The 72,089-nt window shown below is 42.7% G+C and overlaps 2 protein-coding genes and 1 long non-coding RNA gene across 3 annotated transcripts; 2 read left to right on the top strand and 1 right to left on the bottom strand.

Moving 5' to 3' along the window:
• Nucleotides 1–27,480: 27,480 nt before the first annotated feature.
• On the top strand, nucleotides 27,481–28,861 carry LOC310864554 (succinate receptor 1-like; the record flags this gene model as incomplete). Its single annotated transcript, XM_083773243.1, has 2 exons — nucleotides 27,481–27,500; nucleotides 27,908–28,861. Exons 1-2 carry the CDS (start codon nucleotides 27,498–27,500, stop codon nucleotides 28,859–28,861), a joined length of 957 nt encoding a protein of 318 aa, XP_083629369.1. The 5' UTR covers nucleotides 27,481–27,497.
• Nucleotides 28,862–35,756: 6,895 nt separating this feature from the next.
• Nucleotides 35,757–53,599, bottom strand: aadac (arylacetamide deacetylase). The gene is made up of 5 exons (XM_083773714.1): nucleotides 52,835–53,599; nucleotides 50,648–50,876; nucleotides 44,953–45,022; nucleotides 40,062–40,233; nucleotides 35,757–37,466 (listed from the first exon to the last, which is right to left on the bottom strand). Exons 1-5 carry the CDS (start codon nucleotides 52,973–52,975, stop codon nucleotides 36,840–36,842), a joined length of 1,239 nt encoding a protein of 412 aa, XP_083629840.1. The 5' UTR covers nucleotides 52,976–53,599; the 3' UTR covers nucleotides 35,757–36,839.
• A 220-nt stretch (nucleotides 53,600–53,819) lies between these two features.
• LOC310864892 lies at nucleotides 53,820–61,960 on the top strand. Its single transcript, XR_014569770.1, has 3 exons — nucleotides 53,820–54,003; nucleotides 60,496–60,596; nucleotides 61,837–61,960. It is a non-coding gene; the product is annotated as an uncharacterized lncRNA (long non-coding RNA).
• The last annotated feature ends 10,129 nt before the right edge of the window (nucleotides 61,961–72,089 follow it).

Genomic DNA, 72,089 nt, shown 5'->3' with positions numbered 1-72,089 from the left:
AGCTCCCCTTAAGCGCACTGGCCATTGATTAGCCTTATGCATAATGAGGGTGGTGGAGCTGCTCCTGTAATTAATGCTGCCCTTGCAGACTTGTGCCCAATTAGGGTTGCTTTTTAGAGTACACAGTACACCTCGGCTATGGGGTATTGTGTGTCTTGCATCCAGAGCCTATTGTAAAGGCCCTGTCACTGTTCCTGTGCATGTTTGAAAGCATGGGGCGATCAAATTGTATTTGTAAGTCTTGAATAGAGATCACTGGAGATATCAGTAGCCCTGTGCCATATTAGTCATGTTAAATGCCAGTACTCCATGGTCTGCTTATCACAGTGATACAACAAATTATCTATCAGGATGGAACAAACAAGTCATTATGCTAAAGAATGAGCAAGGCCAACCCGTGCTACTGTGGCCATAACTTTGAAAACCATATTACAAAACATAAAGTAAGTGAGGAAAGAAAACCCGGAATAATGTGGATGATTCCTTATTTGGTCTTGTCTGACTGTTCCACAGGAGACTGCTGCTCATGTCTAAAACAGGGAATGTTGAAGACATTTTGAAGAAATCTTCTCAGCCAGCGTCAAAGTGGAAAGCTGCAATGCTGCTGCAACCGAGGTGTGTAGGAGAGAGTCCTCCAAGGGGTGCAGTCAGCTGTACAGTTTAACACACTGTGCTCACGGATAAGCCAGAGTTTGTAAGTTACACCTTAGTTACTTGCTTATTTACACTGTATGTGAAGCAATGGAATCCCAATCATGAACCCAGGAAAACCACAAGCAGATGAGTGGGAAGAGACAGGATGCTATATCATCGCTGATGGGTGGAAACCTTGTATGTCCAAAACCATTCATTTTTTATCACTATGAGTTTTGTTTAAATAATGATATTGAAAGAAAGTATAGCCAAACTCTAACATCACATTGTGAGCTTGTAGATTGCCTATTGTCACTACTTTTGTGTGAAGCTCTTGAATGATGAAGTATGTCATTAATTTACAAAACAAAAAAAAAACATAAAAAACATAAATGGCTGAAACATTGAGAAGATACAATGTTTCTGCCTGACAGCAACGATATGCTTTCTGCATAACTGAGTTCACTGTAAGCCAGGCCCTGGGGCTATATTGATTCTGCTTAGTACAGTTTGCAATGCATTCTGATCCATATACTGTACCTGACCCTGCCTACAGAAAATCTCAAATCTAATGTACACGCACGCGCACACACACACACACACACACACACACACACACACACAGAAGAAGATACTGCAGATAGCCCCTGGTAATAGTTGTATTGGAGATATTCATAATATAGAATATGGATTATGGATATATCTCTCCACAAGCAAAAAGCTAAGACGATAATGCAAGAGATCATGTGCTTAGAAAACTCAAAAACTCAAGTATCTCAAAAGACATAGAAGTTTAGCCGAATGTTTAACCTTGTGGATCCAACATAGCTGATGTATTTTAAACCTGCCATGACTGTTTCTAGACCTTTTATGTTGGCAATTAGCAAGAAAGATGTGCTTGGACAGAGACACGCGCACGCACACTCATGCACGCACGCACACACATGCGTGATTATAGACTGATGAAGTGATACCAAACCACGACTGGAATAATACATTGCCACAGCGAACTTCAAAAGATCACACACAGCAGACTACAGACCATTTTAAAGCCAGGTTTGGTGTTTGAATGGACAAAAACAAAACATGACATTAATATCGCTGGGGGAAGCTGGGGAAGCTAGGTACTGTACATACATTCATAAGTCATAACATCATGTTATTTCAAATGATGGATGGCTTGGCTGTACAGTGCATAACATTTCACGATCAGTAATATTTCCTCCGCTGAGTACCTCTACCAGATGGTTCTGGGAGGAGCTCAACCTGAAGGGCATACGAGAGTCCTAGAGAGTCCTAGACAGTAGGACTACTTCATATTATTTGCAGTGTGTGCCATAGTGGTGGACAGTAACTAAGTACATTTAATTAGTACTGTAAGAATATATCTAGTATTACAATTTAGAGAATTCTGCGCCCACATGCTTTGTGGGCATTGAATGAGCACAAGGAGGTGGAGAAACACACATTGACCCTGCCCTTCACGCCAATCTACCGGTCCCTATTTATACCCGCCCAATACCACCCAGAATCCTCCACTTTCCTACAGGCTTTTGTGTCCCACCTCCACCCCATTCACCTCCATAGTAGCTCTTTTCCATGCTCCCCTCAAAGGATCGGCACTAGCAATCCTACATTCACATTGCTAAAGTGGAACAAACGATTAAAACAAAACTCTCAAAACTCCGGTCGGGGAAACATTCCCCTGTCAGGTCAAAAGAAGCAGCTTGGACTCCTCATGCATAGAAGGAAGCATGAGGTCAGTCTCCCAGCACCCAGCCTGTCGATGTGCGTATTCTACGTCCGCTCTCTTTCACTCGGACACACAATATTCGCGGAGAAACAACAATAACACAGACACGTGGAGTTAGACGTGAGCTTCTATTATGCAAGCATGCAGATGACTTTCACTCTGCTACATTTCAAATAGAAATCTAGTCATTTTGACTCCACTAGATTTTTAGGCAGACTCCTGAGAGACCCAAACTTGCTAAAATATATTATGAATTAAACAAAATTACTAATTTACGCTTGAATGCTTGAAAAAAATCTACACATGGAATGTCAGATTTTGTTTGTTTTTGTTGCGTTCCTAAACCAATAATTCGATGACTGGGTCATCAGTCAGACTCCACCGGTCATCAAATTATTGGCTCAGGAAAGCGACAAAAACGTAAACATCTTCATGAATTCAAGGCTTCATGGCGTGTGTAATTTATAGAAAATAAGTATAGTATTAATAGCTCACATATAAGCACACAACGTGTCACAGTGCAACGAGTTGTGAGATCTGTTGTGTGCAGTTTAATAATTATGTCAATAGAGCAATGTACTGATTTTTAAAAAGAAAATGTACTTCATACAGTAGTTCGTACTTTTGAACACTAAAGTATTTACTTTGTCCACCACTGGCCATACGTTACATTATTCTTTATCTCACTCCGACCTGATCTCTAAAAGTGGTCATAAAATAAAGCCACTGGGACTGTAGCCTTCTAAGGACAAGAAAGCGCTTTAGCTTCTCTTGCGAGAAGCAAAGAAAAACTGCTGACACCCTCACATTCTACGATGGTGTCAGGAGAGGATATGTGCTTGTCTCAGGGCTGGATCGTACACAGTATTTTAGCCAAAGAGGAGGATGATTCTTATTTTCCTATCCTGTATTGATCTCAAGCATTGTGTCTCTGATGGGATACTGTACAGTATATACAGTACAGTACAGTATGCAGTATGTCTACTTCTCACTGCACAGGGCTCCACAGAGTCTATAGTAATATAATATTAAATAGCATTAAATATTAACATGAAATACTATAAAACCAGTAAGACGAAGCGGAAGGGTGAGTTTGCGTGCACGCATCCGCCTGGCGCTTTGGCATGGGGGGGGTCATATCATCATATTGAATAGGTCAACTCCATATATGGAGATCTAAGGGTGGCAGCGGGAGCAGCTTCTTGGTTGTGCAGGGTTTGATGAGGTTCCAGGTAAGGCTGGGCCTTAATTTTCGGGCGTGTTGAGAACTCTAGTTTTCGCCGGCTGCCGGGCACAGCTACACTAATAACTTTGGGGCGGGACCTTCTAGAGTTTGAATGGACAGGTATCAGTCAAAAGGGAGACATCGAAGAGGAAAGACGGGTGGGGTAGGATCAACATATTAAATGTCAGAACAGGTCAGCTCCATATATGGAAATATAAGGGTTTTAGGTTTGATGTAGTGTTGCTGGCCGGGCGCCGGCTCAATATATGCAGATCTAGGTGATGATTCAGTCTTTTCCATGTATGGCTATCCAGGGTTTGATGAGGTCAGTGTCGTGATCTTGATATATGGAGACGGCCATATATGGTGGCGTGACGTGTCACGAGGCGTGACCATATAGAGCGTCACAGTCCAGCCCCTTTCAGAACAACGAGGCACCAGGAAAAAATTCCCCATTCATTTTTCCTATAGGCGTTTCAAAAAGTATTTATTTAAAGATCTGTAAGCCTTGGACAAAACCAACAGCCGACTTGACAAATCATGACAAACACATTTTTCAGCAAGGGCAGAATCCATTTGTACCGGCCGGCCCGTATGCCGGTGCGATGGGTCGGCCGGTCCGTCTTTTTTTTTTTTTTTTTTGGCCGGCCGGCCGACCCACCCACGGACCGGCCGACCTATACACGGACCGGCCGACCTATCCACGGACCGACCGACATATCAAACGACCGGCCGACCTATCCACGGAACGACCGACATATCAAACGACCGGCCGACCTAACCACGGACCGACCCACCCACGGACCGGCCGACCCATCGCACCGGCCGATACAAATGGATTCTGCTCTCCCTCACATTTTTTGGGGCCGAACAAATAATTAGAAAGAAGAAAAACTAAAAAAAAAGTGTTGTACCCTGCCCTTTTATTCTTTCTTTCTAATTATTTGTTCGGTTTGCTGTGTCACGATTGTGAAATTTCAGAATGGGTCGCTATGACATTGGAAAAAGGTCAGATGGATCGTCCCCTCAATTCCCGTCTCAATTTCAAACTCTGGTCTTCTTGCAAAAGAGTAATCGCTGTATCTCTCTCTCTTCTTTCTAAAAATAAGGCTGTAGTTCTGAGAGGTGCCTTGTAGACTGCCTAATAGACTGATTAACTCAACTCCCAGGAGTGCAGTGTAACAGCCAAATGAATTAAAAACAGCACCCACAACACTTTAGGCTTTAAGTTTGCATTAGTGCAGCTCTCTCTCTTTCACACACACACACACACACACACACACAGTAAAGTGTGTTCATTTAACTGAGAGCGTTCAGGTTTCAGGACCGTTTGTACACATTCAGAGTTAAACGAACACTCAGCACACACACCATGATTCCGACACACTGATATTTCACTTTTCATGCCCCTTCCGCCTTTCCTTTTGACCCAGTAATCTCTAGCTGCAGCACTAATAGCATTAGCTGAGCATGTCCAATCCCTTTAGTACCCTGCCAGGGAGGACACAGCCTAGACCTACTGTACACTAAGACACACTGGGGACTACACTACCCACACTGCCTCAATTGTTATACATCTAGCAATGTAAATGGTAAATGGTGCATTTATATAGCGCCTTTATCCAAAGCGCTTTACATAGATTGTGCATTACATTCACCCATTCACACACACATTCATACACCGATTGCGGCAGAAGCCATGCAAGGTACCAACCAGCACATCGGGAGCAATTTGGGGTTCAGTGTCTTGCCCAAGGACACTTCGACATGTAGACAGGAGGAGCCGGGATTCGAACCGCCGACCCATGGATCATTGGACGACCTGCTCTACCTCTTGAGCCACAGTCGCAGTCACAGGCTTGCACATCCACATTCACGGCCCTCATGTCTCTCTCTCCCCTCTCTTCCCATTTCTCCCCCCCGCTCCCCTCTCTCATTCTCTCTCTCTCTCTCTAACAAAAATCATACCTGTGTGAAGTGAGTGGTGCAACTCTGTGTGCGGGTCCCCGGAAGGCCCAGTTCCGGCAAGCCGCCCCACGTCCGAAATGGTACAGAAATGAGAGAGTTAACCTTTTGGGGGTCTCCGGGGGCCTCCAGGGAGTCCCCCGGGAGGGGGGGGGGGGTCCCCGAAACATCCAGACCCCCAGGAACGCGCCCAGGCGGCCGTGCCGATTCCGGCGAGCCCCACGGTTGAGAAATGACAGTTACCGTGTGGGGGTCCCTCTACTGTACCCTCTACTGTACTGTAGGCCTACTGTCACTGTACTGTACTGGCACACCTGAATTCAATGTAGTTAAAAAAAAAACAGAGGGAACTGGGAACACAGACCCAGTGCAGGTACTGGAAGGACTGGTGGCAGGACGCCTTATGGTGGCGTTTGCCTAGCACAAACTAGTGGACATAAAGTGGACACAATACAGTATATATATATATATATATATATATATATATACACTAGGGCATTAACATAATAATCGATTAGTCGACTAGCAAACCACTAGTCGACACTGTTAATTGACATCCGATTATTCGCTAATATTTTTAATTAAAAAATAATATTATTATTTTTTTTTTATTTTTTTTTTGCCTAAAGCTTGACAACACAACTGTCTGTGTGCTGTGGTGTTGGTAGTTCGCCTAATCCATTCATGGTTGATTGTGTATTATTATGTCTCATACTGCTCTAATAACTTATGTCCTACTGAAAAGGGTAACTGTACTGAGATTCGCCCAGAATTCATGCCAGAAAGATTGGTCGTCGTTGCCCTCTGGTGGGTGAATTGATATAGCTTATATGTATTGGAAACGAAACGAAACGAAACTGAAACGAAAAAACCCCACAAATCAGCCAAGATGGAGGAGAAAGAGGATAGTAGCCAAAACCATCGATGCGGCGAGGCGAGTGGTTAGTCATTTCCGACACTCGTCTATAGCAACATGTGCACTGAAGACACGACAGGACCAGTTAAATGTCAAAGATAACCGGCTCCAGAATGACTGCCCCACGCGTTGGAATTCAACCTTCACAATGCTGGAGCGGCTTAACCAGTAGCGCATCCCTGTCCAAGCCGTACTGGAAGACGAGAAAGTCACCAACCCCAGCGTGAAAAAGAAATGTCAAATTAAACCTTCGCAGTGGGAGGTGATCGCGCAGCTCCTGCCTATACTTGGCCCCCTTGCAAAGGCAACTACCATCATGTGTGCTGAATTGCATATCCTACAGTTAAAGTAAAAAGGGGGTAAAACGTGTAGGCCCTTAAACTTTTTTACAGGGCCAGTTTCGAATTGCAGCCGCCTGTAAGTGACATGTAAAAAATGATAAATGTTAATGTTGCTGCGATCATGTATTGAGTAGTGACAGTCAAATGCTGCTCTTTGTTTTATTACGAGGGGAATTCCACGGGGAACCCCTATACGCAGCCACGGTGCGGTGCGGAGCCAATTGTAACGCAGGTTTTTCCCGAATGCGCTGTTTCAATGAGAAGTCTAGAATTGCTCGGTTTTATTGGATAAAAAATATATATATATCACTGGCGAATAATCGATTACTAATCGGCTATCAATGTAGTCGAGTCGACTACCAAAATTGACGTTTGGTTAATGCCCTAATATATACACACACACAGTAGTTGGTTTGTTATTTTTGAGTGAGAAAATAAATAAATAGCGAATAACATAACGCAATCTATTTTTCGGGATGGTGCGTGGAATGGCTCTCTCATTATCAACGGTCCGGGATGTGATCATAATGAAGATGAATAGCCTATTCTGTGACCACTTAAAAAGGTAAGTACCGGTAAATACGAAAAAAGCCCTGCGCTGGTTGGTAATTTAGGTATTTCATCTGGCAGTGAATGAGCTTAGGAAAGTTGGGGAAAAGGGAAAATGAGCGGATACAAAATGAGATGAAAACGTGCACGGAATATGAAGTAGGTCTACTGTAGGTATTGGATCAGTAAACAAACATTGTATGAACCAATGTTAGCATAATATTATCATTGAAATTCGCAATGGCAACCTTATATGATTTGAGTTTGCTAAATTGTTTCTGAATTATTCATTTACTACACATAGAGAGACACACAGAGATACACACAGATACAGTACGTGTGATGTTGGTTATGCGAATGTGAAAATGTGTGTGTGTGTCACTGTGCACGAGTACATATGCATAATCTTTCATTTCTAGGGACACCTGCATAAACTACACTGGCAGTAGAGCGTGTTTGTCTTAAGCCTGAACGCCTTGGCTGGGTTTAGCGTCATAGAGTGGACAGTGTGTAAGAGAGAGAGAGAGCGAGAGAGACAGAGCTATGAGTAACTGTTTAGTGGTCTCTGAATGACTCCTTGGCCCTGCGACGTAAACAACCCCTTTCTCAAACAGAGCCTTCTAAGGCAGAGCAGTAGCAGCCAGCAGGCCAACATGTTAAAAGTTGATTTCCTCCCTGCTCCCCCACAAGTACCCCAGCCTCCCAACCATCCAGCCTGCTTCCTGCCCTTGTCCCTGGTGGTAGCCAGGGCTCCATGTCTCAGCCATTTAACACTGTTGACAGTTAATGACACACGCTGCTGTCTTCTGAGGCATCATCAGCTCATAAGTAATCAGCACCAGACAGGACCCATGTCTAATATGCCGAGCCAATGCTGTGTGTGTGTGTGTGTGTGTGTGTGTGTGTGTGTGTGTGTGTGTCAGAAGCGACAGACAGACAAGTTGTTGTGTGAGGCTGTGAGCCCCAGGAATGAGCTGTAACTTAATGAGTGTAGATGAAAGCTGACTGTCTGAGCTAACTCAATTCTTTGCTCTGGTAGTCACAGTTCTTAGTTTAATGATGTTATGCTCCGGAATAGTGATGCCACGGCCAGTATGGCATTGCCTTTTTTTGGTGGTACTACGCCTTCCCTCGCTGTGAGTGTCAGCCCTCTAAGCTGCTTGTATGAGCAGAATGCAGAGCTTCTGACCGCAGCCAAACACAGGATGACATCATACAGTAGACGCTGTGCAGCAGACCTGGCCTTTAGCGAGCTGTTTACAATTCGCCTTTGACTCAGATAAACATAAGTGGTAGATGACCCTGCGCCTGCAGCCTGCGTGTAGGATTATGTCCCCGTGTCTATCCACTGTTTGGAGAACATAATGAAATGTTGAGATTGGGGCAGTAAAGCTTAATTCATACTTCACTGCACGCCACATTTGACTGATCTACAAGAAAATAGCTCTGCGCTATGCACGCACAGTTTTCCACTTGTAAATCTGTTATTTGTATGGCAAGGAACACGGGTTAGGGTGCGATGAAGAATAAATGGGACTGCTGAGCTTAAGTACAACTAGAAAACATAGAAAAGAATATACATGACAATGGAGGAGGGGATGTTCTTGGGATTCTGCAAAGAAAGTATCAGCCATATGAGCGGCAAGGTGCAGTGTTGTATAAAGGGATGAAGTGAAGGCAGGATGCCTGCTCAGGAATGCTGTAAAGTGGTTTGTAGAGTCAGCAGACCAATGAAAAAGAAGCTCTAAGCACACACTGTTGGAATTCTGCCAAAGCAATGATGGCAAAAAAAAAGAGAAAAACAGAGAGAGACTAGATATTGGGAACCGTAGAAAAGCACGGGACTCATAAGGGGAAAAAACTCAGGCAGGTTGTCTTCTGGGTCTGCACTCTCAGTCTGTGCCAGGTAATGAAATCCAACGATCACTCTTCAGATGTGGAGTAAAACACTTCTGCTCTACTGCACCATTTCTAACATTTACTACCGGATCTGTGGTGCAGCCTGCATTAGCACTCATTGTTTTTATCCTGCCTACAGTAGCAGCATCTGTTTCACCATCTCTGTGGCTCCTGAACACATTCTTTGAGCAAACTGTGAGTGTAGGTGCATGTGTGTGTCTCCGTGCGCGAGTGTGCATGAACTTGGGCAGTATCTATTTTTTCATACTGTTCTGACATTTCACTCAGAGAGGCGAGGACCAATCAGAGGCACACAGAGTTGCTCTATATAACCATTACCGGTTGCTTGTTGTAAACCAGATACCTGATGAAGGTCGTTTAATAAAACTACTGCTCTATAAGTGAAGACAGTGTGCGGGACCCTTTTCTATTTGGTTGCCGGCTGTGCACAAGGCTGTGCACAAGGCCTTTTCGCTACAACACATACAAAACGAAATCTGGATTTGCCAGATTTTTCAAAAAGAAGAATGATTCTGGGTAGAAATGTAAAGTCAAAGAAGCTACATTGGGTCAGAACAGAAGAATGGCATATTTGGGGGGCATGGAGAGCCGCCTAGACCAACACACATGTGAAAAGGTTTGGCATGAGGAGAAATGAGGACAGGGTGTGGTCACAGAACATGTGCCATGACGTGCAAGGATGTATAAGCTCAGTCAGATGTGTTAATAAGAAAGATGAAGATTTAAATAAGGATTTACATCACAGTAAGCAAGTTGAAAACGAAGAGGTCATTACGTTTCATTAAAAAGAAACAGAGACAAAGCAGTTCTAGGAAGGATCTGTGCCAGGGCGAGGTTGAGAGACCTACGCAGGTTCATTTCAGATGCATCTCCATCCAGACCAAGATGCAATTTAGTTCCACCGCCACCTCCCCCCTTTTTGACCTCCATGACCACGTGGGCTCCATTTTCCTGCGCAGCATAACTCAAGGACGACGAGTCAGCCAGCCTATATGAGCTTAATCTAATCTGTGGGGCTGAATCAGGGCTCATGGGGAGTCATGATGATGTCACCTATACGTGTCCTCTCTACCTGCTGAGAGAGAGAACGAGTGCAAAGAGCAGAAGAAGGGGAAATAAAACCAGGAACAACACATATTGTTTCTGTGTACAGCCGAAGCTGAGGCAGGTATCTGGACAGACATGGAGGTGATGGACCATTCATGTCCTTGTGCCATGATGTATTCACTCTCACAAGCACACGTTTGCATGGTGAGAATACACACACGAGTTATAAGTGAAAACAAACACTATTCATGCAGCACATTTCTCTCAGCATTTATGTGAATCTGTCACATAAATACAGAAACCTCATCAACTGGAGCAGCAGCAACCTTTATTTATACTGTAGCCTCTGAAAGTGGCTGTTTTCCGATGGTTCTGTCCGTGCTACCATTTCCTGCAGAAAAACACAGTTTGCCTGTCTTTATGTTCTTTCTTTCAAACAAACATACCAAAACGGATCCTTGCGGGTATGTTATTTTGAAGGGCTGTTGACCACCTTGACAATGCCTGGCAGGGCAAGGCATACGTCCTCCAGTGCCAGCACATACAAACCAGGAAATCCAAAATGCAACAGTGACATCATCGCTCCATGCCCCTCTCTCATAAACCTGCTAGAGGTTTAGGATCTGGACATTCACGGTCTCTGATCGTTCTCCTGGCCTGTTTCGGGGGTAGGTAAGTCAGACTGGAAGTCAGTGCACATCATTTTAAGCCCCCCCCAAACAGAGCTGAACGTGAGCGAACATTTGCTCGCCTAATGTCTTTATTCCTATGGTGCACCGACATATGACGTACTCCTCAGAGCTGAGAGACCACCACCCCTCCCCTCCCCCTGAGACTGCGTGACACCAATTAGCACACTGTGGATATGACAAGCCACTGGGGCAAACAAACTGACAAAAAGCCCTCCCATGCTGTGTGTTCTCTTGTTTAGGTGATATCGACACGTAGTCTCCACACGTAGTGGAGACGATGAGAGACAGATGAGGAGGCTGGGAGGAATAACCCATACAAAAGGGGCAGAAGGGAAATATGTGAGCCATGGAGAGAATGTTGAAAGGGAAGACTGATTTTCCACCATCAGTCCACCCCTGTCTGTCAACTGCACAGTAAAATCCTGAATGTTAATTTAACTCTAAAAGTATCCAAATGGACCCTTAAGATATCAATTATCATTCAAGATTTTATTATGTGATAGGAGTGCCAAACCCGGACTCAGAAAAGGAGGCGTCAGGCCAGCTGAAGGCTCAATATTCTAGCTGCAGTTCAGCCAGTGCCACAGTACTTTTATTATCGCCATTGAGGCTCATAAGAGGCATGTGCCGTCTTCAACAAACGTAGCTTAACCATTACAATGTGTGTTTTATATAAATAACCTGTTTTACGGCCTTCTGGCTCCTCAGCAGCAGCCATGTGATGTCATCAACCTGTCAAGCCAAGACGTAGAACAGGAGAGCCATTATTTGCTCAGCGGTGCGGTAATGTTCACATCCGTAAAAGCTGGTGAAGCTGACAATGAAACAGGAGGAGACTTTGATTATGCCCCGAGGTGTGTGTGTGCGCGCATGTGCATGCGTGCACGTGTGTACGTGTGACTGTCATGCATGTCACATGTGTGTGAAAACTGTGCATAAACAAACCCTGACTATCACAACACAGCCGGACAGTAAACGAGCAGACATACATTAGCAGCTGCTGCTGCTAACGTATGTCTATGGCTGAATGAAACGTAGTCATTCACTTAAACTCAATTCAGTTTGACAAGGACATACAATAATATGGAAATCACAAACAGATGTTGCTGGTAAGACTTTGCCTCGGTGTCACACAGCTCAGTGTTGGGCCTACTTCAAGCCAGGCAAGATATATTTTTGTTAGCTTGTGGAACGGGCCACAAATGTGCATTCAAGCTTCTGTTTGGCAAAGTGTATGCAGTAGGTAGCTCCTGTAGTTCCGGCAGTGATATACAGTACACCCCTTTACATTTGGCCCTCGCTGTTCTATTGCTTTTAAGAAAGCATCAAAACAATCGAAGAGTCACTACCTTGTACTAGCTCATGACTTGAATCCAAAACAGCTCCTCAACACATACAATTGACCCTCAATTGACCCTGAGAGTGGGACGCTCATGTAAGACATGACAGAGTTGATAATAGCCCATGCTGCGGAGGCCAGTATTTAAGCCCTACGACGTGTTGTCTGAGTAGAACATAGTGATTAGCTGACAGTTAACTGACCTCACCGTGGTTTAGAAGAATTGATGCGTCCCGGACTCCCAGAAGAGACGAGGGTGGAGGCAATCATATCAGTAACGCTGAGAAAGCCTGACACAGCATACACTACCAGCGTGTGTAAAACAAGTCTTGCATTTTGCCTCTGGAACCAGCGATCCTGAAAATGGACACACACACATACAGGTAAACGGAAAGAGTGTGTGTGTGTGCGTGTGTACTGTGTGTGTGTGCGCATGTGTGCACGCATGCGTGCGCGCATGTTTCGTTGGAGAAAGAAAATGGATTGAAATGTGTTTGGTGAAGCACAGAGAAAGGGGAGGTAAAAAGCTCTGTTTTGTTTAAACTAGTGTGTACTGTACATACGTTACCATGCAGTAAGACACCCTGGGGGCGAGAAGAGGTCACGCTGAAACAACAGGTCTGGGAATGCCCATATTTAGACGCCTTTTATTTTAGGTTTTCGGGTAGGTCGTAAAATGTATGGCAATTAGTAAGGCCAGGTGGGGCCCAGTTATGGCCCAGGTAGGGTGGGGCCTTAATTTTCAGGCCCGTTGAGAACTTTCTGCCCGAGAGCAACTACAAGTAATGACTTTGGAGCGGGCCAATCTAGAGTTTAGACAGGTATCAGTCAAAAGGGATACATCGAAGAGGATGGACGGGTGGGGAAGGATCAACACAGGGAATGTCAGAACAGGTCAGCTCCATATATGAGGATCTAAGGGTTTGATGAGGTCAATCAACATGGTGTCCGCCCTGAGGGCGAGAAGCGACCTTGCCCTAAAGGTCAGTGTCGTGGAGATGGCCATATATGGTGGCATGACGTGTGACAAGGCGTGATGTCACGAGGCGTGATGTCACGAGGCGTGACCATATATGGGGGCGTGATGTCACGAGGCATGACCATATATGAAGGCGTGATGTCACAAGGCGTGACGCCAGAGGACACTGACATGGTCAGTTCAGAGATGGAATAATGTGGACAAGAGTGTTTGAGAGGTGTCCTCACAGTCTGAGAGCATATGAATATGCTCTCAGACTGTGAGGACATAGTCCTCACACACAGAGGTTGAATTCAACTCATGTCAAAATAGTCTCTGCCACAAACTCACAAACACACACACACACACACACGCACACACACACACACAATACCTGCTGTATTGTAGTGCATGTCACAATAAATTGATGCACACAGGAAGCCCTGAAACATGACTGTCATTTGAACCATGGCTAGTAAAACAAAAAAACAGGTAGACCTAACCATGGTTATGATGTAGCTCTTCTCACAACATTGACGACACAGGTCGGTTCTTTCTTTATAAACGGGCATTTATTTCAGGCATTCTTCTCATCCCTCCGTTCATGCCAGAACTGTATGTTCACACAAAAATAATAAACACATAAACAATCAGCAAAGCACATCACAGTACATAATATTAACCAAACAAATGATAATACAAAACATGTAGAGATGCGCAGGTGAACGTGTCCGTCAAACAAACAACACAACAAAGAGACTAATCTAAAATATAGAATACCTCGTTCTCGTTGGCCGCTTGTCGTGGGAAAGGCTCTTGAATCTTGAGTTGCAAAAATGTTCTTATGTCCTTTGACAGTCTGCTTTGGCTTCAGACGTCTTTCTTACTTCAAACAGTTTGTAACACACTAAACTGCAAGTGTGCTGCTTTCTTCATGCAGATCAGTGAGACAAAGTTTGTAGCACCTGTGTGCAATGCCATGCAATCATGCATCAATCAGTCAATCAATCATGGTGCAGTGTTGCCACTGACAGACAGGGAACTTTGTTCTGCCTCAGAAAGTTGTCATCATATCATGTTTTTACATTCTTAACCTCATATGCAATCAATTATGAACCACATATTTATTGTACATCATGCAATTATTATGAATTATGCTTTATGAACTTTTGACCTTGAATTGTTGTATTTTAGCTATTTTTAAAGTAAGCATTTTAATAACAGCACTTACACATGACGCTCATGCAGGGCTGGACTGGCCACAGGGCATACCGGGCATTTTCCCGGTGGGCCGCGACCATAGAGGGCCGCCATGATTTAAAAAAAAGAAGGGCATGCTGCCATTCTGCCAGTGCCATCATGATCATTTCACTGTACCTGTATCAGTGAGTGACAAATAAACCCTCTACAAAGGGTTGTGTAGTTGTCTGTTGGTTTGTATCATTTAGGCCTATGTTGTTCAGTAAAAGTGGTGGTATTAGGGCTTGTTTGTTTGTGTGTGCCGTGACGGAGTGGGCGGTAGAGTTTCTGCTATCTGCTCGCTGGTTGTGGTGGGCCGGTCTGGGCCAAATTCACGCGTAAATGCCCGGGCCGAATTTTTGTCCCAGTCCAGCCCTGAGCTCATGTTTCAGATTAGTGATCGACCGATAATCGGCCACGGCCGATTATCGGCTTCGATATTCATGATTTTAATTAATATCGGTATCGGTGCTAAAAACAAATAATCGAAAAAAAACGGCCGATTATTATATTTCTCATAAATGCGCAAACATGGTGAAACAACCACTTTCATTGAAAATCCGGTAGAGTACGGTTGTAAGGAAATGTATAGCTGCGTGTCTGTCGACTCCCAGTGCGCCACCACCGGAGGAGTAGACACGGCTTAGCGCCGCTCTACAGACTGACGTCTCCTCTCTCACACACACACACACACACACACACGGAGTCAGAGAGAGGGCCACTGAAGGGAGGAGAAAGGATTATAGGCTACTAACCTTGTAACCATAAAAAGCTTTGCTGTTTTCATCTTCAATTAACCAAAATAAAATCCACACGTGAGAGGACAGTCACAGAGAGCAGTGGTAGAACTACGTTAGCCAAGCTAGCTGCTGCCTGCTAACGCTGCAAAACAACAGCTGTAACAAGTTTTATTGATTGCCTGTTGTGTCCGTGTGTCCGTGTGCGTGTGTCCGTGTCCGTGTCCGTGTGTGTGTGTGTGTGTGTGTGTGTGTGTGCGCGCGTGTGTGTGTGTGTGTGTGCGTCAGCCAACTGAAGGACAACGTTTTTTCCCCCCATCCTGACCAGCCTAATATGATGCATGTTGGCTATAATTAGTTGCCAATAATTTTATTGTTGGCCAGTGTTTTGAGACATAGTCTTTTATTGCTATGAAATGAATGGTAAAAACAAATTCTACATGCATTAAAAAAGTGGCCAGTGATCTTGAAAGTGGCAAACAGGGTCACATGGCTTTGGAGAGTTTGGGCAGCAGATCTACAAGCTCTCAACATGTCATGCTGCAATGTGTTGTGGGCTTGTAGATCACCAATTTTGATAAACTAGTAGTGCCTCTACAGCCCATTGGGCACTGACCTACTTGGAACGATGCAAGTTGGAAATGAATGCCCCACCCAGTAATTATGTCTGTCTCCCTTTTATGCCCATATATGGAGTTATTTGTAAGGCATGCCCAAATAGGGAGTATAGGGAGCCAGCTTGTGGAGTTCTGTCTTCTGTGTCAGGCATGCCCAAATATGGAGTGCTGTGAGGTCAGAACAGGCCAGCTCCATATATGGATGCTGGGCATGGGCCCGGTCTAGAGCCCGGGCAGGGGCCTTTTTGGGGCGGTTCTGGACAATTACACACACACACACACACACACACACTTGGTGCATTCATAGATAAATATATAGGTAGATACATACATAGATACGCAGATAAGCAGATATGCTGCTACAGTACATGCAATTAAAAAAAAAGCTGCATTTGATGGAAGTGTTACTGAAACGATGTTGGTGCTTCTTGCACTTCCTTTTTTATAAGCGATAAATATCAATAATGCATTTCAAGGAATTCTTGTGTTGGAATTTATGTTACTGTAAAAACTTTTTTTTTTACTTAAATAATCGGCTCATAATATCGGCTATCGGCTTTTTGATTTGTCCACTAATCGGTGATCGGAAATATCGGCCAAAAACCATATCGGTCGATCACTATTTCAGATAGCCTAGTAGACCCTACTCAGGCAGACAAAATCCCCTTAGTGCCTTGAGTTCTGGTCCAATTAACTGTCCGTTGAGTGTCATCCATGTTGATAATTAGTACAGAGTTGTAGTCATAAGGTTCTAAGTGTGTCACCTTCCAGAACTGGGTCAGGGTAAACTACAGGGGCTCAGGGGATCGCCCCACTCAGAATGGGGCCACCATCATACTATAGGCCTACACACACAGTCACTCACACTTCAGACAGGCACACATACATGCAGCGGCTCACTTAAGACTCTCTTTCTCTCATCCACATGCTCGCAAGTGCACACATATATGTCACACACGCACACACACGCACGCACACACACACACACACACACACACACACACACACACACACACACACACACACACACACACACACACACACACACACACACACACACACACACACACACACACACACACACACACACACACACACACACACACACACACAATAACTTATTAGAGCCTGCTTCATACCACATTAATGCCTTTTGATATTTGATATAGGATCATTTCTGGGCCAGTAGATATTTCAGTGTTCTGAGCTTGTGTCCCTGGCATGGAAGTGGCTTTGTGAGAATAGTATTGGAGGCAGACTGGCACTGTGAAGTGTTTAAGGAAACGTATTCCTTACAGTAATACATGTGACAAACTTTTGCTGGAGTAAAAATAAGATTTCTGCACCTTTACTCAAGTATGGCTTTCAAGCACTTTATATATAACACTTCTACTTTATTGTAACATGCCTGCTTGACAGCTACCCTCGTAACAAAATATATATAAAATAATAGCATAATAAATTAACCCTTCAACCACAAATTCATTAACAGTTTCGGTTAATATGAAAGTTTTGTTCAATTTTGTTGTAAAGCATGCTAATTTGTGTCCACCTGCCTAATCCTAATCTAGCTACCCCAGATGTGCTACAACAACACACAGTAGATCTACAGTAGATCTACAGTAGTAGGCCTATATTAGCAAACATACCATCCAGAGTGCATTGTCTCCATTTACTGACCAAATATTACATTCACCCATATTTGGCTTCTCGTAGCAGTGTCTTGATTGCAAATGTAGTTGGCTGAGTGAGTCCCACAGATTCCTCAGCTGGGGCCAGGGCATGTTGAGTTTAATATCAGTAACTGATAACACTTTCATTGTTCGTTTTGTGTTATCTTTGTAATGGACTCATTGAATATCAGTAACTGATAACACTTTCACTGTTCGTTTTGTGTTATCTTTGTAATGGACTCATTTTATTAAACTACTTTTAAAATAATAAACTTTCTTCCAGTTCCACTGACAAGAGTTGGCATCATAGGTTGGCATAATGTACTTGTACTGCCTGTGTTTGTGTGGCTCATACTGCCCCCTACTGGGAAGAAAAAGCTATCGTCACAGGTAACAGATACTGCTGACTGCATGACCTGGCTTTCCAAAATAGCCAGGTCCAAATGTCCAAATAGCCATGACATGCCACTATTCCATTCCCATTATTGTCTCCAACAGGCCGAAGGCATGGGGAGAGAGTATGTTTTGCACTCTGTCTGTGTGTGTCCGTGTGTGTGTGTGTGTGTGTGTGTGTGTGTGTGTGTGTGTGTGTGTGTGTGTGTGTGTGTGTGTGTGTGTGTGTGTGTGTGTGTGTGTGTGTGTGTGTGTGTGTGTGTGTGTGTGTGTGTGAGGGTGCTTGTGTCCGTCCTTCCGTCCGTCCGTTACCAGCTAATCTCCAGCACCGTTGGCCCGATCCATGCCAAACTTTGCACACACACTCCTTGGATGCCAACGACGAACCTCTGCCCCAAATATTCCTCAACGGCCTGTTATAGCGCCACCATGAGGCCGATTTAGGCAAAACACATTTATGTAGATTACTCGTACACATTTTATCCATACATCACACAATTCGGTATATACTATCTCCATAGTCATGTGATCAACACGGATCTGCACCATTTCCCATCTTCCATCCTGATTGGCTAAGATTGGCTTCCAAATCTCACATGATTGGTCCGATTCGAACAAAATGCCACAAATCACAAACACAGTGTGCAATTTCCGTGAAATTATGTACACACATTTCCACTAGGCTGAGAACGGCATGCCACAATTTCTTTCCAAATCAGCCTCACGGTGGTGCTATAACAGGGCAATTCCTGTTTTTACCTACAGTATAACCCCAGCCAGCATGCCCACTTGGTGCCCATGTGGTTTCAATGCGGGATACATGGGTACCAAGTGGGAATGGGCTTGAACTGGGCAAATTATGAGGGTCCCACTGGTCTACACGTCGGCTAACTGGGCATGGGTTGGAAGTGGGCAAGCCCATGAAGGTCCCATACACGTGGGCTAACTGGGCATTGGTTGGAAGTGGGCAAGCCCATGTAGTTCCAACATGGTCTACATGTGGGCTAACTTGCATGGGTTGGAAGTGGGCAAGCCTACATTATATAGGTCCCACGTGGTCTACGCGAGGGCTAACAGGCATGGGTTGGAAGTGTGCAAGCCCATATTGGTCCAACATGGTCTAACTTGCATGGGTTGGAAGTGGGCAAGCCCATGTAGGTCCAACATGGTCTACATGTGGGCTAACTTGCATGGGTTGGAAGTGGGCAAGCCCATGTAGGTCCCACATGGTCTACATGCAGGCTAACTTGCATGGGTTGAAAGTGGGCAAGCCAATGTAGTTCCAACATGGTCTACATGTGGGCTAACTTGCATGCGTTGGAAGTTGGAATTCTATTTGTGTTGTTGTTTAACCAGGAAATCAGCTTTGAGGGCCGGTGAGGAAAGTCTGTGTACTGCAACTCCAGAGCGTCAGAGATGGACAGCCAGTATGGATCTTCAGGACTCCAGCAGGAAGAAGTACAGCGCTTTTCACGTTTGCGAGCAGCTCCAGGAAAGGAGAAAGGAGATGGCCTTCCTTTTTCAACACATTTCTTCCTGTTCATGGCTTCTTGTCATTTATTTTAAGGGGACTGAAGAACACAAGAATGCAGATAAGGCTCTCTCCAACTGGAGCACCGCCCCAGTAGGAAAGGTCTCGGTCTCTCCATCTCTACTCTCATCAGCACAATGCTTCCCTGTGGTGAAGCTTGTATTGGTTCTGTTGGTTTTCATGTTTCATCTGAAACATGAAACGGAATCTCATATTTCCTCAGGCCTAAAAACAATATTGGACAATGGACGATTTTCATATACCTCTCACATTTTCGACTTGTGATTTGTTATGCAATATGTATGCATTCACATTGCTGTCTATTAGACCTGCAGTCAGCACTTTATCTTTGTGTTTATTTCTATTCCTAAGTTTTTTGTTTTTACCATATTTTAGTCCCTGTGGAGCATCATTGGTATATTTCTTAACGTGATTTTTTAATGTATTATGCTGTATAGATTTGGTGAATATGTGTGTGCCTTTTTCTCATGCACTTTGACACTTCTGCTATTACCTTCCTTAAGAGTAACCTTGTGCATTGTCTTTATTTCAATTTTTATCGTATCTATTATTTTCACTGTTATTTTTATTATTTTGTTTTAAATAAACATTGTCAAAGATATATTTTCCAACATTTTTCATTTTTTCAAAGGAACCAGTGCCCAGTCAGAACCAACTTCAAGCCTAAGTGGGTTTGCCTGTGGGGATCCCACAGGCAAGCCCACTTGGATCCCACATCTATCCCATATGGGAAAAAGGCGGGTCCCACAGAATTCCAGGTAGAACCCACTGAAAGCCCACATGGGCAAGCCCAGTTAGGACCCACTAGGGTCCCACATAAAATTGCCTAGTTGGGGCCCACTTAGGGCCCATGTAGAACCCACTGACAACCCACATGGGCAAGCCCAGTTAGGACCCACTAGGGTCACACATAAAATTGCCTAGGTGGGGCCCACCTAGGGCCCAGGTAGAACCCACTTAAAGCCCACACGGGCAAGTCCAAATGGGAACCATCTGGTGCCCACTGACAAGCCCACTTGAGGCCCATATAGTTCAGCCCACCTTGAAACCATAAGGGACCCATGTCAGCCCCACATAAATTGCCAAGGTTGGGCTAACCTAGGCTAGGACCCAGGTAGAACCCACTTAAAGCCCACACGGGCAACCCAGGTGAGAACCATCTGGTGCCCGCTGACATTTCCATGTGGGTCCCATATAGTTATCCCACCTGGCTCCCACATAGGCAGCCCACCTCTAAACCATATGGGACCCGTGCAGCATCGGCGTGCTGGCTGGGACTGCATCAATCTTATGTATGCGCACTCCCTAGAGAACATTTTCCCTGCATCCCTCCACATCTGCCGGTTATAGCGCCACCATGTCGTCATGTGATCAAGACGAGTCTGTTGGATTTCTCAGATTCTACACTGATTGGCTAAGATTGCCTTCCAAAGTTTTCAGGAGTGGCCCGTTTTGCACAAAATGCTGCACATGTCCTGCTCATCCAGAATTCTATCCTCAGAGATGATATGAGTGATCTGGCTCTGCATTTCATCAACAAAATGAAGAAAATTGTTGCAAAAAACTAACAAACAAAGAAACATGTTTATATTACTCCTAAACATTTTGCCAAACATCACACACACCCTATCCTCCTGGTGGAGACCTGTGCCCAAAAGGGCACTTTTTCTAGTTTATTGTGTATAGCTATGTGTACATATATCAACTTCATATGTACATGCATTTAAGTGTATATATTGTTTGTACAGTATGATAGTTAATTATACCCAGTGGCACTTCAGCACCCCCTCCACACACACACACACACACACACACACACACACACACACACACACACACACACACACACACACACTCACACATGCAGCCGCGAGCGCAGGCACGCACGCACGCACTGTGTCAGGGTGGTTGTGACTTAAGACTTAATCCACCAGCTGAAGTCATGCCCTGTTAGTTTAAAATAGAGCATTAAATCATTAAGACAGGGTAGAAACGTAGGAGGCATAGATCAGACATAGATCAAAGACAGTAGAAACGTAGGAGGCATAGAGCGACGGCAGTAAATTGTCACCTGATTTAAGGGAACAGGCAAGTCTGAACATTCTGGAAAGCTCAAACAGGGAATCGATCTGAATGTATTTGGAAAATGTGTTTTATCTCTGCAATCTCAGGCAAAGAACACAGGATGGTGCTATATCTACACATGAGTGGACTGCATCTTGGTTTCTAAGGAGTCATCTGGTTAAGAATATTATCGTTTTATTCAGCTCTTTCTGAATGTGGCAAAATTAATGTCAAAACTATAACAAACAGGAATCAGGGCATTATTCATTTCTTGAACATTAACCGCTTAAACCCTCAAGGTCAGGCCCCCTCTATCCTTTTATTACTCTATGGGTCGGGCCAGCCGCCAGCCCAGTTAAGGCCCAGGTATCCACACTTTTCCTGGGCTGTGTGTGCTCCACTTCCTGTCGATTTGATCCAATGAAAGCCAATGAAACTGGTCAGATGACCAATGATATCCAATGGAATCAACAGGAACTGGAGCACACACAGCCCAGGAAAAGTGTGGCAGGTATAGGGCCGGGCCTTAAAGGGACAAATACAAATAATGACGTTTAGAAGATTTAGAACACTTTCCTTGGGTCTTTGTGTAATATGTTGTTTTAGATATTTTAGATTTTAGCAGTGTCCATGATGTCATGGATACTGGACTCACTTACTTCCTGAACTGTATGTTGTTTCAGTAAGACAGCCCTCCCCCTATCCACAAGGATGAGCAGTGCACCAAAGCATTATGGGAATTGTATTCCAGGAAGTAAGTGAGCCCAGTATCCATGACATCATCGACGCTGCTAAAATCTAAAATATCTAAAACCACATTATTAACATATATTTATTTGCAAAAAGGGCAAAGTGTCCCTTTAATTTTCGGGCCTGTTGAGAACTCTAGTTTTCACCGGCTGCCGGCTGCGCTAATAACTTTGGGGCGGGCCCGTATAGAGTTTGAATGGACAAGTATCAGTCAAAAGGGAGACATCGAAGAGGAAAGACGGGTGGGGAAGGATCAACATATGGAATGTCAGAACAGGTCAGCTCCATATAAGGGTTTGAGGTTTGAGGTCAGACGTGGAGTTGTTGGCCGGCTCCATATACTGTATGCAGATCTAGGTGATGATCCATTCTTCTCCATGTATGGAGAAGAATGGATGGGTTTGATGATCTTCATATGGAGATGGCCATATGGAGCATGACGTGTCACGAGGCGTGATGGACTGGCAGGTTTTGCAGATTTTCATCTCACAATTATACTGTATATCTTCGCAGAACATAATATCAGATCAACACGCATTTTGTTGAGATGCATTCAACCCCTTTTGGTGTTTTTTACCGATGGAAACCCCTTTTGGGGTTCTTGTTGCTATGTACAGTATAATAGCAACATAACATTTTTGTAATTTTTGAAGAAATATATTTTCTAATCAGATAGCTTAGGTCAGGCGTTTTTAGAATCGGCCTCAGTCTTAAATGGGTTAAGTGTACACTTAACAGACCAACAAACCAGACAGACACGTGTCTGTTGGTTTTATAAATATGTAACCAATAAAAAGTATTAACAAGAGCTTGTGACTAAATAATGACTACAGTGTACATCGAATCCATTGGAACATCTGGACAAAGGAATTCTGGATGTTGTAGTAGATGTTGTAGAAAGTGCAGGTCCCCAATGAATGCCTTGGTGGTAATAAGGTTATTGTAGTCCTTTGCCACTAGAGAGCACTATTATACCACATGGGAGTACATTCATGAAAAAGACTACAGTAGACCCATCAATAAACCTTTTACTATATCTTTAACTTTTTAATTTGTTAGTTGAGCCCTGAGGTGTGGCCTCAGGCCTCAGAGCCATGTTGCCCTGCTCTGACTATGCTTTTATCAGTTAACGCCCAGTGATTACTACTAGATAAGCTAATCAGAAGATGACGATAAATAGTAACTGTATAACACAAGTGCCTATAATGGGCTGATAAACATGTAGTATGTATGTATTAGAAATGCACTATCCTACATATTAACCATGGTAGGTAGAGTCATTGAAATTGTTTATCTAATGCATGAGGAGACTATCATTTTTCAATTTGTTGTTTCATGCATGAATTTCATGCATGGACGTTACAGCACTATGGTAGTGAAAATGATAATAGACCTATAAACATTTTCATGAATGTGTGCACGTGGAACACACGCACGAGTGAGTGCATGTGCCAGGAGTGAGGTAGAGGTAGCCTCTGAACAGCTGTCTTCTATGTCAACACAGTAGCTCTTTCAGATTGTCAGTGCCTTTATTGTTTTCCATACGTAAAGACAACAGACAATCACAATAAAATCACAACAAAATGTATATAAATAGACACAACCACATAAAAAATACAACAATCTAAAAAGAAAGACAGAAATTCAATTAAAAACAGTTTATAAAAACAAAACTGGTACTTGATCAGCTAATCCCAATGTTTATCTTCATCCCACCATGCAGTCCACGTAGCACAAGGAATGTCAGTACTTCATCGCTCTGGATTAAGAGCGTCTGCTAAATGCCTAAATTGTAAATTGTTCATCCTTTAAAGTACATAGTACCTCAACAATAGATTTCATTGGTGTTTTGTTCATTGAGCTGTCTTATCAGGTGTGTTTTTGACATTGATTCAGTTTTGTTATCACACAACACATTCTTGTAGGACTACTGCGTCTTTCTCCATCTGTAGCAATGCCTCAACACTGGATTTCTTAGAGTGCTTCCAGAGAGCTTTTTCAATAAAGCACTGGTGCAATACATCAGCCTATAGCTGTTGGTGTTTGACAGTGTGAAATCCCATGCTTTAAGTATAGCTCAGTTTATATATATATATATATATATATATATATATACATACACACACACACACACACACACACACACACACACACACACACACACACACACACACACACACACACACACACACACACACACACACACACAGAGTGCTTATTCATAAAGAGGGAAAACACAGAATCCCTGTCATGGACAGCTAGTGGCCTTATCTGAACTTATAAAATATAGTATGCATAATTTTGAATGAAACCAATCTATGAACAGACACGCCTAACATGTCTGTCAGCACTCATCAGTCATTGTAGTAACCACAACCACAACACAAGAATTCAAAGATGGATTATTGGTTTATTATTGCTGACGCTGCAGTAATGTAGAAATTAATATAATACTGTATATGCCATTCCTAAACTGGGTTGCTTAAGGACAGGACTGTTTTGTTCTCTTCTATCCTCACATGTCTGTCTCTGCAGGGAAGAGTAAGGGTGTGTTGATTTACCCTCAATGTCCCTCTGACTACTAGGAGCGTGCTTTCGAGGTATGCCAATATTACTAAAGGCTCCATTGCCATATTACGCCATCAACATCAGGGTGCACTGGAGAAGGAGGGGTTGCATTCTGTGTTGATATTGCCCCTTTTCCCCTCTCAGTGGCTATACGTTGTGGCCAGCTGGTACGGTACATCATGTAACCTGACGCTGCCAGATCCAAGAAGCTTGCTACACAAATTTGTTTCACAGCTTATTGTGGGGAACATGGTTACCCAATACCGCCCCCATCTGGCAGAGTCAGGTTACGGTACATGGGCCAAAATATACAAAGAATGTGGCCAGTGGCCATAGAGCATTATGCCCGGGACATGTAGACAGATACAATGTTTGTGTCTTAATCGATAGAAAATAGACAAAAAGACAACATAGGCTAAAACAGATATCATGATCATTTAATTTAAACGTGTCACAGTGTTTAGATTATAAACAGAACAACATGTTTAATCACCGGTAACACTTTTTAAACACATAAATGTGTTTAGTTTTTACAATCAAAAGTCAGTCATATTGTGTTTAGAATTAGAACACTATAGGCCTATATATATTTTATATCCATAAATAAACATTTGACATTTTATTATTACACACTGGTGTTTAGGTTTTAAACGCTTTTTGAATCGATTGATTGATTGATTGATTGATTGATTGATGAATTTATTAACAGATTTCAAGCATGCCACCATAAAGCATTACACTTGTTTACAATAGGGTCCACCATGTCCCAGGGATTTACAGTGTTGACTATAAGGGAGGAGTAGCGGGGGGCCTATATTTAGTGTTTATTTATTATTGAAATGTGAATTATGAATACAAAAAAATAGGTGAGTATTTTATCCAATACTCATCTTATAGTTACTATTTGGTAACCAAATAAGGTGTGGTGGAACACAGTACACCAACAGCATTGTTGGACTGTGTAAGTCATTTTTGGCTTCCTTCACGCACTGATGATGATGGAAGATATTACTCATATTTTGATGACATAACAAACATACTTAACATAGTCAATCATAGTAACTTGTACTATAATGCCAAACAAGGCAAGGCAAGCCAAAAAAGTGCTTTACACACAATACAAACATTAAAAGCGGCCCAGGCCGTGGCGTAACGGTCTGGGCACCGGACTGGTAATCCAGTCGCAGTGTGCCGCGGGTTCGACTCCCGAGCCCGACACGGCCCTTACTGCATGTCTTCCCCCATCTCTCTCCCGTTTCCTGTCAGCCTACTGTCTGTCCCTTCAAAAATCAATAAAAAGGCGTAAGCCGCAAAAAAAAAAATCTTAAAAAAAAAAAAAACATTAAAAGCAAGTAACAATGCAAAATAATTACAAACATGCATTATAAAAGGACGTATACAACTACAAATAGTAAGATTTCTTAGAAAATAGGAAGCTAAACTAAAACAGATATATGACAATAAAGTTACAGTACAGTGCAGCGTAAATATATCTAAAACCTCGATAAAAGGCACTACAAAAAGTATTTATGTCATCAAACAAAGCAAAATAAAGTTGTAGACTTGCAGTTTTCTGGGAGTCTGTTCCAGATGTGGTGTATAAAAACTGAACTCCACTTTTAGTTGAGACTCATGAAGCAAACTTGTCCCACACAAATGAATGTTTCATAATGTAGCAAAACATCACAAATATATTTTGGACCTAAACCATTCAATGCTTTATAAATCAATTTTGAAGTAAATTATTTGACAGACAGGAAGGCAGTGTAGTAGATGATTAGTATGTTCCACTTTCTTGGTCTAATGACTTGAACTGTCAAGCAGCATTGTTCTGAATTAACTGCAGCTGTCATGATAGTTTTTTAGGGTGACCTATAAAGCATTACAATAAATTATTAAGTAATTAAATCCTTGATTTGTTCCTGTATAGACTCACATGACTTTACTACACCAATATGGTGTGTTATCGCTTGGGTTTTGTTTTTTTAACTTTCAACTTCAATTGTTGATTTGTTGTCAATGCGTTTACCCCATCCTTGTATTGGACCATAGTTCCCTGGTGATATGGATATGTAATTATTATGTATTCTGCATAATTATAGTAACCTAGTTTGTTATTTTCCATAATCTGAGACAGTGAAAGCAATGCAGCATGTATACTATACTGTATGTTGAACAGCAGAGAACAGACCCAGGGATTCCTCAGTTTACCCGTGATACCAGTGTGTCATGTAGTATGTACTGTAAACATTGAATTGAAGCGACCTTTGGTTCAGTAGTTGTTATTATGCAAATTAGTGTGACACTAAATACACAATACAGAACAGAATGTAGTAAAACAGTTTTATTACAGCACAGACTTTCCATATTAGCAAAGGACTGTCTGGTTGGCTGTGGAATAAACTTTATTGCTAACCAATAATGAAATACAGTGTACACCACCAGCACCCTCACACACTGATGCACACTGTTTTCAGTAAACAACAGAGTGGATTAATTCACCTGCAAGAGTAGCACCCTCTACTTCCTGTTGCTGTCCCCATGAGCTACTGTACCAAAGGACAGAATGGTAAGACTCAGATCTTATAACGTTCATGTTTGTGATATATAGCATATACTCATATACTCATATGCTTGATGCTTCTCTTCTCTTCTCTTCTCTTCTCTTCTCTTCTCTTCTCTTCTCTTCTCTTCTCTTCTCTTCTCTTCTCTTCTCTTCTCTTCTCTTCTCTTCTCTTCTCTTCTCTTCTCTTCTCTTCTCTTCTCTTCTCTTCTCTTCTCTTCTCTTCTCTCCTCTCCTCTCCTCTCCTCTCCTCTCCTCTCCTCTCCTCTCCTCTCCTCTCCTCTCCTCTCCTCTCCTCTCCTCTCCTCTCCTCTCCTCTCCTCTCCTCTCCTCTCCTCTCCTCTCCTCTCCTCTCCTCTCCTCTCCTCTTCTCTTCTCTTCTCTCCTCTTTTCTCCTCTTCTCTTCTCTGCAGGTGTTCAACTGCATGCAGCTAGATGACCTCCTAGAGGTATATTACCTGTCACCACTATATGCTCTGGAGTTCTGCCTTGGTTTCCCTGGCAACCTGTTAGTTGTGATTGGCTATGTGGTTTGTCTGCAAGAGTGGCGGAGCATCAATATTTACCTTTTCAACCTAGCAGTGTCTGACCTCCTGTTCCTATGCACACTGCCTCGCCTCTCCTGGCTCTATGCGAATGGCCAAAAAGAAACCAGCCCCTACGCCTGTATCATCAACCGCTATTTCCTGCACGTCAATCTTTATTCCTCCATTCTCTTCATGGTCTGGGTGAGCGTGGACCGCTTTCTGCTCATCAGACACCCGACACGAAACCACTTCCTGCTAAGACCAAAGGTTGCGATGGCAGTAGCTGGGCTGAGCTGGCTGGCAATCAACATTCAGGTGGCTCCGCTGATAGTGCTTATGTTCCAGGATATGCAGAAGGCAATTAACTCGAGCCGATGCACAGACTTTGCTAGCCTGAGTGGCGACACAAATTCATTTGGCTACAGCATTGGACTGACCCTGACCGGCTATGTTCTCCCTTTCCTGGGGCTTTGCCTTTCCTCCTACAATATTGCACGGCTTCTAAAGGTGCAGGATGCAGCTTTTCAGCGTAGGACCACTTCCTACAAGCGGCCTCTCAGAGTTGTCACAGCAGCAGCTGCCATGTTTCTGGTTCTCTATTCTCCCTACCATGTGATGAGGAATGTGAGGATAGCATCTCGGCAGGAATGGTCAGGGATGGAGCTATGTACCAGGATGTACATAGAGGGTCTGTACATCCTGACTCGACCAATCGCCTTCTTGCACAGTGTTATTAACCCCGTCTTCTATTTCCTCATGGGTGACCAGTTCAGAGAGCTCCTATTTGCTAAATTTAGACAGCTGTTGAGGAAGACAGGACGACAGAGGGGTGCAACTTGACAACACGTAAAGGTAGAGTAAGACAAGTGATTTTCTGTGGTGTTAAATAGCTCTATATTCTGATAGTACTTGTTGCTATAGAGTGTTTGTTCAGTAACAGGAGTATCCATGTTTCTACAGCTCTTGAATAATCAGAAAATTCAATGGGATTCCAATTTTATCCAATCAGGATAGAGACCACGAACGGAATACAAAGTGCAAGCTGGGTAGGCTCTCCTGATTGGCTGTTGTCACCGGGTTGCATACTTAGTTTAGACTAGTCATTGGTTAGACATGGGTTAAGGTTAGGTTTAGGTGTGCTGCCCCGTGGGAGGTTAGGTTTAGGCTGAGGGTTTGAGATAGGTTGTAGTTGTAGGACTAATGACTGGTCTAACCGATGACTAGTCTAAACCAAAAACTGTCTAAACTACAGTAAGTACTGCACCCCAATTTATTTTCTATTCATGAAAGAGCTGGAGAGACATGGAGACTCCTGTTACTGAACCCACACTTACAGAAATTATTACTATCAGAATATAGTGATTTAACATTTTAACAAAAAATATTTTTATTTTAACAAAAACATAACACTTATCCTACCTTACCACAATAATACTATATGAATGTTCAGATTATTATACTATCTGTATGTATAAAAGTCCTGACATTTCTTATTAGTTTAAAGTCCTGACATTTATTATTAGTTTCTTATTAGTTTAATCTCTATAAACACTGACTGCACTCAGGGTGATTCAATTGAATCCTTCAATATGTTTTTGTTTTACATACCGGTAATTATTCAAGATGATCAAACAAAAAAAAGACAAACATCTTCAATTTAGTAGGCTGTATTACCTAATTCATGTCAAATGTAATTATGAACAAATATATTTTGTATTGATGATCTAGAGATTATTTGTTGTTATAGCCGCTGTTATCTGCACTGACAATGAATTACGGCATGTACTTTCCTCTTTTACCCTGGGTTTTGAACCCTAGTTTCCAGCACTGGAAAGTCCTTATATATATTTTACCATTGAGCTAATATTAGAGCCTGCCTGCTTGCTCAGGGGATAAATTGAATCTTGACCATCAGGTCAGAATTCATCAGATCCTAGGTCTAGGTGAGACATGATCTTTGACACGATCTACAGTAAATGTCCCAATATTGTATTATATTGTATTACCATGGTACCACAGATTGGACTAAATTAAAATGTATTCCTTAATAAACAAGAAATTATGACATAGTCTTATTATTACCAGCTGCTTTTATATCTTCTGTGGTGGTGGTCCGCCATGTATGTAGCCTACTGTAATAAGATGAACAACAACTTGTGCAGGTTGAGAAATAAAAGTGAGGTAACTGGTTAATGTCCACGGCTGTCTTTAATTTCCACATGCATGCGAGCCTGTCTTGGCATCTTCAGTAAATGAATAGTTTCTAATCTTGCAGGAATGTTTCTGAGAATGTATTATGAGCTTGTCATCTCATATGTCAGTACCTGCATGTTTTAGATAAGAGGAACTCACTAAACATTATACACACTATGGGAAAAGGAAGATACAATGCTGAAAGTCAGACTATCCTAATAGAATGTCATCCAATATTATATTATATCTTACATCTCATATTTAATAACACAGTACAGTATAATGGAAATATTTTGCAGCATCAAAGGTTGTAGCACATTATTGTTGTGATCTTTTCAACAGAGTCATCCTAACCAAGTTTCATGACTGAAATATTAAGAAATGGAATGTTTTGATGACCTTCTCCTGCACTTTCATCATAATCCTGTGAGTACATCAATCTGGCATCATGACATTCATGGTTTGTGTATGTGTATGCGACATAGGGTCATGTCCTCCAGAGATTGTACTTGTCTATCAAAATGCCTCACACCAAAGGAAAAAGGAGTTTTTTGTGGAAAACGTTAAAGAAACATAAAGAGTGACTTTACCTCTACTTTACCATTACTTTACCTGAATTACATCATCTTCTGAAACTTGAATGTTTTTGTTTTTTTCAAACTCTTTATTTTAGGATTTTCGAATATGCAAGACAGACAAAAAAGACAAACAAGACATACAATAGGACAGAAACATCAATAGTAAAAAGAAAATGAGTAAAAACAAAAGACAAACATACATATTACAGGTTTTTGGGTTCGTTACATTCAATGACAACCGGAAGGACACCACCCATATTCACTCCACATCCACCCCCCCAGCTAAGTACTCTGTCCATTTCTCCCATCTTCTTTCACCCAGCTCATTTTGCAGTCTTAACGAATAGGTCATCTGTTCTAGGTGATGCAGTTGTTTCACAATGTTGATAAATAGGTCGGCAGTAGGACAGTTCTTTTGTAACCAATTTCTTGTAATAACTTTTTTGCTTGCTACAAGTAGAATCTTAAGTAAGTAGGAGTCATCCCGATTTAGCCCGTCTGGGAGTTGTCCTAGGTACAAAGATGTGAATGTATCATCTATTCTAAAACCCATAATGTTTGAGATAAGTGTTGTCACTTCCTTCCAAAATGGTTGAATTACAGGACAAGACCAGAAGACATGTGCATGATCAACCACTGTATCTCCATATTCTCTCCAACAGTCCATATGGTTGCCAGTCTGTTTGGACTTCTGTTTTGGAGTAATAAAGAAGCGAATCTGGTTTTTCCAACAAAAGTCTCTCCAAGTCAAGGAATTAGTGGTTGTTGATTGCGTTTCCCATATATTCATCCATACTTCATCACTTATATCAATGCCCAACTCTTTTTCAAAACTTGAATGTTTTGACATGAAATAATAATCCTGTACGATGTAATGTTTTGTTTCATTAGCACGAGCGTGACAGTGAACATAGCCTCGGTCCCAGCCTTACTCATCTGCAAAGAGAAATGCCTGGTCACAACCAGAGCCATATAGCTGAGAGAGTTGCGCCATTGAGGGATCAGAAAACCGCACTCGAGCACTTTGAACATTGTTTCCAACGAAGGTGGCGCAAATAACAGCAATTTTAGGCATGTATGCAACATGACAACTGTTTTAAAGTATTGCACAGTGACAAGTCTCTGTAATGTTGTACTACTAAAGAACTATCTAAAATAAAGGAATTTAAGATCATTAAAGCCCATGGGCTGTTGCCTCAGAGCCATAGAGTAAGACAGAGTTACTGTAGCCACGGCCAGGAGGCGAACCAGGGACCTCGTTCAAACAAGCCACATACGTTACCAGTCGGCTAAAGAACCATGGCCCAATGGGCGAGTGTGTAACGCAGCAACCTATAGCCTACATTACGACAACTCCGTTCACTTCATGGGACCAGTCCAATGGCGGCTCTTCTACGTGGACTTCTATTGGCTAATATTGACAAAGGCCTGAACCGGAAGTTTACGGAATGCATTGGAGTCTATTGACCTTATGCACACCGCTGCCATCTTGCCAGCAAGGTGCTAACTAGGTGCAAGTTCCCATAGACAGCCCATTCATCCAAACAGAAAAGTCCTATCTAATTGTATTAAACAACATCAAACTCACCAACATTGCAGCTGTACCGAAAGCTTATTATCTTCTTTCAATCTGTAAAGTTTTTGTTTCATAAGAAATCCACGGTAGGCTACTGCTTCCTGTCAAGAAATTCTGTGCAGGTTATTTGTTTTCTAAGTGTCAGTGCTGACCTGATCCCTCAGGTCAGCACTGACCTGATCCCTCAGGTCAGCGCTGACCTGATCCCTCAGGTCAGCACTGACCTGATCCCTCAGGTCAGCGCTGACCTGATCCCTCAGGTCAGCGCTGACCTGATCCCTCAGGTCAGTGCTGAGTTGACCTGATCCCTCAGGTCAGTGCTGCGGTAACTGTGGCTCGTCACGCTGTCGTCCAGCATAGTGTATGTGGGAAGCGTCTTGGAGAGGGTCAGGGCTAGAAGAACGTGATGAAGACTCGACCTGCTGTGATGTAAGTGCAGGCAGTGGAGATGAGGCGCTAGCCAAATGCGTAGCAAAACCCTCTGCTGTCTCGGTTTGAAAAGCTATTTCCACAGCCCTATTGAGTCAGGTCATCTGGTATGGGGACATTATCAATTTCTCACAAACCTTTGGGTTATTTGTGTGAAGCTCGGCCAGCTGGTCCCGAATAATTTCGTCTTGCAATGCACCACACTTGCACAGGCAGGCCAAGCCCCTCAGATCAGCCACATATTGGTGAACTGTCTCACCCCACACGTTGTCGGTGCTGGCGAAATAAAATCCTCCGGAGGATGACACTTTGTGGGTCTGCGAAATGGTCGGACAGGAGTTTGACACAGTCTGCATATTGCGGCGGTCCCATGGGTGGCGTCGATCCGTTGTCCCTCTGTGCCAAGACAGTGAATCAGAAATTCAGAATGGCTCTTAGTCGTGCGTCGCTCATGTCCGTTATAGTCCCAAAGCCGTGATGTAGTTTTCGAACGACTCATGCCAGCGAGTCCAAGGATTAGGAGGCTCGGCTGGGAACGACAAGAAAGCGGGAACCGGTGGTTGGGAACCTCTGGATAGAGACGGATGTACCAGTGGCGTTTCCAGGAATTACATTTTGGGCAGGCAAGATGTGTTTATTGTCGTCTCCCCGCGCACAATCGTAGCACTAAAGGTTTTCAAAGAGATATACCTGCCAGACGAGTAGGATACAAAGGCTGAAAGGCATGCATTTACATTCCAATGGGTGATTGAGGGTCACGCTCTACCGCAACGGCCAATCAGCTGTCCACTAATAGGTCTCAGGTTTTTGTCTTCTCTTTTTTCTCATTCTATGGATTTTGGCCAGGCAGAAAATGGATTTGGACAGGCGGATGCCTGTCCTCGCCTTATTGTGGATACGCCTCTGGGATGTACCATGGTGTATTCAAGCTTTTTTTATGAGCCCTCAGTGCAGAGCAGTTAGGAATTAACCACTTAATTAAATCCAACATGTAGGCCTACTACACTTATAGTTGATCTGATTCCCAAGGGCTCTGTACTAGAGCCCCTCCTGTTTTATCTCTATACACTAGGCCTATATATCTTCATCGAAAATAGCAGACAAGCTCGCATCACACTGCAAGCTTGTAGATTGGCTATTTTCTGAAAACCCTCAAATCTTTGCCCCAGAATAGAGATGCAAGGGTTCAACTGGTTAAGTGTCTTGCAGCTGCTCGGGGATAGTTTGACATGTAGCTAGGAGAGTCAAGCCTCGTGACCATCTGATTACCCAACCCAACGGCCTCTCTGCCCACTCAGCCGTGGCAGCCCCAAATACATCACAGTACAGTGGAAGTAATAGTATGAATAATGATGAATCACTCCTTACTGTATAGGAACAAAAACCAACATCGAGTAATACAATACATATTATTTATTTGATTTCTGGGAAGTCACAGTCACAATTAAGGAGCCAATTAACTCTCTTTCACTGTTACATTTCTACTTTTAACCTGAATCCACCTCATCACACTTTAACTGGACTTAACCACTCTGCTTTGTGTGTGGGCAGTGGGCACCAAAAGTGTTGTGGATCTGTTTTATACCCGACTCTATATCTACTGCATGTGCATTATTTGCTAATAACAAATTGGCTGTGAAATTAACATGATTTATTTTCAAATCCCTGCTGTAAGGGTGGAGGGAACTATCATATTTTCTTCCAGTAGACCTATGATCCCTTGTTAAGTGTTTATGGATCTTATGAATCATGCTTGTTCACAAATGCATTCCTGTGTGTGTGTGTGTGTGTGTGTGTGTGTGTGTGTGTGTGTGTGTGTGTGTGTGTTGTGTGTGTGTGTGTGTGTGTGTGTGTGTGTGTGCGTGCGTGTGTGTGCGTGCGTGCGTATTTGCCGATTGATCGAATCAGGATGTAAAGCCTCTTTATGTGTGCATGTGCACACGTGTATTACATGTTCCCGAACTTGTGTGCTGTAATTAAGAATAATCCTCAGAAAAGCTCTATCCACACTGCTATTCAGTAACTGTCTTTCTTAATCCTTGTCACGTTTCTTTCATTATCCTTCCATATTCTGGGAAGACAATGAGAACAGTACTTCCCTACAAGCTCTAGCTGTCACGTACAGATGGATAAAATGCATGCATAACGTGTGGAGCAACATCAATTGGTTATTACTTTGACGTCCATGTGTGTTTGCATGCGCACGTTCAATACTGGTTAAGTATTGAATGCACAAAGTCAATATCCTTGCTCCAAAACTATAGCATACATGCAGGATAAAATGACAGAGAATCTATGAACACAATTCATCTTAAGCTGTGCAAATTCTCTGCATGCCCAGAGGGGAAAGGCAGGCGTGTGTGGCTTGATGATGTGTCCTTAACAGTGAGAATGACCTATTTAAATCACCTCCTTATATAATTGGCCCGTTTGCACTCATCCATCATCCTCTCAGTAATCTGGGGAAAAAGAATTCCAGCCTCTTCTGAATTTGTGTAGGTGTGCATAGTGTAGCTACGGATTTCTGGCTGCACACAGTGACTGCACAGTATAATGCTTTACTTCCAACAGGAAAATCTTTACCCAAGCAGCTCAAAGATGACTTGGTCCTGCACATTGTCTCATACGGTAGTATCCCATTCAGCCTTATTATTGGTCAGTTAATAAACCTCCACACCATAAATCCTGACAGCATTATGGTCCCCACTCCTTTGTGGTATTTTTGTTCGTAGCACATTTGCACATTATGAGGAATTTCCCCTCTGCATTTAACCCATCCTATTAGCAACAGGGGGTAAGTGCCACTATACAGCAGCATGAGTGTGTTCATGATTGGACAAAAGTAAGCTGCATTCATGCTTTTCAATGGTTGGCAACACACACACTCACTTCACTCACCTCTCTCTCTCTCTCACTCTCTCTCTCTCTCGGCAGAGAAACAAAGACAGGGTCAAGAATGTAGATGTTCGATCATTACATTTATTGTCAGAATAGATTAAAAATAACACGTCCCTTCTCATTTGCACAGGGGACTTTTTTTTTTAAAATACACATCCTATTTACAAGTGTATGTTAAGGAGAGGGTATGGTGCAGTACTCAGGCAAGGATTTCTGATGTGTCAGCAGCTATAGTATTTGGTGATCAAGTGTAATTTGGTTATAGAAGTCAATGGATTATTCTTGTTTTCAATATAGAAGAGATGTGGAAAAGAAAAAAATTGGTTTCTCCAGCAACTTCAATTGGTTATCACTTTGACGTCCAACTGTTTCCTATCAACTGTGACCCATTTTCAGTCTCAAAGCATTGATAATATATTTTTTATCACAAACACAAAAAGTCACTCTAAAATTATGCTTCTGTTTTCCTTTCTTTCCTTTTTTTTGTAGTTTTAAGCTTTTCCCTCTGTGGTCTCTGCTAGTCATTTCATGTTCAGAGCAGTCACACTGTAAGAGAGAGAGGGAAAAGAATATACCAGTAGATATTATCGAGAGCGAGAAAGAAAGACAGATTGATGGATATTTAATCTCACATGGAGGCTGCACCTTGGGGCTATGGAAGATCTACGTTTTGTACACAGAAGACCCGTGGCAGACAGCATGTCCACAGTTCACATTCCAACGGGTTATTACTGTTTGGCAACGTTCACAAGCTTTCTTCATTATGTGACTGTTGAAATGAAAGGAAGCCCAATATTTGGCCATACTTTTTGGAGTTGCTTTTTTAAATTAAACCAGATGCAAGAACCTGTTTTGGTTATAATATACCCTTACCAGAGCACAGTATGTTGTGTCTGTGAAGTGTGCAGTCCTTTACATTTCTATGTTCTAATCTACATTAAGATAGAGTGCAAACAAGTCAGATTCAATATTATATTATATTATTATATTATAACAAAATTATGATTATTTAATGCTTTTTTATTATTCAGTGCTGGAAAATCATCCGGCGTGATTTTGCTTTGCAAACCAATTATTGAACACAAAAAAACACTGTCACACTTGCACTGTCAGGAATGACCATTGAACACTTTTTCCTTCTGTTTTACAAGTTCTCCTTGAGCCATCTGACATAGTTTTCCGTCATGCGGTGTGCAATCAGGAAGTCATTGGGCCACACCGTGAACATCAGTGCTCCATGGAAACCGGCATCGTAATGTTCGTGTGTCACTTCCACGCCGGCAGCACGGAGACGTGTGGCGTACATGATGCCGTCATCCCGGAGAACATCGTACTCACACGTCAGAACATAGGCCTTGGGAAGAGAGCATAGAGCGTCATCTGGTACGAGCAGCGGCGAGGCACGTGGATCGGCAATGGATTGAGATGGCACAACCACATTGGCCACCTCCTCTCCTGTTTCCTGTGGTACAGGGGGAGCACTGTAGTTGTATTTCCCGTGGAGGGATTCGGGCAGGAAAACACTCCAGTTGACAAACTTGAACAGGCGTGCTGACTCGGGGCTGTTGTGGGTGTTCGCCATCATGGCCTTGAAGAGAGCCTTGTCACTGGTGAAGTATTCACTCCAAAAGCGCACCATGAGGGTGCGTGGCAGAAGGGGCATATCTTGATTCTGCATGTATGATGGGGTGTAGAGGTCCAATGCCTGTAGTACAGGGTACAGCAGTGCTTGGACTTTCAAGTGAACCTGCCGCCCTGGCTCCTTCTGTAACTGTAGGGACAGAGGAGAAAGATAATTTGGTAAATAAAATACCGTAATTTCCGGACGATAAGCCGCAACGTTTTACCCATGATTTGAACCCTGCGGCTTATACAACGGTGCGGCTAATCTATGGATTTTTACAGCTAACGCAGAGCCATCTAAGGCTCTGAGGTAACGTGACGGCCACTAGGGGGCCACCTGCGGCTTATAGTCCGGTGCGGCTTGTATATGTACATATTTGGGATTTTCCCTAAATTTGGCTGGTGCGGCTTATATTCAGGTGCGCCTTATAGTCCGGAAATTACGGTAAATGGTAAATGGAGCATTAATATAGTGCCTTTATCCAAGGCGCTTTACAGAAATTTCATTCACCATTCACACACATTTATACACCGATGACGGAGGAAACCATGCAAGGCACCAACCTGCTCATCGGGAGCAATTAGGGGTTCAGTGTCTTGCTCACTGGCAGCCAAATCTAGCCTGAATCTAGCCTGAATCAGAAAAGTCTAAATGCAGACAGGTCACCTGGAATCCGATTTTTACAAATGTGACTTGAGTCACATTCAAGAGGTGGTTTCAAATCTGATTTGAGGAGATCCGTCTCAGTCTGAATGCAACAACCTGATCTAAAACAGATTCCATGTGACTTGTATGTGACTTTTTGGGGTTTAGACTTATTTAAACAGATAAAGCAGATTCCAATCTGGATGTGGCACAGATCTGATTCAGGCTGGATTTTGCTGCACAGATCTGTGACCGATCCGATCTGGTCACTTGCAAATGCAGTGTGAATGGTCAGGCCAAAAGATCAGATTTGAGAAATAAATCAGATTTGACTGGATGTGACTGCAGTCTATGGGGCCTTTAGGGGGCCCCATCACTGACTGGATGTGACTGCAGTCTATGGGGCCTTTAGGGGGCCCCATCACTGACTGGATGTGACTGCAGTCTATGGGGCCTTTAGGGGGCCCCATCACTGACTGGATGTGACTGCAGTCTATGGGGCCTTTAGGGGGCCCCATCACTGACTGGATGTGACTGCAGTCTATGGGGCCTTTAGGGGGCCCCATCACTGACTGGATGTGACTGCAGTCTATGGGGCCTTTAGGGGGCCCCATCACTGACTGGATGTGACTGCAGTCTATGGGGCCTTTAGGGGGCCCCATCACTGACTGGATGTGACTGCAGTCTATGGGACCTTTAGGGGGCCCCATCACTGACTGGATGTGACTGCAGTCTATGGGGCCTTTAGGGGGCCCCATCACTGACTGGATGTGACTGCAGTCTATGGGGCCTTTAGGGGGCCCCATCACTGACTGGATGTGACTGCAGTCTATGGGGCCTTTAGGGGGCCCCATCACTGACTGGATGTGACTGCAGTCTATGGGGCCTTTAGGGGGCCCCATCACTGACTGGATGTGACTGCAGTCTATGGGGCCTTTAGGGGGCCCCATCACTGACTGGATGTGACTGCAGTCTATGGGACCTTTAGGGGGCCCCATCACTGACTGGATGTGACTGCAGTCTATGGGGCCTTTAGGGGGAGCCCAGGATCGAACTGGGAACTTTGCGGTTCCCAAGCGGTCATTCTACCCCTGAGCTAATGCTGCCCCTGCCCCCTCCCTATTAAAACCCTGGAGAGACTCACTGAAAATACATATAAAGCAATGTAGTTTGACGGCCGCTAATTGTTTAATCCAGTGTTCCACCGCATGTAAAACGCTATACCCGACATTTGATTAATGCGTTTAATTCGCTGTTTTAAAATAATTAAAAAGAAACAGCGGATTTATCCGGGACCTGATGTTGAGGCCGTCGCGTTATGATGACGAAACCGAAAATCAAGTCATCATCTGGGCTGCTAGGGCTTCTGGGAAATTGAGCTCAATGTAAGTGGACGGGGGGTTTGTTTGGACTACAATGCCTCATGGAGGCGGATCCTGTAGCGCATTTTAATGGCCGATGGTGCTGATGATCATAACATGCCGACGGACCATTTTTCGCTGGATTTTCGTCGTTGAAAGCTGCAAATACTTCAGCGTATGCTCTAAAGGTGAGAGCAGCGTAGAATATTTACACACACTACCCACACACTAACTACACAAGGGTCAAGAGATTAAATATGTTCAGATTCAGAAACCAGGTCACTGATATTTAGAGACACTGGAAGTAAATGGCTGTGTAAATTTGGTGAAAGTATTTACTTTCACCGGCCGAAACATACATTTTGTAATTGCGATCATCTGTACTTTAGTTATGGGCCATGAATGAAGCTTATTTTAACCAAAAACACAATCTGTGAAAAGAGTCAGAGATAAATACATTTGAGTAAATCTATTTACATTGAGACAGATGGGAGGTGGACTTTTCATTTCCGGTTTCATCGGTCTCCTAGCAACCCAGAGCCATTCATACGTTGGCGAAGAGCGCAATCTAATCTTATGAAAACCCTGAAAATAAGTTTGGAGACGTCATTTCATTTCATGTGAAAAATACAGTGTGGCCTGTCACTGACTATTTCGTTGCCCCTGTATGTTTGTGCTGAGTTGACCTCCCAAATCCCCCCCCCCCCCGCCCAAAGATATACAGGAGTTTGAGTACCTGCTGAGACACTGCAGCTGCTAGATTCCCCCCAGCGCTGTCCCCAGCCACGGCGATACGTCCTGGGTCCACAGAGTACTGGGCAAGCACACCCTTCTGGAGGAAATATTTCACCACGCGGTAAACATCCTCATATGGCTCCGGGAAGTGGTGCGCTGGGGCCAGACGGTATCTGGCAGAAACAAAAAAGGAGAAATTCACAGGTAAATGGAGGAAATACAACAGGATAATTAAAAGCAATTAGGCCCAAACAACACCAATGATTCACCATGCAACTCGCAGCCGTTAGTTGCATGTAGTTGCAAGCAACCACAGTCATCATCATTTTTCGACATTCCGGTCCTTCATTGCCATCCCCAGTTCCTGCCTACTGATGCATCAGCGATGACATCAGGGAACGACAGTTTTCTAGGACTCCAAAGAAGAAGGGAAGATATAACCTCATTGTCAGCTCTGTAGCAGTGGCCGGCAAACCGTGTTCAACTGGATCTGACTAGTGAAGAAACACGGGGAAGGTTGCCGTATATTAGATTAGTTGATGGGTGGCTCTTCCAAGATAGATTTTGCGCTCTCATTAGAAGGCGGGTGTAAGTGCCATCCAACCGTTTCTCTAATTTCTTTGTCTCGGAGCCATAGAGTAGAATCGGCTCAACGGTCGTCCTAAATATTTTTACTTTTAACATCTTACTAAACTGGGATGACCAGATCTTATGCATGTCATTGCAGGCTGACCCTTCCTAGTTTGAAAGTCCTTTTGGGAAGGACTATATGAACCCAAATACTTGTAGTACTTGTAATACAACCACAGTGCCACAGTTGCCCGTAAACCTCAAGTTTAGTGGGCATATACAGTTAATATACGGTAATATGTGTGTGATGGTACAATTCAGGAATTTACCGGAGTTTGTTGGAAAGTTTAACGGGAGTTTCCTGTAATATACACATCCGTATTCCATGCTTTTTGCACAGGGTTAAGGCCCCGGGAGTTGCTAAAGGCCCCCTTGAACATGTCCTCAAAGTCATGCATCCTACACACTATGGCCATGAACCCTGGCCATGGCCATGAACCCTGGCCATACCCGTTTTTCATTGTGCATTTTTGGTCAAAGTTGATCCCATGCCAAAGCGACAGCACTCGCCCAGCAGTATGCCGTCACCCAGCAGCGCGACCTCCACACTCTCAATGAGGAGACTGCCGACGAGCGGCACATCCGTCTGACCAGGGAACGCCAGTGTCGCCACCGCCAGTCTCCCGTCGCGAGCCGGCGCATCAGGTGGCTCAACAAAAAAAAAGGTAGAAACACTGAAATACACTGTCTACACCCATTTGCTTACTATGTGGGTCAAATAAAAACAATGTGTTAGTTACTGCCTGGCTGTCACTCTGGGGCGGGGTAGGCGGCCGGGAATAGGCCAATATAAGGGCATAAAACCACCCCAAAATGCCCCAAAATGTCCAGAAGTTTGCACGCGCGATATGAGTGCACAAAAAAGATGTGCAGGGGGGCCTTCGAGCTTCAGTGCCCAGGGGCCCTCAGAGGTGTTAATCTGGCCCTGGTGTTATTCCACCACCAATCTACATCTGACCTCACTGATAACAGATTCATAGTTGAACTCCTCCTTCTCAACTGTGCTGTTACAGTATGTATTATGTATTAAGAAGCTCTGTTGTTTCAGGCCAGAAAACATTAAAAAAGAACGGGAAAAAGGCATATGGGCATTCCCAGACGATGCGCTAATAATCCCGGTTGTGCCCATATATGGAGATCCCTGATTAGCTGGAATGTCAATATATGGCCATAATATGTGCCGATCTCATAACCAGTGTGGTTGCCGCCAGAGTAATCTAGTAAGAGAGTGGCGACACTAGCGTTGACTCACATTGTAATAATGGAATGCGGAAATGCTCGTTCTATCTCAATGGGATAGTTCCAATGTTTGGAAATATAGCCTATAGCACACTGCTTTGCGGCGAGATCAAAGTGTGTCGCCACTCTCTTACTAGATTACTCTGGTTGCCGCAACATGAGTCACACTTGCAAATGAACCAAGCTGGTACAACACATGGATCTCCATATGTGAAGATCACAACACTGACCTCATCAAACCCTGGATAGCCATGCATGGATTGACGTACTAGCTAGATCTGCATATGAGCTGGCCAGTAACTCTACATCTGACATCACTGACACCAGATTAATAGTTTAACTGCTTCTCAACTTTGCCGTATTAAGAAGCTCTGTTGTTTCAGCGCGACCTCGGTTCTCGCCCTCAGGCGTCTTACTGGTAACTTATTATAAACTATTAAGATACTAAAGATCAAATGATGACGGCAATGGGACTGATCAGCACATGACATGAGCTGCTCTGGCCTGTCTCCGCTCTCCACCTAAACCATGGTAAGGAGTGAAAGGTTTGGACAGGCCAGAATGCTCAGTGAAAGGCAGTCCCTGCACTAAAAGGGGCTTGGTGGGGGTGTGAGTGACTGTTTGATTATTTTACAAATTTTACACAATTTATACCCCATTTTGTTTCTGAGAAAATAAACTGTCCTCTTCATGAACTCGAGATAAGTGAAAGTATGCACACTGGGAGCACAGCACCAAGCATGAATATGTCTGGTGCAGAAGCATGTACTGTAGCCTATAATATATATATATTTATTTATATATATATATATATATATATATATATATATTTATATTTATTTATTTTAATGAAATATATAAGAGAAACTAGCCTGTGGTCATGTGGATGTTCAAAAAAAGGGTATCGAGTAGTAGATACAAGAAGGATGAAGGAGGCTAGTGAAGTAGAGAAATGTTGGTGTGGCATGTCCGCAAGACATCCATCCATCCATCTTCAACCGCTTATCTGTAGTCGGGTCGTGGGGGCAACAGCTCCACCAGAGAGCTCCAGACTTCCCTCTCCAGGGCAACATTAGTGACTTCCTCCAGGGGGATCCCGAGACGTTCCAAGGCCAGTGAGTCGATGTGTTTCCTCCAACTGCGCCTTGGTCTGCCCCGGGGTCTCCTCCCAGTGGGATGTGCCTCGAGGACCTCCCTAGGGAGACGCCCGAGAGGCATCCTAACCAGATGCCCGAACCACCTAAGCTGGCTCCTTTCCAGGCGAAGAAGCAGCGACTCTACTCCGAGTCTCTCTCGTGTGACTGAACTTCTCACCCTATCTCTAAGGGAGATGCCAGCCACCCGTTGAAGAAAACTCATTTTGGCCGCTTGTATTCGCAACCTTATTCTTTCGGTCGTGACCCACACTTCATGACCATAGGTGAGAGTGGGATGGAAGATTGATCGGTAAACAGAGAGCTTTGCACCGTTGAGCCCATAGACAAATACGTAGAGAGTGACGTTGCTTGTTATCCAATGTTTGTTGTTTTCTTTTTACCAGCTGCTGTGTGAAGCACGATCGCTTAGCCTTTCTGGACTAGCAAGCTATCTCTCTCATTGGCTGCCGTACGCTTTACCTTTCTGGACTAGCAAGCTATATCTCTCATTGGCTGCCGTAGTGGCTGTACTAGCAAGCTATCATTTACATTGGCTGCCGTATTGGCTGCCTCGTCTCTAGGCAACCAGCCACTTTATGCCTCTAGCCGACCTCTCAGCCATGGGATGCTATCTGAACGGCATGAAGTCAAACCATCCGACACTACTTTTATGAAACTAACGTCAAAGACAGCGAGCGCTGCTGGTGATACGAACGGGTAACGACGCAGCCAACGGGATGCTAGCGGAACGGCATGAAGTCAAACCATCCAACACTAATTTGATGAAACCTAATAAAGTCAAAGACAGCGAGCGCTGCTGGTGATACGAACGGGTAACGACGCAGCCAACGGGATGCTAGCGGAACGGCATGAAGTCAAACCATCCGACACTAATTTGATGAAACCTAATAAAGTCAAAGACAGCGAGCGCTGCCAGTCATACAAACGGGTCCAACAACTTTTTAACATTGTTGTGCGAACCAACGGATAACAGGTGGCACACACACACACACACACACACACACACACACACACACACACACACACACACACACACACACACACACACACACACACACACACACACACACACACACACACACACACACACACACACACACACACACACACACTATATTTTTGGTCTTTTCTGCCTTTATAGATAGGACAATACATTTTTCGCAAACGTGCAGAGAGCGATCATCAACGGTCGGGGATGCGACGTAGTGGAGATGAATATTCTTAAGCAAAAAATAGGTATATAACTTTCTGATTTTAGGGGTAACATGAAACATTATGTGTTGATATCGTAAAAGACATGACTGTCAATTGACTGACTCTAACTTCTTCTTTCTAGGCCTCTAGGGCATTGAGGCTTCCCCCGTTGGTGGAGGCACATATGTTGGTCCGACGTACCAACAGTCCGACACATGCGTGGCTGGTTAAGACTCACCCGTGGCTCCTGACATGTGGCTGGTTAAGACTCACTCGTGGCTTCCCTGTGAAGTTAGGGTTAAGTTTGGCGTAGGGTGTCGGACTAATGACTGTCGGACAGTTAGTACTGTACATTGGACCAAACACATGCAACCCCATTGCTGGAGGTAAGGTAACAAAGGTAACTTTTTTTGCAAGGTTGGCAGAGATAGTGCCAACAATTATTGCTGGGACGTGGCCAAGGTATAGCCGATAAGCAAGATAATCAAATCCGAGCAGCAATTAGCCTTTATGGATATTTTTCAATAACCATAAGGCTCAGGTTTGACTTATACATTATACACAGTCCTTCTCCCACAACCGGTTGTTAAATGTCATGCATATAAAATAAGAAATAACCACTGGGCCCCAGCGGAACTCGGCAGTTCAATGGATACAGAGTGACATACTCACTCTACATTGAGGACCACTGCGTTGAGTTCCGTCACCATTTTTCTGGCCAGGAGATCATATGGACTCATCCCTGCATGGACACATAATACACAGCAAAATCCGTGCATGTGTTAATTTAACTGTGAGATTGAAAGAAGGGTCCAGATTCACATTTAGTTAAATAAACACCCTGTATAGCAGCCACACATGTCAAAGTTACTCTTACAGAACAACACACCATTTTGCTGTAGTATCCTGTACCGTGGAAGTAAAGTAGTTTCTGCATTTCACCCTCTCTTGACATTCCGTTTCTCTCCAAAGTTGAATTTTGCCAATACTACTATTGGAGCAGCCATAAACTACACAGGTAAGTCCCGATGTTCTGGGCATCTTTGTAACGTTAGTGTTAGTAAAAAGCAGGTAAAAGAGTAACGTGAGCTGACGAACATCAATCACTTTCCCATTCACTGTAGTAATAGGAATGACTTTTTACACCGCAGCTATGTTGGCGCCACTTACAGGAAATAACTCTGTTGACAGGCTGTGCGCAGGGGGCCCCTCTGTGGATTTGTCTATAGAATCAGAGAGATATAGCTTACTTTTAAAAGCCACAGAAAAACAGATGCATTGTTTTACCACTTAAAGTGAAGAAAATACCATGATGCAGGACAATTTATTAAATTAATACCAATGTTCGACCTGGAAAGGATTGTTTTACCACTCAAACAATATGTCAGATTATGCAGAAATAATCATTATGCCAGACACCAACACTGTTTACAGGTTAGGATTATTGCAAACAATGGCTACATATACAGTTGCTCTTTTAAACAAATTATTTCATCAGTGGGGCGTGGCATAAAGGTGATGTGCCTGTGGCACTGTTGAGGTGTCATGGAAGCCAAGACTTGCTTTGATATCAGCTTTAAATTCATTTGAATTTAGTGTCTCACACCTTCCTCTTGACAAAGGTCAGTTGGCATTGTAGGGAGGTGCCAAATCGAATTGGAACGGAAAATCTGAATTTCCATAAACAGTGAAGTTGTCACTGTCAGTGGACCAACATCATGCAGATAACATGGCCCCAAATCAATGATTTGGGGCCATGTCTTATCAATTGCAGAGTCAACACAACAATCTATTAGGATATTTTACAGCACTGTGTGCTTCTGTATGTTGACAAGCTTTATGTATACTGATTTCCTTTTCCAGCAGCACTTGGCACCTTCCCACAGTGCCAAAACTACTAGTAATTGGTGTACTACTGACCATAGTATAACTGTGCTTAACTGACCAGCCAACTGTCCTGACCTGAACTACACAGAGTTTTCTTGTCAAGAGGAAGGTGTGAGACACTAGATTCAACAAAACAAATTAGTTTAAAGCATGCTATCAAAGCAAATCTGGGCTTCCATAACACCTCAAAAGCGCCACAGACTTATCTCCTCCATGCCACGCCCCATTGATGAAATAATGTGTTTAAAAGTAGCCCAGGCCACGTACTTTTCAGATGGTCAACATTTCTGTATTATACCACCTTGACCATAGGGTTCCTGGACAGAAGCGATGCCACTAACCTTGATTGATAAAGTTATGGATATTATTGTTATGTATGTATGTATGTATGTATGTATGTATGTATGTATAATGCATATATTTTATTTTATTTTCTCTGGAGTTGTTAACCCATCTAAACTTTCAAGCACCAAACTGCAAATGTGTCCATATTTGTATATTATTTTTGCACTTTTTTGCACTATTTTTTTGGTATAAGTGTATAATTGTGTCCTTTGTTCCACAACGTGCCTGAGCTGAGCTGTCTGTTTTTGTTTGTTTGTTTTGTTTTTCCTGTCTTGTCTGTTGTCTTTGTCATAAAATGTAAAAATCAATAAAAATATTATTGAAAATAAAAAACTTTTCTGTATTATAAATGTGTTTTTTCTCATAAATTATTCTAATTCTAATTTTGAGATAGGATTTTTTATTTTCATAAACTCATGAATCATCAAGATTGAAACAAAAAAAAGGTTTTAAATATATAACTTTATGCGCAATTAATCATTATAATGCTAGATCATAATGACGTGACAACAAGATATGAGACATAATAACGTGCCTACTGCAGCAAGGCTGACCTTGCTGCCGCTGAGATGTTTCTCGTAGCCTATCTATAAAGTATGCTACAGTTCAGGCAGTACACAATACATATCAAGTACACAGTACGCTGTATCTCAAGTTCAAGTATACAGACATGGGCAACTCATGATTACAACATTATAACAATTACCAACAAAAACATTGTATCACTCACAACTATCTGTCCCTGGATCTATACTGGAGGTGCTATAGTGTCTTTGCTAACGTACGGCTCATGTGAAGACATCTCACTCTTTCAGGTCGATGCCATGGCCATGTCCACTCATTATTCTAACCATCCATGGTGTACTAACTGCTGAAATAATTGTCCACCATCATGAATGTGCGGTTAATTTAAGGGTGATGGTTAGTTGGTTTGAAAATGTGCTCACTGCTTCACTTATTTAGTAGTTTTATTTAGTAAGACCTATATCAACAAATGGTTCAAAAGATAGCGCTTTCCTGGCCTGGGCCATGGCTCAGTGGTCCAGGCACCTTGGCTGGTAACCCAGTCTGGCAGTGTGCCACGGGTTCGACTCCCGATCCCAACATCCTTTACTGCATGTCTTCCGCCCATCTCTCTCCCCATCTCCTGTCAGCCTACTGTCTGTCCCTCCATAAAATATATAAAATAAAGGCGAAAGCCACACAAAAAAAACATTTAAAAGATAGTGCTTTCCACTGTGTTATCAATAATGGAATACCTTTACACGCAAGGATAATAATATCTTAAATTATTAACAGTTTACAGGTATAATTTTGTAGTTTGATTAAAGGATAATAGGGTGATATGTTTTGGTTAAAAGAAAAATCAGAAAGTCAGAAAGCCTTTTCAATTGCCACAGAGTTCATTATTGCAATTCAACAGATTGCAGAGACAGTGTGAACTGTGTCAAATTGCATTTCAATTCCTTTAGTCTTGGCTTACCCAGGCTGGCCACCCTCTGAGGTGCCATCACTCCAGCAATATTTCTTCAAGTTAGGAGAGAGAGAGAAACATTTCTTTTTTAAGCAAGGATATTTTCATGACATCAGAGAGAACTTCAGTCAGGACCACTAATATTTATAGCAGCATAAACAATGTTGTGATACCTTTATGTTTGGCTTCATGGTTCTGTTCAGAAACCCCCTCCCTTAGGATCAAGAGGGGGCCTCCAATAAATCCCCCACAGGGATAGAGACTGAACTGATAGCCTACTGTACTTGCTCAGCTGAGACATCAGCTGACTATGCTGAAAGCTGCAGGAGCTTGATTATGTGCCTGAACTAACATGATGCTCTTCCTTGCCTGCTGGGGATCACATTAATGCCGGGGATACGAGCAACCTGAACATGCTGGTCAGAAAATATGTCTCCCTCATAGTGGCTACCCTCGACTGGGTGTAGAAGGTGGCGAAGTTGCGTATATTGTGGAAACTGGATCCTATGGAACCACACACACACCCTCCACATGGAGACCGCACGGAAATTGATCAGAAGGGGAAATTATATCGACCCCAAAGGGTTAAGGTAATAGGCTTATACTGTTATTTGTGTTGGTAGCTATGAAGATTTAGAATTAGGCACAAAATGGTTGCTCTAGCTCATTCAATAGATATACAAATCAGCTCATGGTCACAAACCATGCCTCATCCAGGCAAGACCAGGTAACAGCTAATCAGGTTCAGTCGGGGGTACGAGTGTAAGAAAAGGCTGCCATACTTTGCTGAATTTGGAGATGGAACCACGCAGTGTATATTTAATTTTTTCCAATTTTAAAAAGTATAGTATATCAGAGATCCAACATGAATGTGAGGGAGGGTATGATTTTTGCTCGTTCAATAGTCGAATTAGCTCTGAAGTAACAACAGTTTTAGGAACAGGTCGATTTTTGAGGAGTGCTAGCCTCTCCAATATACACCATTGACAATGAATGGAGAATTTACGTCATCTGAGGACGAGCAAATCGGCTATTTATATTCTCCATTGACAATGGAGAATTTACGTCATATGTGTTTGAGTAAATCGAAATGTTATGTCATGATGATGTAGGATGATAAGAGCGAGCAAATCAGCGATTTGTTCTACACAAATTCCCATTGACAATGAATGGAGAATTTACTTCATATGTGTTGTACGATGATAAGAGCGCCCCTCACTTCACACGGAGTGTGACTGTTGTATATGCGAGTGTGTAGACTTGGCTCTGATTGATCAACTGTTTCCATTCTCCTAACTAGAAGCTCAACCGGCCACCGCTCTAGCGCTACGGGGAAAAAAACAAAAACAACAAAAAAAGGTGTAAGATAGAAACCTGTGGCCTGTAGAATGATGTTACCATTCAGTATTTTAGCTGTGACGTGAGCGCCCCCTCCTGAGATACTTCCGGGTCCTACTTTTGTGTCGCTTTTGTGTCCCGATAGAGTTATACTGCGACGCTCCGTCTGACTAAATCTGAGACGAAAACAACCACGAAAGTCTAATTTTACCGCTTTCCTCGCAACAACAAAGCTGTGCTGCTCTCCCAAATCTGGCTGTGACAGGCCGTCTGCCCCACATGGAATACTATCGCCATTTTATTTTATTGTGTCAACTAAATCCTCATTAATGCAAACTAGATTCAACATACTCAAGCCTGCACACATTCTAAATATGCCCCCGAAATATTTTACGGAGCACTGTTGCCACCTTCAATAATAATGATAATAATAGTCTTTATTGTCTCCACATCATATATTTTTGTTGTCATGGACACTTGTACAAAACATTAATAATTCTACTCGAGTTGGAAGCATTAAGACCCATTTTAACCCTCAATGGCTTCCTTTCTGAAAAATAACGTCATTGTAAAAAGATTCACGCGTTTAGATATTCTAAACATATATTCTAAATATATATTTACAATGAGATGCGGATGGGAGCTGGTGCCACTTGGACCCGGATGTAACGTAGCACTACAAAATGACGTCGGACTTAAATACTGAATAGGTGTGCATCGCTGTTTGATGACGTTGCGTAGAGTGGTCCTAATGGGAAAAATAGGTGGCTGAAATGTGCCTGAATATTATACAGTTAACTGTACTACTATGTGAAGACATTGAGGGCAGGATAATAAGCCTAGACCCAAGGTAGAGTACTTGGAGCGTCATGGCAATTTATACCAGGGTACATACATTTTCTCCAGGGGTACACTTTTTCAAAATTGACTTGTGTGTGCCTGAAGAGTGCAAACTGACTGTGAAAAGTGGACTGGTTAAGTAATCAATTGGCAGGTGTGGGTTTGCCATGGCAATCAATTGGCTGAGGCAGAGGCTGGAAATTGCACAGGTGAGGGGATTGGGCTCATTAGGTCCACTGGCAAAGTCTGACCAGAGCCATTTGTGGTGTTTCTGGACAATGGTGTATGCCACCGACTCAAGGCTGGGCACTACACTCCCTGTGGGGGTGTCAAATTTGAAGTCGGTGGGGCAAATGGTTCTCGAGTTACGTGCACACAGACAGAGACAGAGACAGAGACGTGGTGCATTTATAGTTAGATATACATTTATATTAAAAGTTTAAATGTATTCAGTGGCAAAGAAGCTTAGAACCATTGACTCACGGGAGCTGCCTAGACACCATCCTCCTCCGTGTAGGTATATGACAGCCCTCCTGAGCTCAGTGTGAGCACCCAGCAGCTTGGGTTGGTACAGCACCACCTCCACTCCGTCAAGCTGTTCTTCTGTCACTTGCACATACTCATCAGATACAGGCACCACCCCCTCAGCCAGGGTGATGAAGTACATCACTCCCATGTAGTCCTTCAGTCCAAGTAACTCGCTCAAGTCTGCCTGGAGAGAATGTGAGTGAAAGAGAGGCAGATAAGTCCATCCATTGTATTCAAAACATTCTCAATTCAATACAACTGTTAAACATTAAGAACACAAAGACATAAGCACACCAGCTGCAGACCATTCCGATAGTTGTGCTAAAATGACAGTTCAGAGTTCCCTTTGGCAGCTACAGTAGTTGCACTGAGAATAGGCTACATGAGCCAGCTTCTTGATGGCCACCATGACTACGCCCATTCAAATGTCAAAATAAAATAACTTTAAGCCTTTTAGCTTCAATAAATGGCTTATGTGTTCAATTGTGTGACTATAATATAACACATCTCTTGGTGAATACTGCATTGTAAAAGAAACCATATGACTATAAAAGCCAACAGAAGTATATCCCCAATAGAAATAACTCATTCAAAGAGCAAAAGTGCATGACTGGTCATGTGAGGCAGGCAGTCAGAGGTTGATAGTGCATAACACAGATCAGCTGAACACATGATCACAACTTCAGCAGTCATCTGTAAAATCCACTGTCAGGATCACATATATGTTCCTATAAATTGGACTAAACTCACTCAAGTGTAAATCCATTCAAGGTTCTGCACAAGGAAAAGCCAACTGTCCATGGGCACAACACCAGAGGAAGCTCTTATGACTGTTCCCCCATAGATCCAGCACAGACATGGGGAACATGGCTACTATAGGCCTACTAGCACCAAACTTGGCAACAGCAACATTACCATACCAACAGCCACAGAACTTTTCGATTCGTCACCCACATTTAAAACTGAAGCAACCACACTTTTCCGTATTTCCGAATTAGTGTTGTTGCCAGAGCTATCCAGACTATAGGCCTAGTAATTGCCCAACTTGATTTTTTCTGTATATACTTTTTAGGGTCAGTGTGACATCCATGGTCGATGCAGCCACACTTGCAATTTTCCCAGAATTACATATTCATATTTACTTTTAGTGCATGTTGTTGCTGATATGAAATGCATGCATTGTATGTATTGATGATGAATTGAGTACTTAAACCCCAGCATCCGTATTGTGGGGAAGGTTTTGGCAGAAAATAGCCGGTCTACGAGGTTGATGATTGGCTAATGTTGCAGTGATATTCAGTGAAAGCTTTCCTCACAATAACAGGAAATACACTAGTACTACAGAGCCCTGGCCTGAGGTAGTAAGTGGTTACAGTTCAGTTTCTCTTTTGTGGGTGTGAGTGTGCGTGCATATGTGCTGTTGTGACGCATGATGAAAGTATGAGCAAGTGAGACAGACACAGAAAGAGGCCAGAAAAAAACTGTTAATGAATTTAATACATGAATAATATACAGTAGATGAATAAATAAAGCACAATTAGAATGTTCATACTGTAAATGAATTAATACAGTTACGTTCCCTGGTACTGCTTTCTTTATATTTGTTATTTTAATTATGTGCAAAAAATATAAATTTACTTTACTATGATTTTGAGGTAGCCTATTTTAGCCTACTTTTGACAGCTTTAGGTAGTTACTTTGCAGATTTAAATTAATACAAAATATAGATGAACTGATAACTAATGATGTATTATTAGATTAGCCTATATAGATAGGCTATAGGTTTAATGCGACCAATATGACTACAATCCAATAATAGGCATTAAGGCATATGACTGTGAAATATGGGTCATTATGCTAATGAGCACTTTTACTTTTTCCCCTTACATTTTTTAATGTATTAATAAATAGCCTATGAGTAGCCTAGTATAGGTTCCACCACTGCTTGCAGACATAAGGATGTGACACCACAGACAAATCTAATCATCACAGCAATATACATTAACGTAATTTCCTTAATAGGCTCTATAATTAGAACAGGTGAGCAGGACTATTACAATGCATGGATTAGTATGACATAATCTGGTAGCCTACACAACAACCTTCATTCACAAAAAGGTAAACGCTTATCTGTATACTTACCAGATGGCTGAGACTTCTGAAGAAAGAGTTGGTCAGCATAAGTTTCCATCTTTCCTCTATCTCCTCGGGAATGGGCTCATAAATGTAATAAGCGGTAAAGGAACCCATAAAGAGGATTAAAAACACACCCTTCAACCTCATTTTGGCCGCACGTCCCCAGCAATTGATTACAAGGTGCTGGACAAAATTACAAATAGGATGTTATGCGACGCTTGTTAATTCACTCTCTTGCGGGAAAAACTGCAATTATTGTTGGATACAGGCCACTTGTTTGTTAGGTCATTATCGGCGAGGATTCGGAGGATGACCGGGGGCTTTTCATCGTGGTTATCATCACTGCCGTGCTGCACGTCCCGTTATGCATGTCGGTTCCCCCGTCCTCCGCACCGGTAGAAATGCGGGGTTCATTAATGAACCGACTGGGGATGAGAAAGACAGGCGCGCGCGCGCACCCCCAGCGGCTCACGAGGCAGCAAGGCAAGCCGTCCCTCCTTTGGCCCGAGACGCAAATTCCTCAGGTGCCTCCCGAGCGTCCAGGCAGGGTGAGGGCACTCTGACTCTAAATACCCCTGCGTGGAGTGAGTAAACTTTGTCCTTTTTAGACTTTTCCCCTGCTTCCCCTGGACGGATCTGCTACACACAACGGGTGGAAAACATAGCTGGTCCATGCGTCTTTCCATGTAGTGCAGACTGCAGACAGTCTTTCATTCGAGTTTTGAATCAGTCCAAATATATCCGCCCGACTGTCCCCAGCGTGCAGGGTATGAGAGAGAGTGCGAGAGAGAGAGAGAGCCATTTGCAATGTTAACGGCGTGTACCTCTTGCTGCACGCGGTTGAGTAAGAACTAGTCCGTCTGTGACGCTTCTATTTCCCTTGGCTATAAATATCCAAGTCACTTTAGGAATACGAGAACCAGAGAACTCCTTAGAATCATGGCGATGCATAATCGTGTTGCCTTGCCATAGAGAGGGAATAGGTTTGTGTAGTGCCTTCAACGCTTGTGAGGGCAGGCAACCGTGCACGCTAATTAGCCTAATAACAGGCCGGATAAAACTACAGGGGGCCGGATGCTCCAAAATGCACCACTTTCCAGTTGCCATGAGGGCAACGACACCTGTGCTCTCACATGTTATGTTTGAGAACGAAGCAGCACTGTATGAGCATCAAGGTAAAGCTGACATGTAAAAGTCTTTTATGTTTTTATTATCTTGCTGTCAAATTATAATTTTGACTGATGAAAATGCAATAATAATTTACAGTGACAACATAGTGTGCCATTATAGCCTACTGACAAACCACCTTGTGTGGAGTCAGTGGTATAATTTCAGTGTGTTTGTGTCTCTATTTGTCATATGATAAAGGCTCATGTGACAATGTGACCACACATTGTCATGGAAAGGGACAATGCCAACTGATTGTGCTGTAAGTGTAGGCTATACATGCCCGTCAAGAGTGCAGCACGCTTGGGTGGTGGTGTATGGACACAAACTAGCCTACAAACTTAAGTTATTTATTCAATAAAACCATAACCAACAAATCACATTCATCTCTCTCGTGGCTCAGCTCTGGAACCTAAAAGAGTCAAAATGGGGTTCAGGTCATTGCCAGGAGGAAACACACCAGTCAACCACTGATTGAAGCCAAATTCAGCCAAACCAACTCCTTGCCTATGGCAAGGTTTTGACTGTGTCAAAGAGGGACACTGACCCTCTGGACCCTCGTCTGGTTCTGGCAGACAGGTAGTGTGTGCAGGCTGGGTGGTGTGTGACAATCCAGTTTAATTATTCCTTTGTTACGACGACTGCGGCGGCGGGCCCGGGAGAACAAATAACGGGACACGAGACAGTATCACGCTAAAGGTTCACAAAGTTTATTACACAAACAGGGAACATACTGTATATAGTGCTGGATCATAATGACGTGACAATAAGATATGAGACAAAATAACGTGCCTACTGCAGCAAGGCTGACCTTGCTGCCACCGAGATGTCTCTCATAGCCTATCTATAAAGTATGCTACAGTTCAGGCAGTACACAATACATATCAAGTACACTGTGTCTCAAGTTCAAGTACACCGACATGGGCAACTCATGATTATATCATTATAACAATATCTATGACTTAAATGAAATTGTACATACTTGTGTACTTGTGTGCCGGTATATTTCTAGTGAACAGAACTGACATCCTGATTATTTGGTCTGTCTGACAGTCTGCTGTCTGCTGCTGTCTTGACTGCGGAGTGCTCAAGAGCTGTCACTAGCTGTCTCCAAGGAGGTTTTGTAATAATATTTTAGTTAAAAGTTAAAACCATTGTAAAAATGCATTTGTTTCTTATTATAGAATTTGGTTGGCCTAATCTTTTGATCATTTGTTTTTGTAGGACTTTTTGTATATTCTTTATTTTCCATTTACAGATAATCTGATGGTCTCTTTTGTTTTTGCCACTTTTGAATTGTCATTTGGGGGGAAAATAAACAATATAAACTCTGCCAAGTGTGTGCCTTTGCCTTGCCATCATTTGATAATGGCTGGTCGTTCTAATTACTACTGTAAGAGAATGGCGATGACCACAGCAGTTTGTTTGTTTATTATACAGAGCCCCATTAGCACTATACATTTCCTTTCATTCTTGCTGAGCAGTAAGATATCTTAGAATATACAAATGGAGTCTTGGGTGTGAACTATGAAAATGTACAACTAAACTAGAAGAAAGTCTTACTTTGACACTAAGCCAAGTGAGATGCTCATGCATGTGTTCAACACTTGTCCTATAGGAACAACTCAGAACTAGTTTGACAGCCGTGTTTTGAGCAACTTGTAATTTTTGAAGCAGACCATCGGTTGCATGTGTTATATATTGCAAGTGCTCTTTGCATTTTGTCAAGTACCTTGTTGATATGGTCAGACCATGGCAATGTACAGTCTAAGCAGAGTCCTAGAAGCTTCACAGTTTCTTACTTGTCATATACAGTAATTTGACCTGTAATTTATTTGTATATTATAGGATTGTCTGATAATATATAATTTTAACCAAAAAAAACACATTTGTTTTTTAAATATTAAGAATGTTTGTTGGGACAAGTGGGGTAGAATCCTCCGCATTCATTTTGAGGGCCACTAGCCCCTCCTATGTCCAGCTTTGAGGGTGTGTATAAACACAAACATTGTCCTGATGCGCCATCCTGTTGAGAGGGTTATCTAATAGTCCAATAAACAGGCTGTACACTTAAAATTATGGATTCTCAAGATCTGGCATTTATTGATTGCCCACAATTATCCCAAATTGAATGGTCATGTGATATATACATGTGAACAGCAAAGACACATATGAAAGCAAATACGACCTCTTACGTCACGAATTCGGATTCGATCATATCAGTCCACAGATTTGGGGGCCCCGCGAAGCGCAGGACAGAGAGCTGGTCTATCCTGGAGAATTCTGACGCGTCACTCCTTTTTCCAGGCACTATATAGAAATTGTCTTGTCACTGAGTGACCTTGCTTGGGCACAGCTCGGCCGCACACTCTTAAAAGTAAGGGTGCTTACTTAACGAGTGTGTAATATCCCACCAGTCCTAACACAAACATTGCATCAGTGTTGATTTCGTCGACTAAAACTAAGACGAAAAATGTTCGTCGACTACCTTTTTTCACTGACGAAAACTAAATGGAAACTATATGAAAATTAGGCTATGAGTTGCCCATGTCTGTGTACTTGAACGTGAGACACAGTGTACTTGATATGTATTGTGTACTGCCTGATCTGTGGCATACAGTAGTTAGGCTACGAGAGACATCTCAGCAAGGTCAGCCTTGCTGCAGTAGGCACATTATTATGTCTCATATATTGTAGTCATGATCCAGCACTATATATGTTCCTGTTTGATTTACTGACAATTTCGTCAACAAATAAAAACTAGACTAAAATGTTAGGAAGGGACTAGTGGACAAGAGATCCAGTATAAGTCATTTTACACGGTTGCATGCTGAAAATAGCAGATCTACAAGCTCACAGCGGATCGCACTGCGACGCGTTGTGAGCTTGTACATCTATTTTCAGCAAGTGTAAAAACAGTCATTACGACGGCATCAAGGCCCGCCAAAATACATTTTAGTCCACTAAATCAACTGTAGATTTAGTCGACTAAAATCTTATATTTAGTCCACTAAAACTAGACTAACACTATTCAAGAGACTGACTAAAACTAAAATCAAAATTTGCTGCCAAAAACAACACTGCATTGCATGCCATTGATATTGAATGGCCAGTTTTGAGTGTTTGTGTAAACACAAACATTGCATAAATACAAACATTGAAGACGATGGTGAGAACGCAAATTGTGATACAGTATAGGCCGGAATGAGGTGATGTATGATGATGTGTGCCATTGTGGGTTTAAATACTTTTCCTAATGAGACTTGGTCCAGGTAATCACACATTTCCTAATATAGTAGTGTGAGATGCTTGTGTTGGAATTCTACAGACACTGGAGACAATGAAATGGGTGCCATGAAGTTGCTGAAATTCAATATGTTTTACACGTTTTTGCAGACATGAACATGTGCACGTGCAAGCATGCAAACAGTGCCAAACACACACAAACAGATTGGCTTACACTGTGACACTGCCTTACAAGTTACACCCTACTGCCCTAGGCACTTTCATGATTTGGCACTGAATGTGCCCTTTCACAGCGCATGCTTTAACTTGTAAAAGTTACATATATCACACAGATGGACTACATAATTCTATGACTTTGTTTCTTCCCCAGGATCACAATATTTTTTCCTGTTGGAGGCTATAACAGGCCAGGCAGATATTATACTGCAGTGTCACCCAAACTTAACTGGCAAATATGCTGGGGAGTATAATATACTCCCACCCCTATCCCTACAGAAGCTGAGTCTTATTGAAACACAATGTTTCAATAAAACTCTGGGGATTCTGTGTAGATATCTCCTTAAGTGGTTGTTAAATTTTTATGAGGTTCTCTTGACTCCCTGGGGAAGTCTGTTATCTTTATCTTGCAGCAAATCATGCCGTGCCAAGCCATGCCCTATATCCTACAGTGTGCAGTGTTGGTTTAGGCAGATACAGTATATAAATGTCAGAAGATTTTTTAAATTAAACTCCAGGTGTGTGTGTGTGTGTGTGTGTGTGTGTGTGTGTGTGTGTGTGTGTGTGTGTGTGTGTGTGTGTGTGTGTGTGTGTGTGTGTGTGTGTGTGTGTGTGTGTGTGTGTGTGTGTGTGTGTGTGTGTGTACACAGTATGTGTGTGTATGCATAGGCTAATGATTTGGAGCAGCAAAGTTGGAAAAGTTTTAAATATCAGGGCCCACACTGAGATGCTAGATGGGCTGCTGCATGACAGTACACTACACATGGGGAAGGTGCACTTTGAGCTGAGAGTATAAGCTGTGAGAGGTAATGTCGCATTCACTATAGTATCTCCAAATGAAGGATGACACCTTTCAAACCACAGGTATGACAGAATGTTTGGTGTTACCCCCAAACCTTCCTAAATTAAAGCTGCAATCCGTGAGTTTTATGTCCCCCCGCAACTGTAACAATTGACCAAAATACATATCTGAACTTATACAGTAGGTTATAGGCTAAGGCTAAACAGCTAAACCATCCACACCTCTCAGGTTGGACAGGTCTGCTTTCTGTTCCCAAAACTAAAGTACTAAATGTGGAGAAGCAGCATTCAGTTTTATGCACCACATGTCTGGAGAACAATGTCTGCTACTTTCAGTTATTTTAAATAAATGCACTGCAACTTAAATATTGTATTGTTATCTGTTTTATTTTAGCTTATTCTTATTTTCTATTATCTCACCAAAATTGTCATTGCATTCAAATGTCCTTTCAGTATTTGTTTATTTTGCACTTTGTCTTAATGCTTGTAATGTTTTGTATAAAGCATTTGAATTGCCTTTTTGTTGAAATGTTCTATACAAATAGTGTTGAATTGCCTTGCCTTGTTGTGTTTCTGGAGTTGCATTCGCATGATCGAGTTTTATATTTTTAGATGACCTCCCTCCAGCTTATTTGCAATATCCAAACTATCTTTCCACATGAGGTTACCTTTATATTGCACAATGACTAAAATGCTCTCTCTCTCTCTCTCTCCCCCTCTCTTCCCCCCCCCCACCCACACACACACAAACTAGACACGTGTTAACTTTGGCATTCCAGAATCCCTCTGGTTTTCCCCAGAAGCCTTATGCAAGATGCTAGCCCCAGCCTCATGCCTTCCTGGCGTATGTGCGTTTTGCTCGTGTGGCTTATGTGATAAACACACGCACGCACACACACACACACACACACACACACACACACACACACAGTTTTTGTGTGTATGTGTGTGTGTGCATGCATACACAAAAAAACAATGTCATATCCATTACATCATGGTTAACTGGGAACAATTGCACAATCAAGTATTTTCATAAGTCATGGTGTTATACAATAAAGGCAGGAAACATAATTAGGTGGGTTTTTTTTATTCTCAATTGGTTATTTGAGTCCTTTAAAGCCTAAAGGGAAGTGCATGGGTGCATATAATTTTGGACTCCAGTTTCTTCTGTGTGGTGTAGACTTCAATACCTGACCAATTAATTTCCCCCCATTATCTGAATCATGAATTAATCAAGACTGTAGGGGATTATTTGTCACTCATTCATTCAGCTACACTGCAGCGTTGTTGAACACTTGAATTATATTATGTAAGGCCAAGAGTGTGTCATTAATACATTGTCCTGTATTGCTGATAGAAAGCAAAACAGCCTAGCTTTCAGAACATCCACACCCAGGCCTCCTGCGGTGTCATTTGCATTCAGGTTGTTGCCAAGTTCCCAGCCTCAACCTGCCAGGGAGTAATTATGAGCCTGGTAGGGCAGCTCTCCTGTTGGGCTTTCCTCCTGCCTGCATCCTTTAACCTTGAAAACTGACTGACTAATGCCAGATATTTTGCAAAAAAGAAAACGCACACAAAAAAGAAAACGCACACAAAAAAGAACACTGTCTGTCTTGTCAGCCTGCATGCTGCTGCTGTCATCACCACTCTTTCAAACTTCTCATGTGAGGCTTGTGGGTGTGTCTTGAAACCGCTCAAATTCTTAATACTGAAAGATGCCACAATTTATGGAATGCACAACCTCGAAGGAATGAAGCTGTGAAGGATCTTGTAGGTGCAATGTTCTATAATACACAAGATGTTTGCACACTTTTGATAAATGACACTAATCTTACCACAGAGGAATATCGCCAAGTGCTGTCTTTTGTCCCTGATAACCCACATAAGCTTGGTGCCAGTTGAATGTGGGTTTTGTGAGATTGTATGACCGTGAACACTTTCTCATCCTGTTCTCAACCGGATCCTGTTACATGGTCTTTATGCTTTAAGCACCCACTGAGAGTCCACATTCATTAACCACATGTCAGATAGGGTGTGCAAAATGTCTTCTCTGAACTAGTATTCCAATAAAGATTAGCCTGTGATGAGAGTATTTTTCTCACTTGCTTAAGTGGGATTGAACTCAATAAATGATAAAGGAGCACAGCGAGAGATTTAATCAACCACTGACCTTCAGAGCGCTGGATGGTAATGAATGAGGCATTGTAAATCATAATGGATCTCTGCTCTTGTTTCAGTCTAGACCACACCAACCTGACTATGGGAAGGAAAGTGAAATAGAGCTGCTTTGATGCCCATGGCTTGACAAGTCATTCCTTTTTTGACCTTCAATTAACAGGTAAGATTTACAGACCGTCCTTTTTTAACTTTACTACTTTTCTTATTGCCTTATATGGCCCATTAGGATTTATTTGGATGAAAACATAAACTTTACGTAGATTGTATAGTACCACAAAATGATACAACAATGTTTGTAGACTATACTGGTGATTAGACTAAGGGTTTACATTTTCTTTTGAATATTTTTCCTCACGTGAAGCAAGAGGCACACTTCAATTGTGGTAAATTCTTTCCTCAAGGTCATGAGACTGGCTGTAGGTAATGGCAGTACAGTAGATAAGCTCTTTACCATTAGCCCCATAGTAAAACATTTCTGTCACATGGAATGTTGGCCTCTCACCCCATTCTACGTGACTTTCCTCTGCTCACCACTCCCAAGTATAGCTGATCACCACACCCAAGTATAGCTGATAAAAAGCCAGACGTCTGCATGGTTTCACACAGACAACAATTACATCAATACATTGTTAAGATTATCAGTATTGGGTTTTGGGTTCGATTCCCGCTGGGGACACATGGGGGCGTGTTCTCTCCTCCACGTCATCAGTGGCGAAAAAAGGGCCTTTCTGTGTGGAGTTTGCATGTTCTCCCCATGTTCCCTAGGGTAGGAACTAGGGGCTCTATTTTCATCCATGCTAAACCCCTTATTCTAAACTTCTTTGCCATTTTTATACTATTTGAAAAACAAATTTGAATAGTTAAAATAGCCAATCTACAAGCTCACAACGTGTCGATGTAGATCATCTAGTTGAACTATTCAAAAATGTTTTTCAAAAGAGTAAAAAATGGGAAAGACGTTTAGGGATAAGAAGTTTAGTGAGGACGAAAATAGAGCCAGGTACCCTCACAAAAATCAGATCTGTCTGAAGTGAGTGGTGCAACAGTGACACTTGGTGGTCAACAAATACTATTGCATCTGGTTCTGTACTGTTACACTAAAACTCAGCATCCCATCATGCACCTATGCACAGTGTGAACAGCTCAACAGCCACTTTGTACATACACACACATGACATGACATGACATGACATGACATGACATGACATGACATGACATGACATGACATGACATGACATGACATGACATGACATGACATGACATGACATGACATGGAGAAACCAAACACACATTAGAAACACGCCTCAAACAACACCTATATCACATCAAACGAGCAGACATACACACAACTCTGTACACACACTTTCAATCCCATCCTATCGCTAACCTCATCGTTTCAGGTCTGGAATGTGGAGTCCGATGGACCAGTGGACAGCGGAAACTAATGGAGCATAGATGGATTAAACATTGCAAACAGTAACAACCACTGGTCTAAATGAAATAAGTTGATTATCAAACACCTACATATTACACCCACACCTCATTCACTTTTCTGTTCAATTAAAAAAATCGTATCCAGGCCTTGCTGTGAACTTTTACTCTTTTATGGTTTTTAGGTTGTTTTATTAATGTCCACATTGCTTTACTTTACTTTATTTGTTTATTTGGACAGGACAATGCATATTAATGGACGTCACATGGACGTAAATTCACCGGATATAGCACAGTTGCTGGTCATTGGAGTGGCTGCAAAAAACTCAAAAAACATGCAGTCTGATGGAGCCTGATGGAGGGGAAAGGAACTGGTTGGAATAACATGTTCCTACCACGTGCTACGTCCTACTAGTCTGTATTATTATTTATTTAATTTATTTTTCCAACCAACATACAACTTGAATTAGTCAGGCCAGGTGAAGCATGGTCAGTATGTCCTGTGCTTTACCACTAGATGGCAGTATCAACCAATTCAATTCCATAATTTCCAAGTATCTGAATGTTGTTCAGTTTAAATAACAGTCTACTTCTTACTTATGAATATGCCTCTCTCTTCTGGTCAAATTATGTCATTAAGAGCACCTCAGTTGAAGGACTGCTTTCTGTGATGAATGTACAACAATCACTTTCACCATTGTGCAGATGCTGACCAACAATAGTACTAGTTTGATTGATTGATTGATTTATTGATTGATTGAAGTATTTATTAACAGTTTGCAGAATTACATTTCAAGCGCAACTCAATAGAGCGTCACAGTCCCGCCCCCTAACAGGGCCCAGGAAATGATTCCTCGTTCATTTTCCTCATATACTTTTCGAAAAGTATTTATTTAAAGACCTTTAAGCCTTTTAACAACTCGAGTTGTGACAAATCATGACAACAAACAAAAAAAATTGGGCCGAACAAAGAATTAGAAAGAAGAAGAAAACGGCAGGTTAGTGAGGTTACAACACTTTTTTTGTTTGTTTTTCTTCTTTGTAATTATTTGTTTGGTCCAAAATATTGTGTTTATTGTCATGATTTCTCACGGCTCGAGTTGGCTTTGTCCGCGGTGTAACCGTCTTTAAATAAATACTTTTTGAAATGTCTATGGGAAAAATGCATTGGGAATTATTAGTAGTAGACACAAAAACTAAAAATGAAAGAAATGTGGCACTGTGGAGAGCAAGGTTAAAAAACAACATAAAGCAAGTCACAATCAAAAGTAATATGAAAACGAGAAAGCATTTGGGGTATAAAACACTGTGTAAAGGTGGGTTTTTAAAAGTGACTTAAACAAAGGCACAGATGGTGCTAAATCTGCTAACATGCACCGGCAGAGCGTTCCATATTCTAGGATTTTAGGTGCCCGGGCGGAAAAGACCCGATCACCCCTGGTAACTAAGTTCGTCATAGGGACCTCAAGGAGGGCCCTATCCGATGATCTGGGATGCACTCAGATTTAGGAGGGGACAGCATCTCAAGGATGTAGGTATAGGGGCCAGCCCATTTAGGGATTTATATGTAATAAGTACAAAATCGCATCTGGCAGCCAGTGGAGAGTATATTGGAGTTCTAAGATCTTATTCTCTGCTGCAGGTGGTGGGAATTAGCCAGTTGCTGTTCACTGCCTGTTCATATCCTGCTTGGAGAGTTGATGTCAGCTCTCCTGCTGAGGACATTGATGGACATAAATATGACGACTCCCGAAAGTTTAATGTTGAGTCAGCAATGAGGTCATGTTTAGTGGATATTTCTACTGAGAATTCAGGAGGATTTAATGGATGAAACATGGGATGGGGATCCCTTTCTTTATGATAATAATCCCTAAGTGAGAAGGTCTCGCATAATATTCTACACCGATTATGATTATTGTTCTCTGTCACTTCTGAATAAAACAGAGGCCAATTGCTTTGCTGATCCATAGAGGTAAAAATGCAGGGGTCTATTTTAAACCCACCTCAAACAGTCTCATGTCTGGCTCATGGTTGATGTGCTGCCATCACTTTAAACTGCACACATGCACGCACGCACGCACGCACGCACGCACGCACGCACGCACGCACGCACGCACGCACGCACGCACGCACGCACACACACACACACACACACACACACACACACACACACACACACTCTCACACACACACATGCCCCATGTGCGTAATAGGTCAGGGAGGTTATGTTATGGTAACAGTCTATGGTTGCACTTAGCTCTACTAGAGCATTCCACCTATTTCCTCCCAGATTTACCACCTAAATAGTGTTGCTTGTTTTAAGTATGGATTCAGAGTTCGATTTGGAAAAACAAAACAAAAAAGAAAAGAAACCACCCTTACTCAGAACCAACCTGGGGACCACTGTTGTGATGGGTGAGGACATATGGGCTAACATTCGTGCTTTTGTTTTTTCTTTTTTTTAAGAAAGAAAAACAAAAACATTATAAAATGGTTGAAAATGACAGGGACACCAGGGTTACTATACATTTTTACATTACATTGTGAAATTGTGATATTATGAAATACACAATATCACTGTTTGGTCAAATCATATACTGTATCAGACAATCTACATTTCCGAAGAGAAAATACATTAAGTATGACCAGACCCTTCTGCATGCATCAGCAATTTGCTGAGTTCCAAAGAAGGAAATGGTAAAATGACTTACACTCAGATAGTCATGATATTCCCATCTACAGTGAAAGGAAAATCAAGAGGTCCACAATGTACAAGTGTGAAATAAATCATTAAAAACCACGCGTGGATCATCCACAAATGAATCATCAACTGCACTCCTCTGGAAAACAGATGTGGGATGCATGAGAGTGATGCAGTGACCCAACACTGAGAATGACCCCACTTCAAACCAGGTTGGCCCCATCAATAACTACCATGTTACACAAACAGGTGGCATTTTCTTCACTCTGTCATGCGTAGCACACTTGGCAGTTTGAAATGTTCACTTTTTGCTTCTGTTACGACTGCCTACACACAGTCTGTGGTTTTTTGGTTTGAGTAAGCCTGCAGATGGAAAGAAGAGAGTCGATCGAGCAGAGACAAATCAGTCACATGTAAACTATCCTACTTCAACAGTTCAAACTGCAACCATGTTGTGATAACTGCTCCTTCAACTCTAAATATACCGGTATGTTATTTTGTTTCCCTCCAATCCTGGATTTAAGTCACATTCAAGATGTAGGGAAGAATTCCAGCCTGATTGATATATGTATGTATCAATCTGCTCTGAGTAGCTAATTTTACCATACAGTAGCAGAAAGAAGAAAGTGACTTATGAAGTGATTATCTTTGTCCTGCATGAACCTTTCAGAAGGTCTTCCATCATTCCATCATCTCAGATCTTTTTTTACATCTGAAGGTGGCAGAGGAAGCCTGCTTTTGGTCATTTAGTCATGATGGAGAAGACCACACTGGGATGAGTAAGAAGGTAATCACCCCACTGGGACAAACTCCTATCCATCTTCTCGTAAGGCGAGATATCCTGGAAACATTCCACATTCCTCTCCTCGCACCGTCATCGTCTATTCCAGTGTTTACCAAACACTGAGTCGTGGGCACATTTGTATGGGTCCCTTTATTTTTTGGTTTCCGACATCTAGTCAGTTTTTTTAGTCATTATTTCAAAACACTAAAAGAAAAAACATTCCCAAAAAAAACTATCCTTTTTTCATGAATTCAAAACAAATTAAATGATTTTCAGTAATTTCCTGAAGTAGAAATAAATCAGTAATAAATTAGAAAACAAATATTTAAGAAGTAGTGACAATAGCCGATCTACTGTACAAGCTCGCAATGAGGCACAAAGCAATGCATTGGGCGCTTGTAGATCTACTATTTTCACTAGTTTGGATCCCATGAGAACGGCTAATATAATAATATTATTACCAGTGGTGTCATGGTGATTTTTTTACCACGGAACGTCATGCACGCACGTGCATCGCGGCATGCACACAGAACGGCTGCATATAGCCTTAAGGCCTATTCATAGTCTGGATTTTCGGTGGTGAGGTGACCACCGCTCCGGTGGTGAGCTGACCACCGGAGCTGAAATAACGTTGAGCGGTGGTGAGTAAAAACAGAGAGCAGGGCTGGAGCGGTGGCGGTGGTTTGCTCTTCACCGTGGCTCGTGACGTCATGTTGTAGTTCAGTGGTCACCCCACCACCGAAAATCCAGACTATGTATGAGCCTTAAGTCTATTGTTAAATAGTGTATGAGTTTTAGACACAACACAAACACAAAAGTAGACTTAAAATATTCAGACAAACATCTTTTAGACTAGAAAATTGGAAAGAAAAGTAAAGAAAAAAAAAAGGAACTGAGTATTTTATTTTATTTTATTTATTCTCATTTAAAAAGAAATGTCTGTAATTCAGTTAATTTACAACAACGTGTTGGGAAAGTTTTGAGAGCAAGAGTGTCTGTCCTGTGGTCTTTGTTTTGTTTGTCTGTTCACATTTGTCGTTTAACTGTTTTTTTTGTTTTTTTGTTTTGATCACATTTATATATCTTTTTTATTATGTATTGTATGTGGAATTTACATTATCTGTCTTTATCTTTCATTTTATATAACTGAATAACTCATTATTATTGTCAAAGATTGTCTTATAAGTTGTCATATACAAAAAATGCCTAATAAAAACAGTATTAAAAAAAAAAAAAAACATCTTTTAGACTAATTCAAACTTAGCATCGGCCAAGAAAAGCCAAGTTTAAACGGTTACACGAGCTTTACAGCGGTTGTTTAGCTTGTTTTTCAAGGAAGTTGAAAAGCTTTAGCGCCTCCCCGGTGCTTCCCCTGGTCGAAAGTAAAATTTGATTTCCAACTGACTTCAGTTCACTCGACATGCACGTTTCCTTGATAAACATGGAAGCGGCTGACTAAACAACCACTGTAAAGCTCATGTAACCGTTTAAACTTGGCTTTTCTTGGCTTTTTGGTTTGAATTAGTGTAAAAGCTTTTTTGAATTCGTCACGGTACTGACACGGTGTGAAAACAGGGGTGATACTAATAGTAATCTCAGCAAGGCAGATGGCTTCTTGGTTAATGTGGGTGACAATATTATCACACGAAAAGATGAAATTACCTACCTAGGTTCCATCCTGGAGGCCAATCTTTCCGGTGATAAAATGGCCACCAACGTAATCAAAAAAGTCAATCAAAGAACAAGATTCCTTTACAGGATCTCCTCACTGGTCAACAAAAACACCTTGAAGACCTTAACAGGAGCCCTCGTACAAGGTTTCTTTGACTATGCATCCACCTCTTGGTACCACAGCACCTCAAAGGCCCTTAAAACAAGGCTCCAGACCTCCCAAAACAAACTGGTCAGGCTCCTACTTGGCCTCACCCCCCTGCCCACTTTGACAGGCTGGGATGGCTTAGGGTGGACGACAGAGTACAGCATCTTGCAATGGGTCTGGTCCACAAGATTCGATACACCACCAAGATACCCATGTACCTGTCTAAATACTTCCTTAATGTAAACGAAGTCCACACCCACAACACCAGAGGGAGTGCAACAAACCATGTACAACCCAGATTCGGCACAAACAAGGGACTAAATTATTTTCGCTCCTATGCCACCAAAATGTGGAACGCCTTACCAACAGTCATTAAGACATGTGAATCCGTTGACTCCTTCAAAACCGCTCTCAAAGGGCACCTACGGATGGCTGCAATTCGAAACTGGCCCCTGTAAAATCTGAATCCCCCCCACCGCCCCGCCCCCCTTTTCCCCTCACTGTATATGTATCTTTTCCCTTTTTGCTTCCTATATGATGAATTCCTGTTCTGTTCTTTAACTATATAGAAGTGTCTATTTGTATGTCTCTAAATGTTTTGATGAATTGAACAATGTGGACCCTGTTGTAAACAAGTGTAATGCTTAATTGGGTCGTCCACTCACAATTAACAGTCTTTGTATTGAGTTTGTGCTTGAAATGTACTGTAATTCTGCAAACTGTTAATAAATATTTAAATCAATCAATCAATACCACTCACTGGGTAGTTGGTGCGTCTTGGAAACTCTGGTGACGCGAGGTCGATTAGATGCCCCTTCTCTTGAATCTAGGGGGACGCTTTCTAGCGTGCACGCACAAGCCGTTCCGTCCCTGTGCGTGCACGTCAAAATATTACTGGTACCACGGCGTGGTACTGCGTTCTATGAGTATGACATGCTCCCATGGAAATGCTCCCATGACACCACTGGGAACCGCTAATCCATGCTTCCTGCTGTTGGCCATGAACCACCACAGTGGACCTTTTAAGCCCAAACCACACTGGTAGGCCCCTTGGGACAAAACCGGTGGTTAATGCCAAAAGTTGTTTTATATCAGTACTCCTTTGTGGCATACAGAGTGGAGACAGTTTTATTAAGTGCTACCAGTGCAAACAAGGTGAGCAGGGCTGAGCAGGACCTAAAGCAATGAAATAAACAAAATATGCTAGCGTAAACCCCTCCCAAATCTAACCGGTATTAGCAAAAGACAGCGGCCTGGAGTGTAGTCTTCAGGGTGACTTTATACTGTCCAGGTGGAGGAGCCGGTTGGACGTGCAGGATTGGGAGCAAGCGACCAATGGTGGAGTGTCGGGAACGCTCCCCACCAATGGCTGGGCTGACGGGTCTGCAGGGACGAGTAGACAAGACAGACGCACGCTCAAACAAATAAGGTTGCGAATACAAGCGGCCAAAATGAGTTTTAACTAACCCTTAGAGATAGGATGAGAAGTTCAGTCACGCAAGAGAGACTCGGAGTAGAGTTGCTGCTTCTTCGCCTGGAAAGGAGCCAGCTTAGGTGGTTCGGGCATCTGGTTAGGATGCTTCTCGGGCGTCTCCCTAGGGAGGTCCTCGAGGCCACAATGGGAGGAGACCCCGGGGCAGACCAAGGCGCAGTTGGAGGAAACCCATCGACTCACTGGCCTTGTAACGTCTCAGGATCCCCCAGGAGGAAGTCACTAATGTTGCTCTAGAGAGGGAAGTCTGGAGCACTCTGGTGGAGCTGTTACCCCCGCGACCCGACTACGGATAAGCGGTTGAAGATGGATGGATGGATGGAGCCATAAATTACTGTTTGCATAGAACTTCTTTTAGCATGCTAATGCTTTCTCTGGACGGATGCATAGAACCAATTTATTCTGAATAAATATAATACATTATTATTTACCAAGACAGTTTGTGTGGGATAACTCTCTTTTACGGTTAACTGCATGCATTGAATCTCTCAAAAAGTGCAATCTGAAATAAATGCATTATAAATGCAAAACACAGTACAATATAGGCTACGTAAAAAATAAAATAAAGCACTGCAGAGGTTGTACAGGAGGAGCCAAAACTCACCTGCTTATGTTACTATACTATTGGTGGATTATAATGCCTATGTATAATTTCCTATATGTTGTAAACTACTTACACACAACTGTAAATCTACTCACATTATTGTCCCTTTCTCCTGCGGGTGGAAATGTGGGAGTTAGCCAGTTGCTGTTCACTGCCATGTTTCATATCATATCCTGCTTGGAGAGCTACTGTGGTTGATGTCAGCTCTCCTGCTGAGGACGTTGATGCAGCGCCTCCTGAAAGTTTAATGTGGAGGAGAAAATGAGGTCATGTGAGTGGATGTATGTTTCTACTGAGATTTAAGCAATGGGACGTTAAAACGGAGGGTGACCCCTTTCTTCATGCTCTAATGACCCCTAAGTGAGAAGGTCTTTGTTGGCAGGATAAATCGAGTGTGGCCTCCCTGCACTAATCAATGTCAGGCTTTACAGCCCATAGCAGGTAGCTAAGGGACTGTCTTGTCTATGTCATCTCTTTTAGTCTCTTGTGCCTCTTACAATTTCTGGAAAAGTGATAGAACCCACCACCTTGTAATGCGTTCAGAACGTTTTCTGAGCCATTAATCATGGCCAGCGGTTGGCTCATAGATCAATCTGAATGCTTGGGTGGAATGGAGCGTCGGGCAGATGTTGCTATATTGTTCCACATAGGGAAATAGACATTTTCCTCAAATTTCCTCATGATTAATTAAATTTACTGTAGAGGCAGATCAGGGGGAGACACTACCCTATAGGGGACATGGGGAGAACACTCCACACAGAAAGGCCATTTTGCCCAACCCCACCTATAGGGTATGACACAGAGGAGAGAACACGCCCACATACGTACTGGGTGGGAATCGAACCCTGGATCTTCTAGCTGTGAGGCGACATTGCTACCGAATGCGCCACCATTCCCCTATATCTGCAGTACACCTAAAATGGTGAATTGTAGGAAAGCAGTCCCCCGTTGGGTTAGTTTTCAAATATTCTAGAATGGTTTTCATTCCTGTAACCCATTCTCATTCCTTATTCCTTAGCAAAGAGGTCAGCAATTGCAACTGCTATTTATATTTGGCAGAAAATGTGCACCTTATCTTTTACAGCCGATGATAGTTATCTAGTTATCCCAAAGTCTTCTTCAATCTCTTTAAACATGTAACCTATATATTACACATATTTGCTAATGTAGGCCTTATTACACAGTTTAAGTAGCCGTTACTGGCTCATTAGTGGTTTGTTTCCATGTTGCATTCTGTTAACTAAGGGTCCTAATTGCATGTGACTGAGGGAAACAAGGTCTGGTTTTCATTACTGTGTGACATAGTTATCGCCTGAAGGAAATTATGCACGTGTGCTTAATGTGGTAGGAGGAGTGAAAGTATGGAGCAGATGAAAGTGAATGCAGACCAGAGGAGGGGAAAATGCTGTATTACCAGCAGGTCCCTGATAGCCTCTATGCTTCTAATGGGAGGTGATGGTTTTATTGTCCATTATGACCCAACATCGGCTATATGGATGGAAAGAGGGTGGGAAGGAGGGAGGTATTGGGGGGTTATTCTCAAATGTTCTAGGTCATCACTCTCATGTTGAGGGATGTTGTGATCAGAAACACATGTCATCTGCGGTCCAGAGCTTCTTTCATATTCATTCAGTGGGCTTTCAGAGCTTTAAGACCTCCGGTCCCCAGAATAACTAGAAGTCAGAGGCACTAATCCTGACAGAGCTTCAGACACAGTGGCATGCTGGTTCAGTCCACTCTGCCTCAACAAATGAAGGGAGGTTTGTTGGTGGTGTTGAAGTGAGTGACTGGCAGTGTGGCTTAGACTAGTGCAGTATAGCCTAATTGGCTGCATGTGAATCATGTCGCATGCAGAACATACAGTAATAGCCGATCTACAAGCTGACGTGTTGCGCTAGCCTGTCACACATTGAGAGCTTGGTTATTTTCGGTGTACCGTACCGGTGGCAGTGCATGCTTAAGCCCCCCTGCCAGACTCCAACCAGGGGTGACTAGGGTCCGTAATATAATCTATCCTGTGGCAAAAGGGTCACAGGATTGATCTCTGTAACAACCCATGTATAGAAAATGTGCCCTGTGCCTTTTCAAAATATTAGGCTCATTCTAAGTTCCTCTGGATAAGACACAGTTAAAAAGGTGAAAGGAATGTAGGATTTATAGCTGCATGCAGTGCCAAGTGCCTTACCTGAGAATCCAATACAAACAACCTCTCTCTACCGCTCTCCCTCTCTGTCTGTCTGTCTGTCTGTCTGTCTGTCTCTCCCCCCCCCACACACACACACACACCACAAACACACAGACACGCGTACCATCCCCCTCTGTGGACTCGATCCCATGCATGTATCAGGGTGAGTAAAAAAGCAAACAGAGCAGTTGATGTCAGAGGGCAAGGAGGGATTAAAGAGATCTGCATTCTTCCTCCTACTATAAAAGAATGTCTTGCGGAGATTATCAGAAACGTGACTCATCAGTTCCAGGCGGCAGTTAAAGGAAGGAATGATGGAGAAACAGTGAAAGTAGGGGAGGGAACGAACAAGTAGTTTACTATGTGACTCCAGGATGTCAGGGGGGTTTGATCTGTGCAACTACTTCATTGTGCCCCACTGGGTTCTGTAGAGCGTGTCCGATAAAGGCAATCGGACTGAAGGGAAACCCATGTTCAACTGGAGCATTATTTATTAGCTAAATTGTTTGACTGCAGTATACTTCACGACTCAACTACCGTAATTTCCGGACTATAAGCCGCACCTGAATATAAGCCGCACCAGCTAAATTTAGGGAAAAAACCAAATGTGTACACAAGCCGCACTGGACTATAAGCC

The sequence above is a fragment of the Protomyctophum parallelum genome (genome assembly GCF_964188405.1).
Source record: "Protomyctophum parallelum genome assembly, chromosome: 9".
NCBI classification, from domain to species: Eukaryota; Metazoa; Chordata; class Actinopteri; order Myctophiformes; family Myctophidae; genus Protomyctophum; species Protomyctophum parallelum.
The sequence above is the reverse complement of the archived record's forward strand: the minus strand, read 5'-3'. Positions and strand labels throughout refer to the sequence as shown.

What these genes read in the sequence shown, in the direction of transcription:
- aadac (XM_083773714.1), bottom strand. Translation starts at nt 52,975, where the DNA reads ATGAGGTTGAAGGGTGTGTTTTTAATCCTCTTTATGGGTTCCTTTACC. An exon ending in TCAGAAGTCTCAGCCATCTG is followed by an intron (nt 50,877 to 52,834) that starts GTAAGTATACAG and finishes CATTCTCTCCAG; the next exon opens with GCAGACTTGAGCGAGTTACT. An exon ending in CAGCTGCAGTGTCTCAGCAG is followed by an intron (nt 37,467 to 40,061) that starts GTACTCAAACTC and finishes CTGTCCCTACAG; the next exon opens with TTACAGAAGGAGCCAGGGCG.